General features: G+C 43.6%; 2 protein-coding genes across 3 annotated transcripts; one reads left to right on the forward strand and one right to left on the reverse strand.

Annotated features, from left to right (window-relative positions):
• Positions 1 to 1,292: 1,292 nt before the first annotated feature.
• Positions 1,293 to 24,344, reverse strand: gnsa (glucosamine (N-acetyl)-6-sulfatase a). The gene is made up of 14 exons (XM_054739881.2): positions 24,041 to 24,344; positions 19,986 to 20,045; positions 19,701 to 19,907; positions 15,934 to 15,999; positions 14,218 to 14,316; positions 13,917 to 14,084; positions 12,123 to 12,205; positions 11,660 to 11,778; positions 11,483 to 11,586; positions 9,916 to 10,017; positions 9,724 to 9,834; positions 9,541 to 9,651; positions 9,307 to 9,467; positions 1,293 to 1,598 (listed from the first exon to the last, which is right to left on the reverse strand). Exons 1-14 carry the CDS (start codon positions 24,203 to 24,205, stop codon positions 1,526 to 1,528), a joined length of 1,629 nt encoding a protein of 542 aa, XP_054595856.1. The 5' UTR covers positions 24,206 to 24,344; the 3' UTR covers positions 1,293 to 1,525.
• Positions 24,345 to 25,495: 1,151 nt separating this feature from the next.
• Positions 25,496 to 54,758, forward strand: tbc1d30 (TBC1 domain family, member 30). 2 transcript variants are annotated; one of them, XM_015962227.3, is made up of 14 exons: positions 25,496 to 26,183; positions 35,859 to 36,023; positions 43,203 to 43,264; positions 44,594 to 44,659; positions 44,769 to 44,894; positions 45,451 to 45,636; positions 45,703 to 45,772; positions 46,059 to 46,157; positions 46,230 to 46,398; positions 48,649 to 48,754; positions 48,833 to 48,939; positions 49,016 to 49,155; positions 50,882 to 51,097; positions 53,372 to 54,758. In XM_015962227.3, the coding sequence occupies exons 1-14, from the start codon at positions 25,691 to 25,693 to the stop codon at positions 54,535 to 54,537; spliced, it is 3,171 nt and encodes a 1,056-aa protein (XP_015817713.3). In that variant the 5' UTR covers positions 25,496 to 25,690; the 3' UTR covers positions 54,538 to 54,758. The 2 variants fall into 2 exon arrangements, with proteins under 2 accessions (XP_015817713.3, XP_015817720.3); XM_015962234.3 differs by lacking the exons at positions 25,496 to 26,183; positions 35,859 to 36,023 and adding an exon at positions 41,991 to 42,285.
• The last annotated feature ends 2,087 nt before the right edge of the window (positions 54,759 to 56,845 follow it).

Raw genomic sequence — 56,845 nt, forward strand, 5'->3', positions numbered from 1 at the left:
TGGCGGGTAGTAACTCACTTATATATTTAATTTAATAAACATATACACAATTTAAAAAGTAAAAGTCGTTATATATTTATATTGAAACTAATACGTATAAAATATAACGTTATCTCCCGCGTCACGTGACGTTACGTGACCGCCGTGGGAAGCCGCGGTCACGTGATGCAAGTCTGTTCCATTTAACAGTTTTCTTTGACCAAGGAAGGACCGCGTCCTCGTAAGCAAGGCGCCTTGACATTGAGAAACATTCATGGACTCCTCCATCTTGGCTTACAACGGGGAAGGCTGTTGTTGGTTTAGCGTCCAGAAAACAGAGAACGTCTCAGACACAATATCGTTCACTGACCAACCGCTACAAGTCGAGTGTCTAAAGTTTCAGTTTCACACACTGAGAAAATCCTCCTGCAGTGTTTCGTGATCCTGCTTCAAATGCAGGATGAGGTTGGACGTAACAGTCTTCCCCGGCTCCGTTCCACCACGGGAAACTTGTGCACGACGAGTGGTGCGCTGAGCCAAGCTGTCTTTTTCCGACTTTTAACAAAAAATGCAGCCACATGGCCGGCATTGTTTCTTGCTACTTTGCTAGCTTGTTCTGATCACGTGGACTTGGAATGCTGGAATGGAATTTAAAGCGGAATGTACAGCTAATATCGGAGATTTACGACGCAGTCCGATATAATCCGATAGCGTCTTTGGGCCGGTATCAGTATCGGAACGGGAAGTCCCTAACTTCTTTTTAACACGTGACCTTTATACGTCACTACCAAACTACAAATACAAAATTGAACAAAGAAACATCAAACTTTCTCTTCCAGCTAACATTTGCGTTGCGCTCGAATAAAAAAAAAGAATCAGCGTTTCTACTTCTACTGTAAATCAGTTTGTGCATCATGTCGTCGCTCAAAGAGTCACGTGCACAAATAAATCGCTCTTCGTCATTTATTGGACTGACGGTTGGCAGTGGGAAAAATGATGCAAATGGCCCAACTCTAATCTACAGTCCAGCAGTTTCACATTAACGTGGTGAACAAGGTGAACTAAAGACTCCCAAAACTCTGCAGGAAGCCGTGATTTGCACACGAGTTTAGTTTTAACGTCTAAAACTTGAACATAAATAGTTACCCGTTGTGTGAAAATCAGCTAAAGTTGTTATCGGTTTCCCGTCTGCTCGTGCACACCACCTGCCGTGGGGTGGAGATTTTACCTTGCTGTGCCTAGCTGTTAGCTCATCGTTCACAAACGCTGGTGGGATATCTGAGCTGAAACCTTTCAGATTGTTAAACAGCAAATATTGACAACAGATAAAATGACAGAATCACAGTTTGCTTATGCACATCTCACAAGTTAAATCAAGCTTGGGCCCAAACTTTACCTTTAAAGGCGTGTTTTACACCCAGATGGTCCTCCTGTTGCTATGGTTACCCACCTTCCTCCTCCAACCATTTGTAAATGAAGCTGGCTCAACCCAAGAGGCCCAAAAACAAGGCAACAAGGAAAGTCCTCCCTCCATCTTCTGTTCTTTTTACTTGGCCTGTTTTAGTCTGCCGGGCCTCCAGCTGTGAGCAGGAAACAGCAGCTGGGGGTCAAATTTATACCTGGGGAGGGGAAATATAAAGGAAGTCAGAAACAGACTAAAGCCTCTGTCAACTGCTCATAAATTCTTGCTTGTGCCTTTTTAAAATGACACCACCATCTTTTTAGGTGCAGTTCCCCTAAAAAACCATCATAGTTATTTCTGATTATTCAGCAGCAAGGTTCCTGACTGGAGCCGACGTTACACCCGTACTTAAATCACTGCGGTGGTTGCCGGTTCGGTTCAGGATCAATTCCAACATTCTGCTTCTTGTATTCAAATCGTTAAACAGTCAGACTCCTCCATTTGTACCACCGCTCTTAGGTCTGCAGATCAGCTCCTCCTCACGGTCCCACAAGATTCTTATCTGAGGCCATGAGAATATCTTTGTAGCTTTCACTAAGGTGGTTTCAGTGCTGTGATACTCTCTAAAACAGATCCTCAGTGTTTAGATGCTCACATTCAAGGGCCTACCAGACCAGTTTATTTATCAAGTGCATTTAACAACAGCGTGTGGGCTGACCCAACCGCCTCACAGGTTACAGTAATGCTACGAAAGCTTGGTTTATGCTTGACACATTCACTTTCCGCGCGGTGATGCGGCTCGCGGATGGAACGTGCTTCACATCTCGCAGCGTTTATGGTTCATGCGGCTCGTCTCTGTGGTGAGCCAATATTCTCCCAAACTGTAGGGGGCAGCATGGAGCTCTACGGCATGCATCCAACACTACACCATAGTAGAAGTAAAAATGACTGTTGTTTACAACTAGGGCTGGGGGTAAACGATTATTTTTAAAACGATTATTCTGATGATTATTTTATCGAATAGTCGACTATTCTAATGACTATTTAGACAATTAATCTAATGATTATTTTCTATTGCACAGTTAATAAAAACCAAAAAAATCTCTAAATTCCTCAAAAAAATTGATAAATTGTTACTGTAAGAGAATAAACACTACAGGCCTCCCATTTTGTATAAAACTGCGTTTATTGTGTTGGTTGGTTATGTTCTGGTGACGTGTAGAACTTGGGAGTGCAGGCTGCTGCCTGAGAGGTGGTTGGAGACGGAGTGTCTCCATGCTGCTTTGTTTTGGTCACTCATGTGCGTGAGGCGAGTGGTGTTACGACTCTTCCTGGGGAGTTTGGCTCGTGTGCAAAAAGGAAGGGACAATAACGGGATTTAAGAGTTAAAATCATGACCAGGTTTATTTACAACTACAAAAAATCATAAATCTTTCCATCCACAGGTTGGGAATAATAAAACTAATTCTGCCTGTGGGGAATTAAAACAAAAGTACAAATAACTAGGGATGTCCCACTGGGCAAAGATTACTGGGTTCTGGACCAAAATAAGAATCTCCAAAGGTCCAAACTCTAAACTGGGCGGTGAAACCAAACTCAAGGTGATATTTTAAACTAAACCAAAAACCCACAACACTCTAAATGTAATAAAAGGGAGATCTGCACCACAAAAAAGATGAACTCTAAACCAAAACGTAACACTTATCCCAACGCAAGAAGCTGCTAGCGAAGATGCTAACAGTAGCTTTACCAACGTTAAGTTCAAGTTACCAAGTTTAAATAAACCAAAAACACCAGCAGCAAACAGACCAGCATGGAGGAGAGACTGCTACCACCAAAACAGCTCTCCTCATGTCTGAAAGAAGCTCCTTTATGAAGGGAGAAACGCTCCCGGTGATTTTCTACATCTGCGGTAGAGACGGAGCAGCGCATCTGACCCCGGAAGTTGTTGTCCGTTGCCGGGAGACGAAGGCGGGCAAAACAGGAAAGGAATCTAGTAGTGGATGGACTTTATTCCCGGTCTTCGGTATTTGGTGGAGATGTTAGTGAAGGCAGAGAAGAGGGCAAACTAGAGGAAAAACAGGCAGATTCCTCCTCTATTTACAAACTCCTGGGGATGCAACAAGTGGGCGCGGTGCGTCGACTACCGGATCTGACGTCGACGAATTTTTAAAATCAAGCAGTCGACGTCATCGAGGCTTCGCTACAGCCCTATTTACAACATGGCATTCCAGCATTTTTAACAGGGTTCTCGTCTTTTCCGACAGTGCGAGCTATTTCTCTCCAAGAATTATTAACAACATGTTGATCACGGTGATCTCTGAGAGCTGAATCATACAAATGTCTGTATTTACGAACCTCTGCCATACTAGTTCTTGCCAGTCCGCCATGTTTTTCCAAGTCCGACCGTCCGTGTGGTTAGAAAATTTCCTAGGTGCGCGGTGCGGAAAGTTTGGGCCGTGCGGAGGCGCGGTGGAGGGGTGTGGTTGCTAAAATGACGCAATTTTGTCATGCGGAGCCGTGCGAACCCCGCGGACGCATCAAGCATAAACCAAGCTTAAGCCAACAAGCCGGTACAACAAAGGACATCCGATCAGCCAATGAAACCAAGTAAAATACCAATAAAACAATAAAAGGCTCAAATATTGCATAGTGGAGATGCATGAATCAGTAAAACAGATGATAAAGTGTTACGTCCCCTCTGGCGTCTAGGAGTGGTGAGGGGAGAACACAGAGTAAAATAAAATAACGTAAAATAAAAAGGAATGGACAATGATGGACGGTGTCTGTTTGTGATGGAAGGAGTTTAACGAAATGGTTGTTTTTCAAAAGGTTTATTTACAGAAGTGGGGAAAAGAGTATTTAATAAACAAACTAAATAAACTCCCTCCGCTTAAAACAGGGAGCAGCAAACTAGGGATGCACCGATGGATCGGCATTTGATTGTAATCGGCCGATAGCGCCCCTATCGGTTTTGATCAGAGTTTTCAAAATAGATCAAAGCAGACCGATCAGGTAGGGTTGTCACGGTAACTGGTGTAGCGGTAAACCCCGGTAAAAAAAAAGGTCGTCGTCGTCTTCCTCCGCTTATCCGGGTCCGGGTCGCGGGGGCAGCATCCCAACTAAGGAGCTCCAGGCCGTCCTCTCCCCGGCCTTGTCCACCAGCTCCTCCGGCAGGACCCCAAGGCGTTCCTGGACCAGATTGGAGATGTAACCTCTCCAACGTGTCCTGGGTCGACCCGGGGGCCTTCTGCCGGCAGGACATGCCCGAAACACCTCCCCAGGGAGGCGTCCAGGAGGCATCCTGACCAGATGCCCAAACCACCTCAACTGGCTCCTTTCGATCCGGAGGAGCAGCGGTTCTACTCCGAGTCCCTCCCGAATGTCCGAGCTCCTCACCCTATCTCTAAGGCTGAGCCCGGCCACCCTACGGAGGAAACTCATTTCGGCCGCTTGTATCCGCGATCTCGTTCTTTCGGTCATTACCCAAAGCTCATGACCATAGGTGAAGATTGGGACGTAGATCGACCGGTAAATCGAGAGCCTGGCTTTCTGGCTCAGCTCCCTCTTCCCCACGACAGATCGGCTCAGCGTCCGCATCACTGCAGACGCCGAACCAATCCGCCTGTCGATCTCCCGATCCCTCCTACCCTCACTCGTGAACAAGACCTCCTTGAACCGTCACCTTATCGTGGTGGAGGAGTTTGAGTGCCCTAATGATCCTAGGAGCTATGTTGTCTGGGGCACTTAGTGCCCCTGGTAGGGTCTCCCATGACAAATTGGTCTTAGGTGAAGGGTGAGACAAAGAACGGTTCGAAGGATCTTTCATGGCGGTTAAAACGAAGAGTCGGAGTACCCGGCCCGGAGGGTTACCGGGGTCCCACCCTGGAGCCAGGCCTGGGGTTGGGGCCCGTGAGCGAGCGCCGGGTGGCCGGGCTTTCGCCCATGGGGCCCGGCCGGGCCCAGCCCGAACCGGATACATGGGCTCGTCCAACTGTGGACCCACCACCCGCAGGAGGAACATGAAGGGTCCGGTGCAATGCGAATCGGGTGGCAGACCAAGGCGGGAGCCTTGGCGGTCCAATCTCCGGACAAGAAAACTAGTTTTTGGGAAAAAAAAAAGGTTGACAATAATAATAACAGTCTTGTTTTTTAAAAAACTATATTATCTTGGTGGATTACCGTGGCTGCGGTGTAGGGGCGGTGACCCTTACCAGCCACCGTATCATCGGCTGAAGTTGCCGGCGGCACATGCGCACTTTGTTGTTTACAACCAAAACTTTCTTGAAGCTAAAGCTGAAATAATGGCCAAAAGAGGAGACGGCAGCACTCAGGAGGACATTTATTATCCCTCAAAGAAGACAAAGTGGGAAGTACGGGCATCTTTTGGATATTTGAAGAATGCCGAGGGACAGTTGATAGAAGACGGCTATCCTGTTTGCAGCACGTGCAGAAAAAGAGTCTGTGAAAGGCAGCAACGCTTCAAATCTCATGACACATCTGCGTGACCATCACCCACAACTCTACAGTCAACGCAAGGCAAGCTAACGTTAGCGTTTTAGCTAAAATGCGTGATCCGAGGATTTGGGTTGAGGGAGAATGCAACGAGTCGCTATATAAAGCAGCCGCAGCGCCGCTACCTGAATATAAACCGTGTCGCGGACACCGCCATGTTGAAATGACGCTATGCATTACGGGGCTCCCAGGGGCAGATAAGAGTTGGTCTCTCTCCGAGAATAATTATGAATTTAACAACGATTACTGCCTGATGACATTTTCCCACATCTGCAAAGCTCACTGGAAGGACACAAACCGAGGACAATACTTTCCTGATATAGGGTTTATTACTCAAGTAAGGGTAAAAAAGTATCTGATTAGAAGTATACTTGAGTACTGAGTATCATCTGGTCTAATACTATTAAAATGATGACGTCAAACAGACATAAAATAAGAAGTTATGGGCAAATATTGGTATTTTAAAGACTAAAGGGAAAAAATGTAAACAAATAAACAACATAATTACAAAATAACACATTTTAGGCTAAATTTAGACACAAACTGAGGACAATATTTCCTGACATACAGGGTTTATTTAATTGTGTGAAAATGTAGCACGTTTAAAAAAAATACCGCGATAATACCGAAAACCGTGGTAATTTTGGTCACAATAACCATGAGGTTAAATTTTCACACCGTGACGACCCTAATACAGACCATTTTAGATTAGGTTACATTTCCTTTATTCCCAGATTATGTAGTTTGTAGCACTCATTATAATGTTGTAGAAAATTTCTAGCCAATCCACGTGATCGTATCGGTGATCAGCATTCTTTGATATCGGTATCGGTGATCGGCAGCAAAAAACCTGATCGGTGCATCCCTACAGCAAACCAACAACAACTTAAAGCACTCTCTGGTGTTAACCAGAGAGAGGAGTACAAGGGAAAACACACCTATTTTTAACTAAACCGATCACTAAAGAAACAAAAAGAATAAACTTAAACCATTAACACTAAAACGACCTACCAAACAGAAGCTAGAAATCTCCTTAACTAAAACTCCTCCATAACAAAACAAAGTCAAGCTAAACGGAGGATTCGGAGATTAAACAATAACAGGAGGCAAAAAGCACAATCTATCTATATCCTTTAACTATATCAAACTTATTAACTCAGGGATACAACCAGCCAACTAATATCTATATCAACAACTCTAGGACACTGACAGCAAGCCAAAACCTACGAATGGAGATCACAGTAACTAGATACCGAGTCGAGTCTCCTCTGTAGCGGTGTCTCCCTGAATGAACTTGGGAGGCTTAAAAGGGCTTCAGGAACGGCTGATGAGTAATTGGATGCAGCTGCTCCACAACTTTCTCTGCTGGCCTCTGGTGGTGTGCGACTGGGTTGCAGGACCTGGTGCCCGCAGCAGGAGATCTCCAGGATATCAGAGAGCAGAACTAGAGCCCTGCATTGAAGCCCTAGGCCCTCGGGTCGGCCCGGCCTGACAGCCCGAGGGCCGGGCTTCGGGCCAATCACTGTAATTATCTCAGACACGGGCCGGGCACCTTTATTTTTATCCGAATTCATAAAAACACTGAAACACTTGAACGCAGCAGCACCTGCCTGCTTTTCACGCACCGTTAGCTCGGTTAAGGTCTGTGTGGTTTATAAACGCGCCGATATAAACAAATTCTCAAACTGCTGATTGAAACATATTCCCCTATTCTAATACGCCATTTTATGTCCACTTTGATGTCAGAAACCATTCGTTCATTCTCATGAAAACGGCAGCTTTCTATTTTTCTGTGAATAAATTCGCTCTGCAGTTAAAAAATACAGCATTCATTGCTGGTTTTTTTCTAACCGGAGAGCGTATTTTCAGAGCGGCAGATGAAATTTACAAACGCATCCAATTAATATGGTGTTCGTAAATTTCATCTGCCGCTCGAAAAATACGCTCTGTTAGAAAAAAAAAGCTGCATTGATGCTGTTTTTCTTTCTTTCCTTTCTTTTCTTCTGCAGAACGCTTCTCACAGATAATTAGAACGCTGAGCATACTATCTCGCTAAAACATTATGAAACGTTAAAAAATAAGTCGGGCTCGGGTCGGGCCAAAGAATCCTGAAAACCTTCTCGGACCGGGTCGGGCTGGGGCTCCACCCCCTCGGGCCGGGCCGGACACGGGCTCAGATTTTAGGCCCGTACAGGGCTCTAAGCAGAACCTCTGGGTTCGTCACATAAAGCCTAAAAGTTACAATGTAAAAAAACCATTTCACAAATTAACTCATTCATTGCCATTAACGACTAAAGTTGTCATTTGCATTTTTTTTACTGTGTGGGCGTCGGACGAGCCCCCACACCGTGAGGACAAACAGCTCACACGTCACATGATCAGGAAGCAGAACATCCATGTGTTAGGAGATCGTTTTGGGCCGCTGCTGTAAAAAAAAGTGAGGAGTGAACCGGAAAAGCTTCTGCCGATCACAATTCAACAACGGATTATGAAAGAACGGATAACGCTCGAAACGCGCCGATTCTTCCTGATGTAAGAGGTGAGTCTCCACTTTGTTTTGGTTGTTTTGGCGTCGACATCATCCTAGCGCGCAACGTTCTGTCGCTCTTTAAAAAACAGTAAAAACGGTGAGAAACGCTGGCAGCGGATGGGTTAAGAGCAAGATCGTAAATCAGAATCAGAAAAGGTTTATTGCCATTGTCAGTGAACAAACAATTCACAAACTAGGAACTTGCTTCGGTACTAACGTGCTACATATAACATGAATAATATAATTAAAAATAGAATAAAGTAGAATAAAGTAGAATAAAATATAATAAACTAGCATAAAACTTTGCTATAAAAAAGGCAGGTAATGGTAATATGGCCGATAACGTGACGTTATGTCAAGTACAGAACATCAATCCAGGTTTAAAATTGGGTTTTAAACCTGGATTTAAAAACTGCAACTGTAGGCGGACTGTGGTTGGGAGAGCATGCACAAAGGCCCGTCCTCCCCTCATTTAGGGTTTACAGAGCAGCGGGCGCATCGGCACATGTGGCTTAAGCAGCTCAGACAGATATTTGGGTGCCGGATCATTCCGTGCTTTTTAGCCTTCTTGTTTTAGTTACAAACCATACTGCAGCACTCTGGACAGCCTGTTCACAGCAGAGGCAGGAGCACCAACAAGCACAAGAAGTGAATTAGCATAACCTAAACGAGACGGAATGAATGCATGAATTACAGATTCCAAGTGAGAAGTTTTCCCACTTGCACTTTAACCATGATAACGTCCATGTTCTATGTTTTGTCCTGATTTTGTCCCAAATATAACTTTTCATTATAATTAAAAATCGTGTAATTCTGATGAGTTTTTGGTAAAAAAACAAAACAAAAAAAAAAACTCATTCGTCACGATTCTGTTACGCACCTGGCATCGTACACTCCAGGAGTCCGACACGACGGTCCGGAGCACGACTGCAACACCATCAGCCGGTGGTTCATCTTCTCCAAAACTTCCTGATCGATGGTCTTTGCGATGTTGGTCAGCTGGTAAGGGTCAGCGGTCACGTTGTAAACTTCCACAAACACCTACAAAGGAAGAGTTCTTGTTTAGACGTCACAGAACTTAACGTGTCACCAGAACCGCGGCTTTCGTCCGTACCTCGTTATCATCAAACTCGCAGTACTGCAGGTTGGCAAAGGGGGTGACGGTGCGCACGCAGGCATAGGTGTTGTTATAGGAATCCTCACACACACAATCTGGGAAACACTCCTGAAGACGAAGGAGAACTTTTTAGCTCCACGTTGTGATTCAGAAACCGTTTGACCTGGTCTCTCATCGCACCGACACTCCAGGTCCCAGCAGCGGGCAGGAGGGGTCCGGAACGCTCCTCCCTTCTCCTTCGTACTCAACCAGGATGTCGGTTCTCCAGCTACTGCTGTTCACTTTCCTCTCCTGGTCACACACACACACACACATTAAAATGTTCCTGCAGATGAATAAACATCAGTGTTGACACTAGCTAGAAGTTCTCACCATAGCAGACAGGAAGGACACACCGTCCATTTGGGTTTTGTTGACATTGAAGCCAGCTATGTCCAGGATGGTTGGTCCAAGGTCAACGTTCGCCACCAGCATCTGTCAAACACGATAAATTCATGCCGCTGATAACAGAGATGGTCTCTCTGGGTAGGGATGGGTACCTTTGACATTTGAATCGATCCGGTACTAATTCCCGGTACCTAGGAATCGATACCGGTACTTAAAGGTACCAATTTTAGATACTTTTGAGTGTTTATTATTTTAATTCTCTTTTATAATAAAATATGTATTTTTCTCAATATATAACCATATTTGATAAATATCACGATAAATAACATACAACTGTTTGTATTTTAACATCGTCCTTGTAGTTTTATAAGCTGATAATTAAACTGAAGCAAACATCTTTACTGTGAACTAAATTTACTGTGTATCTTCATTCCTTTTGCCGTCTTTTTTCATTTGATTTTTCCTACTGGGAAGTTAGAATTTCCGAGGAGAAAGCGAACGCACTATTAGCTGATAACAATGGTAGCAATGGAAGCTAACATATCAAGCTAACGTTATCTTAAACAGTTTATTTAGCTGCTGGAGCAGATTAAAACGATGATGCCTCACACTTAGATCGTTGTCGCTGGTTTCATCTTCACCCAATCGCCCGTCACATTTAGTAAAGTGAAGCCAAACTTTAGAGCGCGTTCATGTTCTTCTAGTCGAAATTTCGGAGTTACGAGGAGAAAGCGAACGCACTATTAGCGGAACGGAAGCGAACAAATCAAGCTAACGTTATCTTAAACATTTTATTTACCTACCGGAGCAGATTAAGATGAGGATGTCTCACTTAGATCGTTGTCGCTGGTTTCATCATCACCCAGTTACCCATCACATTTAGTGAAGTGGACCCAAGCTTTAGCGTGCGTTCTTTCTACCATGCTGCTCTGTTTACAACTGGCTCGCAGCGACCGACGACATAACGCTCTTGCGCATGCGCAGCTGTCTAGGCAAGTTCTCGTTGTGAAGGACGGGTACCGAAACGAGGCACCGTTTCAAATGACGTGAATCGGTGCTCAGTCGGTACTGTGGAATTCGGTCGGTACCTTAAAAAGTACCGAATTCGGTACCCATCCCTATCTCTGTGTGATTTTATCTGAGTTGGATCATAAAAATGCTGGAACGCTTTTCTCGGACTGATGCTGAGCTGCACATCTGAGGAACCTCAGCATCTTCAGGACTTTTGCAGCTGGTGACTCAGGTTCATCCATGGAAAAGATCATTTTCGATCCAAATCGTAAACATTTAAGTAGTTCGTGTCTGCACAGCAGCAACAAATGACTTTAGTCAGAAGGGCTCGTCCTCTTAATACTCAAACGTGCTTCTTCTATGAATCCAGCTGGGACATGAATAAAGAACCTGCTGATTCCCTTTCTCTGCAGCTTCATTTCATACATTATGTTTTCAAGTTTTGTTTATTTTTAATAAACTTTTGTGACAAAAAGTGACGTGTACGTTCATTCTGAAAGAAAAACAAGCAGGCATTCATTTTATAAGTGTGTGTGTTTACCTTGCTGGTCTGGTTGGGCTTGATGTTCGGACCTCGGACCATGAGAGGAACTCGGATGTCAAACTCGTAAAGCTGCCGTTTGTCCAGCGGGAGAGAAAACTGACCTGAAACACAGAAAATTTATGACTATTTCATGTGAAACATTTAACCAGCTGATTATGTGCCTCACACACACACCTGTGTGGTAGCCATTATCAGAGGTAAAGAAGATGTAGGTGTTGTCCAGTTCACCTCTGACCTCCAGCTTCTTCACTATTTTCTCCACCAGGTCGTCCACCGACAGTAAAGTTTGCCACCTGCAGGTGAGCAGGAAAGGAAAACATCAGGACATTAAAATAGGAGCAGGAACAGGTGTGTGTGCGTGTGCGTGCGTGTGTGTGTGTGTGTGTGCGTGTGTGTGTGTGTGTGTGTGTGTGTGTGTGTGTGTGTGTGTGTGTGTGTGTGTGTGTGTGTGTGTGTGTGTGCGTGCGTGCGGTGTTGTGTTGTGTTGTGTTGTGTTGTGTTGTGTGTGTGTGTGTGTGTGTGTGTGCGTGTGCGTGCGTGTGTGCGTGTGTGTGTGTGTGTGTGCGTGTGTGTGTGTGTGTGTGTGTGTGTGTGTGTGTGTGTGTGTGTGTGTGTGTGTGTGTGTGCAGCCACCGACCGTTTTCTAAAGGTGTTATCGAGGAACTGAAGAGACGAGTTGGTCATGGGAGTTTTGGCCTGTCGGATCAGCCAGTGTTTGTCCTGAAGACAAGAATTCAGCAGATCCTTCAGACTCAGGAATGCTTGTGTGCAAAATAAAAGGAGCTTTAAAAATCATTTTTAAGTGAAATACATATCACGTACAGTTTTTAAAAACATCTAACAGATAGTTTATTTGTAATTTTAATAATGGAATTGTTAAAATGACATATTTTGCCTTCCATTCACATAAATGTGTAAAAGTATGTCCTAATAATGTTCAAATCTGCTTTTTGTATAAAAGCACCTTAAACAAATCCACCTCGTTGTGGGTCACGAGGCACAAAGAGATGTGAATTAATACCTGAAACCCCAGAAAAATTGAGCGTTTGTGGAAGGAAACCCATCTCCACGTCCATCTGCTGCACCTAAAGGATCTTCTGACATCCTTTAACTCTGCAGTCAGAGACGCCAGGGTTTCCTATTTCTCCAACCTGGTGTCCCAGAGCAAAGGGAACCCCAAGGTGCTGTTCAACACCATCAGCAGCATCATCTCTCCTGCCTCTCCTACAGCCTCCATCCACTCTGTTGCAGACTGTGAGAACTTTCTGTCTTTCTTTGTGGACAAAGTCAATAAGGTCAGATCTAGCATCTCTCCTTCAGCCTTATCGCCGCCTCTCCCGACTCCAACCAGGCCCATCATCCTAGATAGCTTTGCTCCTGTTTCTTTGCCTGAGTTAACCAAACTAGTTAACTATGAAGACCTCTGCAAGCCCTCTCCACACTACTGACCATCACCTGCTACTGAAGAGGCTGAGAGACTAGGTAGGCCTATCAGGATCTGCTCTGGAGTGGTTCTCCTCTTATCTCTGAGCGCTCCTTTTCTGTGGCCGTCTCCAAGTTTAGGTCCTCCACCACCTCTCTTACCCATGGTGTCCCACAAGGTTCTGTGCTGGGGCCTCTGCTCTTCCTCCTCTATCTGCTTCCACTTCAGCACATCCTGAGCTCCTTCAAAGGAATATCCTACCATCTTTATGCAGATGACATCCAACTGTACATCTCCTTTAAGCCCCATGAGATGTCTAAGCTGCAGCTGTTACACACCTGCTTAGACTCTATCAAAACCTGGATGGTGGGAGCTTTCTTCAGCTGAATGAAGATAAGACTGAGATCCTCATCTGTGCCCCAGACAGGCTGGTTCCCAAAGTCAGAGACTCTCTTGGTCAGCTTGCTTCTCACACCAAACCTTCTGTCAGGAATCTGTGTGACCTTTGACCCAGCTCTCACCCTGGATTCTCATGTCAGTTCTCTTGTTCGCTCTTCCTTCTTCCATCTCAGGAACATTGCTAAGCTGAGTCCCATTCTGTCCCGCTCTGAACTTGAGACAGTTCTCCACACCTTCATCTCCTCACGCTTAGACTACTGTAACTCTCTTTTCACGTGTCTGAGCAGAACCTCCCTGAACCGTCTACAGGTGGTTCAGAACGCCTGTGCTCGGCTTCTGACCAAGTCCTCCAAACACACCCACATCACACAATCGAATGCTTTTTGAGCATCTTAACATATTATTGGTTTTCTGATCTTTCTACATGTTCATTTCATGGATAGTAAGCTGGAAAGTTCAGGAACTGCTAATATAAACTTCATTATCAGCTCTTAAAAAGGTCCCATCTTAACTTTCATGGGGTCATGATTCAGCTTTTTTATTTGCAATCATTATTAAATCACACCTGCCTGTGACCTGACCCTGTTTAATTCCTTAAGTGGGTCCCACCTTCCCATGGATGTTAAAGTTGGGGTCCCTGGGGGCCTTGGTGGTGTTGAAACGGTCCTGGTACTGAGGAGCTGCTGTCCAGGGGGAGTGGGGAGCCGGCGTGGACACCATCATGAAGAACGGCTGGTAGTTGGATTTATACTGGAGGAACTCCAGGGACATGTTGGCCTGAGACACAGAAACTCCACGTCTAATTCAGGACCCACAATACATTACTTATTAAGGTGAAAAATGTGTGAGTGTCTCATGTAAGGGTTACATGAAGATGACTACATTAATCATAACTGATTAGGGGTCTCACCAGCACGTCTGTCAGGTAGTCTCTGCTGTAGTCAGCTCCATGTTTCTGAGTTCTCCCATTCACAGACAGAGTGTAGTTATAATATCTAGAGTTCTTCTCCTGGAAAACACAAAAATCACAACAACTTTATGTCTTAAGTTTCTTTTCTTTCACTACATATTCTCTATAACCTGTAAAGACACCAAGAAGCAAAACAAAACTCAATCCTTAGGCCACCAAAACAGATCCCCTCAACACCTTGGCTGCACCTAGAAATCCTGTCCAGGTGGGGCGCAGCGCCACGGCTGAGCCTATGTAAGGGAAGCTCTGTTTTCTCTCCAAGCCTGGAGGAGTTCTGCGGTGTGGTGGAGATGCTAATGCTAACAGTTGGCTTCAACTAGCAGAGATGTTCTCTGCTGTTTCCCAGATGCGTCATTTGGAATCGTAGGATGCCTAAGGAAGACACACCTTTCTTGCCTCTGATTGGCTAGAAGGGTTCTACTATCATTTAGCAGCAAACCGTCTTCCCTCGCCAAGTGCAGACTGTCCTGTCACCAGCAGAACAGCTGTTTTGGGCAGTTTAGTAAAGAAAATGCAAACTTAGCTCTAAAGTAATCATTCTGTCTTGTTTTGCTAAATAATGTTTTTATGTTTCTTTTATTTTTAAAACCTTGAAAAATGTAAAATGTGAATTTATAATGAATCTTGTTGCTCTCAAGCATCAGGGTTATCTTATTAAACCAGCTGCACGTGTGTGTGTGTGTGTGTGTTTCTGAGAGACAGACAGAGATTATTCCCTTCATTTGAAGGTAAGTAATTAACAAGATTGGTGCATTAACGTTATGTTAATTACAACTAGTAATAATTACTGCGTGTGTGTGTGTGTGTGTGTGTGTGTGCGTGCGTGCGTGTGTGCGTGTGTGTGTGTGTTGTCTTCTCGATCCCCAGTGAGTCGTGGAGGATGGCTGCTTATACTGAGCCAGGATTCTCTGGAGGTTTCTTCCTGTTAAAAGGGAGTTTTCCTTTCCACTGTCGCTGCATGCTTGCTTAGTATGAGGATTGCTGTATAGTCACTGACACTAGTCAGTGACTTGATGCAACCTGCTGGGTTCCTTATATAGGAAACATTATTTCTGAATGAACTGACCTGAATTGGAATGTTTATTATGTGAAGTGCCTTGAGACGACTCTTGTCGTGATTTGGCGCTATATAAATAAACTTGAATTGAAAATTATACAGCCATGAATGTTAGGTGTCGCTGGTGTCATATTTGTGCTAAGGGGAATAGCCAATCGTAGTAGAGCCCATCTAGCCAATCAGAGGTGAGAAAGGCGGGATCTTCCTTGGACATCCTAGAATTCCAAATGACGCTTCCTGGATGCTAAACCAACAACAGCCAAAATGGGTGAGTCTACGAATGGTCATTTTCTGTGTGACGTAGATATTTCTGGCTTTTCTAATCCGTGTGTCCCAGTCTTACTCGGTGTCAATGCAGGAAATAGACGTAGGACACAGTTTTCACATTAGCTTGCATGTGAAACTCAGAGTGACCTACCAAATAAGAAACTGTTTCTCAGAGAACTTGGCCTTTAAAAGTGGAGTAGGAGATGTATTTATGCAGCTTTTGTTTCATGTTGCAGCAAATTACTCAAATTTTAGCTCCTAACATTTAAAAAAAGTTAGAGATATTTATTGGTTCTGGATTGTTATTTAAAGCCAAAAAGTTTTATTCTTACCAGAGCGACCCAGTAGCTCCAGCCTGGAGGGACGTGCTCCACCCCACCAGCATCAGAATGGCCGTACTGGAACACAAACAGGCAAACCCAAACTGTTGATGGGATTACTCTAGACCCAGCAGCAGGCTGCAGGGTGTTTTGGAAAGTAAAACCTCCTGTTGAAGTGAACTTTGGATTTCCGAATCCAAAGTTCATACGATATAAATTACGGTCAAGGTCACATCTCACATAAATTTAAAGATTATTTATCCACAGAGTTGGAACATTTTTGTATCTGGAAGGTGTGGTTTCTGAGGGATGTTTGGTAACGTCGACGAACATGTCAAATTCTGATTCACCAGAGTCATAACACGGTGTATCATTAAAAACTAGAGTGACTGCCGAGTTACTCAGTTTTTCCAGCTGACACTCCGAAGTGGCCAGTTCGGAACAGTTTGCACGCTGACACGGCTACGACTCCTTCAGAGTCCATCCGTCTTAAGCCTGATTTATGCTTCTCCGTCTGCGTCAGTGCGGAGACACGCAACGCCATTATCCGTCCTTGCGTAGGGCTCCGGCAGGCACGCGAGTACGTACGGAGTCGAGCCCACTTTTTTAAACATCCGTCGAACGAGACGGATTACGCAAGCTTGTGATTGGTCAGGACGCCGCTGTTGTTTACAGCGCCGCCATTGCAAAGAGAGCCGAGGATAACTGGCGGCAGACACGGAGAAGCTTGAAGAATACCTCGCAAAAAAAACTCTAAAAACATGAACGTTTAGTTCCCCCGTGACTGGAGGAGTGAAAAGATGCGCAGCAAGCGGTTTATTTGTGGACGGAAATGACAGGAAACATGGGTTTAGAGGTGGGGAGCGCATGAAGCGGCGGGAGAATGAGAGACAAATATGTCCGTGTTAAAAGTCTCTTATATACAAAAAAACACAATATAAACACACGATCTTGGACCGATACATGATAGGATACCACAGAACAGCGCTACGCCCTCTGCTGTCCTGGTGGGGAATTGCTTTGCAACACTCTCCAGGAGACGGAGAAGTATGAGGGCAAAACGCTTCCATCAATCTGTGCGTGTCTGTCCCTTGCGGAGCTGACGGAGAAGCATGAACCAGGCTTTAGACGCAACCAACCTTCCTGCCTGTTGTGACCTGGAGACGACTCGAGACCGGTCTAGTGGTGCTGCGATTATTCTGCCATCTTCGGTGCCTTGGGGTCCACTAGACTTCCTGACATTCCGGATCTACAACGGGGGTCTCCATCAGGGTTCGTAGACACAACAAGATTGCGTCTGATGCCGTTTTATTAATAATCAGCTCTCTAGTTTATAGCAGACCAAATTCTTTTACACCCAGAACTCAGTTCCTTCCAGATACAAAGGTTCTGATATGCATCTACTTAACACCATCATCACACATCATTATTCATAGCTTGTTGTGTATTATAATTAGTCTAGAAAATAAAGTTTATTTTTAACTATATACTTGACTCTGTCTGAATTAATACAAAGTGTGTTTAAGGTCCCTGAACAAGCACATAATCCTAAATTCTTCTGGTTAAACATTCAATCAGCTCGATATTCTATATTTATGTAGAATCATCACATCTTATTGATCATAATTTAACCCCCAATCTCATCACACTACAACAACAACATGAACAATAAATAAACCAGGAACGCAGGAACAAATGTTATTTCTGTTTTTATTTGTTCACCTCAGTTCAAACTATTTAGAATTCAGTGTTTTCATCACAGTTAGCTTGTATTTTATAAATGATAAAATGACCCGCATTTTTAATTTCTTCATGAGCAATTTTGTCTCCAACTACATAAAAATGATTCAGGATGTTTTGGGTTTTTTGATTACGTTTTGAACGTTAAATGTTCTTTAAATGGCATCCTACACTTTTTAGAAGCATTAATTCTGATACAATCTATCTGGTATGTGAAAATGTTCATTTTGACCAAGTCTCCATAATTCGGGTCTGGATATGAAGCAAACAGGAAGTGGCAAAAATTGCAGTTCCACCCTCATCCACTAGGGGCTGGTGTCAGAAGCGAGCAAATCCTCATTGACTCCCATGTTAAAAATACCAATTTCACAGCAGAAATAAACATGTTTACAGCCTGGTACCAGAACATGTTTTAGGTTTAAATGATCTAGTTTACACTCATGACAACTGTGAGGGGGGTGAATTTTTTTCTCACTCTTCTGTTTAAGTGTATTAAAAGCCTAAAATTCTGTATAATTAATGAGCATCAGACCCACGTGACCACAGAGCTAGCTCCGTGGAAAGGCCTCAGTAGAGCCTCGGTCTGGCCTGGAAACTGTTCCAGGATTTTGAGTCTGTTTGTGTATTCTTTTTTGGATATTATTTGTGCAATTGTTGGACAAAATGACTTGCTGTGGCATTAATTGCACTAAAAGAGTGTCCAAGGAGACTCCACTTCATTTTTTTCGGTAAGTAAAATTATATTTATGTATTTTAGGTCACTGCCGAGCTGAGCTTAGATTTTAACATGTACTGTTTAACCATGAAATTTAAATGTAATAGGGTAAAACCCAGTGCATTTAACATGACTCAGCATTTTTGAAAATGGGTTGAAATATAACATGTTGGTGGAGCTGGGTTCCCACTATCGGTATGGTCCCCTCCCCTCAGCGGCAGCTCGGTGCATCTGAGGCCCTGTCCACACGTAGCCGGGGATCTGCCAAAACGTAGATATTTTTCTACGTTTTGGCCTGTCATCCACACGAAAACGGAGTTTTTTCACACGAAAACGGATCTTTTTAAAAACTCCGGCCAAAGTGAAGATCTGCGTTTTCTCCGTTTTGGGTGTCTGCGTGTGGACAGACAAAACCGGAGTTTTAAGGTCCGCAACGTCACTTTCCGCGACAAAAATGCTGACATCACGTGTGCGACCTGTGTTTACACTAGCCGGCATCATGGAAGCCCTCAGAGCTGCGCTCTGTCACTACCCGATCCATCAATTGTCCAAGCGCTTTTTGCTTGTTTGTTGTTGCAAGCGGAATTACTGCTCCTTGCGGAAGACCACAGACGAAGGACGAGGTTAAGAACGGGGGAAGTACTGCCGCCTACAGGTCTGGCATGTCCTTAACAACGTATTTATCCGGGTACGTGTGGACAGAGGTTTTTTTTTTAAACGCGGTGGTGTGGATGCAAGTTTTTGGAGGGGCGGATATTCGTTTTCAAAAAACCCCGGCTAGGTGTGGACTAGGCCTCAGATCGCAGAGACGCTTGTCTGCTGTGCGGCTGCCGGCTTGTGGAGCTCTCGGAGACCTCTGTGTTCCACCGGTTTTACCCAGCGGTCATCCCGGCGCATCTCTGACTCAGAAGCTCCGGTGTTGTGCACAGTTAACTCCGGTTGAAGCTAGGTATCTACCTCTGTTAGCTTAGCTCCCACCTCCGCGTTAGCTTTGGGTTAGCTTGTAGCTACATTGCTTCAGTTCGACGGGTGTCGTCATTTGATCCCAGCCTTACAGCCCCACCCTCAGCTCCACCTCTTTTCCCTTTTATGGAATTGTCTGGGCTTGACGGAACCTGTGACACGGTCAAAAGAGCGGTGGTGGCCACTTCCCATTTTGTCACAAAAATGTATAACTTGAGCCTAAGGACATGAAGTGTATATAAGTCCATGATTTTGACACAGAGTAGAAGAGAATATACCATGATATATATCGTTACTGCACGTGCTCCAAAATATATCACAATACAGATTTTAGGCCCCTTTGTCCATTACTATTTCCCACCTGGTTGAGATATTTCCCCGCGAAGAAGGTCTGGTAACCGCCGTACGTCTTCAGTAAAGCGGGGAAGGTGTGAGGCTCCTCGCTCTTCTGCCAGCTTCTGCTGCTGCAGTTCCCCTCCAGCGTGTTGTTGATGACGTGGTGGTTGTGGGGGTATTTCCCAGTCAGGATACTGGCTCGACTGGGACAGCACAGAGGACTGGCCACGAACTGGTGAACACAGGAAACAGCTCAAAGGTGATCTGTAGGTTTATCTTGAACGAGATAAACAGAAGAGGTGAAACTTACTGCGTTTGTGAAAGATATTCCTGCATCACCTATTAGTCTTCTAGTCTTGCTCAGAGGGGTCTGGAAGACAATAAACATGATTTTTATTCATCTGGCATCTGACAACCGTCTCAAATAAGTTAGGATGCTTATTTATTTTGTTCTATAGTCAGTAAAAGATGCTTCTATCCAACTGCTTCTTTGAGATATACAAGTGGTTAGCAACACTGCTGCTAACCACTTAAACATTCTCCCTCTCCTGATAACATTTTACTCTCTTTGACGTTGGATGTGCTACTACTAGTTTACCCGTTTAATTATAGATCCACTAGGATAAATACAATAAAGTTTATCTCTCACCAAATAGAATATTTACTAAGAAATCACTATGTAACCATATGTAGCAGGATGAAACAAGCCTGCTCCAAATTAGATGGGTTGGCGCATACCGGCTTCCGTACTCATGAGGGCGCTGTGGGTATAAAAGGGAGCCCTGCTCACTGTTGGAGCATGCTAAGGAAACGCTGCATTCTGGCGTCAGCTGCTGTATTCAAACTGCGCCTCAGTAGGTGATCGGCTCTGCTTTGGCGGTATGTACTCTACGAATCTCCTTAAAACTAACTGATTAGCCAGTAATCAAACTGTGTCGTGCACTCAACAGCTTGGGTATTTGTTTGTTTTGTGCTGGGCGTGACGCTACCGCTCACCCCAGAGTGAAATGAGCATTGGTGAAGAGGTATGTAGCTGCTGCAGGGGACAGCATGTGAGTTGAACTAATCCAACTCGAGCTCTGTGTTAAAACTCGGACAGGTGTTGAACACCTGGGCGGGGAAGCTTCCTTGTGGCCTGGATGATACTAGCGGGCGGACTGGTAGGTATGGGCCTCAGCTTCTCCAGACTTGTAGCCTGGCAAGCCAGACTAAATAAATGTATTATTTAGTCTGCCAACGCTCCATTGACGGCTCTCGGTTGTGGGGCGGGTTCTACCGTTGTCTTTCTAATGATCTCCGCATTCTACTGGACAAAGAATGTGACGTACTCTTGTTTCACTCTGTTGCATCATCACACCCACCAGGCATATAGAGTGCCCTGATTGGCCCACAAAGTGGGTGAAGCTCTGTGATTTGTTCACTAAGCAGATAGAGCACTATGATTGGCCCACCATCGTGAACCAATCACAGCTCTTTATGTGTTTGAAACCCCTCTAGAGAGCTGTGATTGGCTAGCCAGAGTCCTGGTAGGAGCTGCGGAGGTTCCAATGGAGCGTGCCTAGACCAAACTTTGCAAAGCAAGAATTTGGTCTAGTTCTCTAGGCTACCAGAATTGGTCAAAAATATAAATGTTAACTTGTACCTTTTCCCTGTTTCCTTTTAAGATTGTTCTGAGGTCTGGCGGTTGGCGCCGCTGTTTTGTTATTTTTTCATTCATTTTTAGTTTTTCCCCATCCTGTGGTCTCTGCACGGACCTCTGTACATCGTTGGAGGCTGCCCGCTCTCACCGTGGGAGTCCAGTGGGGAAAACTGTTTCATCCGTACAGTTTTAGTGATTGTTCGTTTGTAATTCTCCTTTTCTTTTGTGCAGGCTGGGAAAGGAGGTGGTGGGTTCCCTCACGTTGGCGTGAATGTCACTATTGCCTGGGGTGACTATTATATTTCATTTGTTTCTTTTTGGGATTCATCACCCCGTCATTCCCTCCTACAGCTAGTCTCAGTCCTGCAAGTTATTCCCTGTGTGTCTTGTAATCCTGCTTTTAATCAAAGCCAGTTTTAACCATATATATATATGTTTTTTTTTTTTTAATAAATCAATTGTAACTCTTGGAGCCACGTCTCATGCCTCATTTAATGGAATGAACCTATGTGCCTTCTGATACTTCCTTGGGTGAAACTCCCAAGGTGGCGTTGGCAACTGTTGGCTGCTCCCTGAACAAAGTAAAAGGTTAGTGTATTTGGAGCCCGCCATATCTATAGCCCCCACTCATATTGCCACACGTGTTCTCAATCCCCAGTGAGTCATGGTGAATGGCTGTTAAAAGGGAGTTTTCCTCTCCACTGTTGCTGCATGCTTGCTTGGTATGAGGATTGCTGTAAAGATTCTGACACTAGTCAGTGACTCGATGCAACCTGCTGGGTTCCTTATATAGGAAACTTACTGATTGGCCTAATGAACTGACCTGTGTGTTTATGCGAAGTGCCTTGAAACGACTCGTGATTTGGCGCTTTACAAACTTGAATAATCTTAATGTGAGCTCACTTCATTCAATAACTTGGACCCTGTGAATAAAATTTAAGTCTGTTAAAGTAAACTCCCTAAAATCTGCCTGCAGACACATACGTGATTAGAGTGAAATAAGATGAGTTCAATCTGGACTAAACGTTAAATTTCCAAAGGATGAGTCTCAAATAACATGTAGTGGTTAGTTTTTATTTATATAGCGCCAAATCACGACAAGCATCATTTCAAGGCACTTCACATAACATTCCAATACAGGTCAGTTCATTAAGCCAATCAGAAGTTTCCTATAAGTGTGGCAAAATGGGTCTGTACTAAGTAGAATGTTAAGTTGTTTATGATGCCACCCCAGAGCCGGTAGGCTCCAGGGAACTAAAAGGATGTAGGTCCGTGCACCCACAGAGGAACAGACTGGTGTTCTTAAATGCAATAAAATCCTATATTTAATAAAATACAAATAATATATTAAATTAACAAGGAAGTGCTACACAGGTCAGTTATGTTAACAGGGAAAACCTAAATAAATGCCGACTGGCTCCATCAAATGTATCCGGTGTGGGAGATCCAGTGGTTGCCCTGGCGACCGAACGCTCTGCAGCCCCGCCAGCAGCGGGCTAAAATACCGTATTAGGAGGGTTAAAACGGCAGTGTGGAGCCTTGGGGCACACTGCTTAAATCCAGTCGTCCAGGAACGCCAAGGTGAAGCAGCGAGGGACCCAACACAGCCCAGGTGGCGGAGCCGTCGAGGCGTACCACCAATACAGACAACCCCCAGCCGGCACCGCAGACCGCGCTGCAAGACAAACAGATGGTAAAAAGCCCCGGGATCAGCTCACCCCGTAACCCAAAACTACTGGCTTACCTCTGCCGAGTGGGGGAGGAGATCAGCTGCCCGAGGAAAACAACCTCCAAACAGGAGGAGGCCACTCTGGTTATACACATGTTCTGGCTGGCAAGTTTAGAGCTGTGTAAAGCATCAGCTTCCAGCCAGCACTTTCACTACAGATAAACCATATATGCTGCCACAGAGAGGAAATACTAATGAGGCAGTAAACTGGATTTTACTTAGTCGCAAACGGCAGATCGTCACCTCAAACAAGCTCGGTGCTGAGGATTAGGAACAGAGAGCTTTGTGTGAGCAGCAGGTATCTGCCTCTTATGAAGGCAGCATGCCCCGCCCCACAATCACCAGGATGTCATCCACCTGGACAAGTCTCCATGAACCAAACTGTTCATCCCACCACATAAGGAACCCAGCAGGTTGCATCGAGTCACTGACTAGTGTCAGCGTCTTTACAGCAATCCTCATACTAAGCAAGCATATAGCGACTGTGGAGAGGAAAACTTCCTTTTAACAGGAAGAAACCTCCAGAGGATCCTGGCTCAGTATAAGCAGCCATCCTCCACGACTCACTGGGGATGGAGAAGACGGAGCACACACACACACACACACACACACACACACACACACACACACACACACACACACACACACACACGTTTCTATGGTTACATTGTGATTTCTTAGTAAATATTCTATTAGGTGAGAGATAAACTTTATGTTATTTATCCTAGTGAATCTATAATTAAACGGGTAAACTAGCAGTAGCACATCCAACGTCAAAGAGAGTAAAATGTTATTATCAGGAGAGGGATAATGATTAAATGGTTAGCAACAGTGTTCAAGGCCGATGGCCCCCTCCATGAGACCACCACAGCTCAGCAGAACATCATTGTTGCTTCTTCTGGGGAGAAAAACACTTAAGAGAAAAAATAAAGTTAGCAGCTGAAATTTTAGCTAGCTAGCATCAGCTAACATTAGCGGAATAATAAACTCTACTGACCAAGCCCCCGATAGCCACGTCCAGGTCATCTGTGAGGATTAAAACAATGTTTGGTCTCCGGGAAGATGCAGCAAAAAACCCGCAGCTCAGGTCGCTGCACAGAGTGACGCAGATTAAGACGCTGTTCAACAGCATCTTCCGGGAAAAGCAGCGACTGTGCGTCATTTTGTTAAATTTAGCGACAAATGGCCGAAGCTGGGCGTCTTAGACGCTGTTTTACGCCTTTTTAAAAATGTTAAATATGGTTAAAATTGAAATGGGAGGAGGAAGAGAAGGAGAGCAGACACAGCTGAAACTAATACTGGTCACGTGGTCACATGCTACACTACAGAAGCCCGAGTGGGCGGATAAAAAACGCGAAGCCGCTTGATCTAAATTTACTTCTAACAGCCAAACATAAATGAAAACGGGACATTTTAGAAGGTAGAACTTCTAAAAAGCACATAAAAGTAGAAAAAGATTAATTCAGACAACGTAGTCTTATGAAAGTTGGACAAATTAACTGAATCTGGACTAAATGTCATTATGTTAGAGGGGAACAATCAATTGAGTTAATAAAATTTTATTGGACGATTCAGATTTAAAAACACCTCACAACCTTAATAGAGGACTTTGGCTTCTTGCCCCAGCTTTTATTATTTATAGACATTTAATTCAATTTTTTTTATTAAATTAGTAGTTATTTATTCTAGTAAATTTGTCGGTATTGTTTTATTTCATTTTGAAATAGTAATTTATTTCATGTTTGCATGTCCGGATAATCTGAAATAGTAAAAAAAAATAATTAGTTACACCAAATACAACTTTGGATCTCAGGTGGTTAACTTCAGGGCATATTTAGTGCTGCTGCTCTAGCGTGAACTACACGTCTATTCAATATATCTTCATAAAAATCGCTGATGCTTTCCCAAAAATAAAATTGGCTTGTTTCTTTAGATTCATGTAGTTTTTGAAATTTTCAAGGACATTTTTTTAGTTAATAGTGGTCTTAACTGCACCATCGGAAACAATCAGATGCTCTATTTAACAAGGTGAACGTTAAAAATATAGATTAGAATTTATTAAATGTATTTTATTACTTTATGTAAAAATCAATTTTTAGACACCTATAAGGTCTAATAGAAAAAGTGCTGTTATTCGAGTTTTATGTTGCAGCTTCTATGAGCAAATGTGCCAATGCGGGTGAAAAAAGACAATATTTATAAACTTTCCAACATAAAATTAACGATAAAACGTAGTGAGCTTCTTATTTCCGTTTAATGTTTAGTTAGGGATTCGCTTTGAAAGCTAGAAGCTGATTGGTCCACATTTGTTTCGGCTTGTTTCTGATTGGTCAGCCCAGTAGCTCGAGGCACCTGCGACACCTGTCGCGCGACCTGCAGAAAGTTTGACAGTCGTTTAGAAGTTCAAGTGGGCAGGCCCATTGTCGATCCGCAGGAGGGGGAGGCTGGGAGATCGGATCCGGAAGATTCGGGAAGAAAACGGTGAGGCAGACGGATCCGCACCTTGCCGAGAGCGGGAATGGAGCCTTCCAGGAACTCTCCCAAACCCGCAAGGAAAACTTTCCAAATTCCTCCTGAAAAATGAAAACGTGAACGTAGAAAAACCACCAGAGGATCCGGGTCCCGTTAGACAGCTGGTGGAGAAACGATGTCGTCGAAGGAGAAATCACGCAGAAAGGAACTTTTCGAAGTTGACGTATGCGACCGCGGCGTTTGCTCCGAGGACGAGAGCGGCGTCTTCGTCAGCTCTGCGCTCTACGAGGACTTCTGCGGCTTTCAGCAGTGGACGAACCCGAACGAGTCACCTAACGACACATCATCCTCCTCCCTGGGGGAGCAGGGGGTCTCCGCGGAGGCGGCAGCTCCGCCCGCCACACAGCGGAGCAGCGCGGCAGGCGACTCCGAGTCCCGGGCGGATGGAGCCGGAGCTCCGAGGACCTCCATAGTGGACTACCTGTTGGTGGAGCTTTATGACGCCTACAGCGGAGGCAGCCGGAAGAACGCGGACAGCTGGGACAGCTCCACGGAGGCGTCCGGTTCGGATGCCTTTCTGGGCCGCAGCACCTGCGGGTCCAGCTTCCTCCAGGAGCTCCAGGAGAAACACACCAGAAGGCACCAGATGAACTATCTGGCTCAGAAAGGTGAGCGCCAACAGTTAAAAACACTAAAACTAAACTTTCCTGTGTATGAATACAGTTGTCTATCAGTGATGTCTGGGGTTTGTCCAACACGCAAATATGAGTTTAACGAAACCTGATTCAGTTTCCCATAATGTTAAACACAAGCTTCAAACCAAGTTGCAAGATTAAAACCAGCACTTACTTGGTGGAAACCATCTTTTCCTTATTAATACTGAGCAGAACTGAGTTTTTAAAGTGTATTTTAAATAAAGCACGTGGCACAAAAGGTGAAATATTTTATCCAGAGGGGTAGGAGGCCCTTCACTGATATTTCAGTACATTTGCACTGGTCTCTAGTAGGAACCATAGGAATGTCTTGTAAGTCGTACTCTGGGGGGGGGGGGGGGGAGCTTTGCCCCTTCAGCGTGGAGGATTCAGCCAGAGAAGGTAGCTTCAGAGGGTAGGGTCTGGAGCATGGACGTAATTTTCACTTTAGAAGTGTGTGGGGGGGGGGGGGGGGACACGGGGGGGGGGGGTATCTTTACAGTATGCTCTAATGGGAAACAGACTTCAAGCCAAACAGTTGTTTTCCGCTTGGTCCTAGAGCTCAACCAGTGTCAATTTAATATAGCGTAATGTTGTTTTTGGATGGTAAAAAGTGCAGGGGTCAAAACTTGACTTTGGAAAAAGTGGGGGGGACATGTCTCTCCCCCCCCACCCCACCCCCCACCCCCAAAATTCCGTCCATGGTCTGGAGTCTTATTTCCTGATATCTGGACATCTCTCCTCTTATTGGCTAACAGTACGACTCTGCCACTGACTGTTGATGTTTTGCCTCCACAAATAACACAAGCCTGAAGGAGTTCTGCTGTGTGGTGGAGTTGCTAGTGCTTATAGTTAGCGTCTACTAGGTGAGGCGTTCTCTGCTGTTTCCTGGACGCTAAACCAACAACAGCCTTCCCCGTCGTGGGTCAACATGGGTGAGTTCATGAATGTTAAGCGACAGTGTGACGTAGATCTGTCAGGATTTATTAACTCTAGAGTTTCAACGTCTGTTTTCTATCAGAGACTAATATATATTAATTATTAAATTAATTAATATATTAAATTATATTAAATTCAGTTCAGTTTATTTATATAGCGCCAAATCACGACAAGAGTCGTCTCAAGGACCTTCACATAGTAAACATTCCAATTCAGGTCAGGTCATTAAGCCAATCAGGAAAAAGTTTCCTAAATAAGGAACCCAGCAGGTTGCATCGAGTCACTGACTAGTGTCAGTGACTATACAGCAATCCTCATACTAAGCAAGCATGCAGCGACAGTGGAGAGGAAAACTCCCTTTTAACAGGAAGAAACCTCCAGAGGATCCTGGCTCAGTATAAGCAGCCATCCTCCACGACTCACTGGGGATGGAGAAGACAGAGCAGACACACTAGGGCTGGGTGATATGGCAAGAAAAGAATATCAAGATTTTTCCAATCTTTTATCACAATTTCGATTTTATCACGATTTTTAGCCATGAATAGCATAACTTCAATTGCGTATTAAAGAAGAGAAACATTGAATAAATAAACATTTATTCATATTAGGGATAATCAACACAGTGCTAACACACTTATATTTTAAACTCACACCAGAGATGATAAAAGCCCTGAGAGAAACAATTACAAAAATCAGTTTTTCTCGTTTTTCAAGTAACTTAACATAAATTAAAATCGTAAACATATTTAAAGTGCAAACATGTCAATTGCAAACGTATTGTGCAAACATTAACTTGTTCAAAATACTATGTAGCTCCCAGTTGGTCATGTAGTGGATAGTTAAGCTCAAATACGGCTCTGATGTGCGGCTGGACCAGAGATCGCTTGTGGTAGCAAAAAACTGTGCATTCTGAATATTTTCTGCAACAAGTCTCTAAATAAAGTAAAATTTTCCAGTGCAGATTGGAGACAACCCATAGAAGCACTGATTTGATCTCATTTCAGATAAAAATAGAACAGGTTAGATGCACCTAATGAATAAAATTACTAACAAACTCAGGAATCTTTCTTTGCTTCCCTGTTCTGGTGCTGAAAATATCACTAATGCGGATGAAAGGAGATACACGGATGAATGCACCTCCTATTTATTATTTGGAGACTACATTTACTGCAGCTGGCAGAGGCAGAGATTGTTTCTATTGATACACGAATTTACAGAATCATTTTAAATGTTAATAGGGGAAGACTGCAGGAGGGAGCGGTAAATTACAGGGGGTCCCCAGCAAAAACAAGAAACTACGAGTCTGATGAAACCCGCTGGTTTTCCATCAGGCAGTCACGGGGCAGCTCCAGCGACCTAGTGACCGAGCTCAGTCCGGTACCGACACCGGCTCGGCAGAGGGTGAACGAGCCGAGGTGACGTCGTGCTCTGCTTAAGAAGAAGTGTTATTTTCTTGCTTCAGAAGAAGCGTCCAACGTGTTTTTACGCTTTCTCCGAGACATGTCACGTCGCTAAGTAGTTAGCGCCGCGCGCTAAGGAAACCCTGCGTTCCTCTTCGGAACGAAAACCTCGTTGTCGCTCTCAGCCGCGGCCGATGCCATGTTTGTTCACACACAAGTGAAAACAAGCGGGGCACTAATATATTACTATGACTCACTCTGATTGGTTAAGGGTCAAACAAAGGCGTGTCATTCGCCTGGGGTAAGCTCCCTTTTCATTCAGAGGCAGAAATTCAACAGCAGAGCTGTGAATCGTGATAAAACGGTCTCTCAAAAATGACAGACCGTCAGACGTGTAGATCGTAAAACGGTCTAAAATCGTCGTATCGCCCAGCCCTAACACACACACACACACACACACACACACACACATGCACAGATACCAAGTAGTGTTTCCATCTCTACATTGTGATTTCTTAGTAGATATTTTATTTAGTAAGAGATAAACTTTATTGTCTTAATCTGAGTGAATGCATAAATAATCCAACAGGTGAACTACTAGTTACACATTCCATGTAGTAATCAGGAGAGGTGGAGTGTTTTGTGCAATCAGGACTAATGCAGGAGCTGCCCATCTCCATGCTCAGCCTGCAGGTTAAACTCAGTTACCGATCATTTAAAAAATAAAGTAAGAAAATGATTTCTCAGTAAAGAGTCTCGTTATTAGCACCCAGACTGGGTCCAGTGTTTCACTACTTCTGACAATAAAATCTAACCTAACAACATATTTATATATATATTTAAAGATTCAACATAAAAGAGGCCGTGCGATGGACTGGCAGCCTGTCCAGGGTGTACCCCGCCTGCTTGCCCAGAGATTACTGGAAATGGGCACCAGCCCCCGTGACCCGAGTGGACAAACGTGTAGATGGATGGATTTATAAAAGAGATCTTAAACTGAGGGCTGTGGAAATCCTGATTTTATGTTTAAAAAGTGACAGGAACTGCCACTGAAGGTCACTAATAAAGTGAAAAGTAGATTTAAGTGCATGTCCAGCTGTTATGGATACATAAATTCACAAGAATTCACAACATCTGCTTCTAACACAAGTCGGTCAGTTTAAGTTTAGGATGACGGAAGGAAACAGAAACAGAATTATTCAGATTTGATCAAGTATTTGTCGTCTCAGGTTGTCTAATTCATAAAAAAGCGTCTAATAGAACGTGTTTTCCGTGAGGAGGTGTGAGGCATATATCTGAGTGCTTTGGCTGAAGATCCATCATGTCAGCTTTGTGTTTATTTGCTTTCCTCTGCATGTCCTGCAGCGTTGCCTCGGACCCTTCACGGGAATGTTACTGGGCACCTTGCTGCCGTTCCCTCCGCTGGAGAGGAATCCTGCATTAGACGAAGCCGGATCCTGTGGGCTCTTTGCCCTTTACACACATTTGGCCCGGTGGAGTTAAACAATGCAGAGCTGCCACTCAGGAAAAGGAAACGCTTTGGGACAGCTTCAAACAGCAGCCTCAACACGAGTCTCGTTTTAGCAGGGTGCCTTTTGCTTAAAGCTTGTTTGTCACAAATGAAATCTAATATTTTGTCAAATGAGTTTCCTTGAGTGGAAAATTAGGAAATGGCAAAAAAAGCTCTTATTTTACAGAACCCCCCCCCCCCCCCCCCCCAAAACTTATAATAATTACTGTTTAAATGATTTGTATTTGTAGCACATCAAACACCTGAGACAAACAACAAACAGAGCAAATGTACTTAAAACAGACCCCGAGCAACTGAGATGAATATATATCAAACATGACTCATGAACACAATTGGTTAAATGTTTATCAAACCATCAAAAATTAGGATTAAAACGAGAAAAGGTGTCTTTTCCCAGTACTGTGCTGCAGGAGGTCAGGAAAGTGGAAGTCCTTGTCATCAGATAAAACCTGGATGCAGTTTTCTTGACCATCTCTGAATTATTTCCTCCCTTTAGGGAAATATTCCAGAGGAACACAACTCAAGAAAACTGCTAAATTATAAAAAAAATAAAAAATTACCGTCAACTTTATGGATTTTACTTTTATTGAAAGCTGTCAATTTCAGCTTGAGTAGATTAAAGCCTTTAAAGCTAACATTCAGAGTTTTCCCCCTTTCAGGGATAGTTAGCCTGGCAAGCCGTCCTAAAAGTGTGAATGTGTAGTCTGGCCACACAACCTTTAGACAGATCTCAGGCCTAGTCCACACGTAGCCGGGTTTTTTAAAAACGAATACCCGCCCCTCCAAAAACTTGCATCCACACCACCGCATTTTAATAAAATAACTGTGTCCACACGTACCCGGATAAATACGTTGTTAAGGACATGCCAGACCTGTAGGCGGCAGTACTTCCCCCGTTCTTAACCTCGTCCTTCGTCTGTGGTCTTCCGCAAGCAGCAGTAATTCCGCTTGCAAAAACAAACGAGCAAAAAGCGCTTGGACAATTGATAAAGCGAGCGCAGCTCTGAGGGCATCCATGCTGTCGGCTAGTGTAAACACAGGTCGCACACGTGATGTCAGCATGTTTTTGTCGCGGAAAGTGACGTTGCGGACCTTAAAACTCCGGTTTTGTCCGTCCACACGCAGACACCCAAAACGGAGAAAACGCAGATCTTCACTTTGGCCGGAGTTTTTAAAAAGATCCGTTTTCGTGTGAAAAAACTCCGTTTTCGTGTGGATGACAGGCCAAAACGTAGAAAAATATCTACGTTTAGGCAGATCCCCGGCTACGTGTGGACAGGGCCTCAGTCGTGGGGCAGGATCTACGGCTGTCTCTTAAGTTGTCTCCACGTGCTATTGGACAACAAATAATGTGACGTACTCACCGCTACAGTCGGCGGGGCAGTTCACCGTACCCTGTTGAAGAAGACTCAAATACGTCGTTTTTCTAAAAGTACCTCTATCTGCTCTTGACTCAAAGAAAAGCCCGAGCCTAAATAGTCCAAAGTTGATGCCAAAGCCGTTTGAACCCAGCTCTGTGGCCTTCTTAGTTTTGCTCAGGCGCAGTAACACCCTTCCCACCCAACTGAGAGCTATGATCGGCAAGTCTCTATCCTGGTCTCCATTGCTGATGGAGCGGGGCTACATAGACACGCAGAGCAAAAACATTTAGCTTCTGCTTCAGTCATGCTAGATTTCTAGGCTAGAATGATGAATGATTTTTTATAAATCTGTAAAAGTGATGGCTTACACTGTTCTGATGTGTGCTTTTGTTTTGCTAAGGTTGTCCCCCGTCTAGTAAAGCCCCGTGCAATTAGAATCCCCAGTATTGGCCAATACCCAACCAACATTGGTCCGACGCCGACGTGGCATCCACGTCCAAAATTGGTTGGAGTAGGACGGCCAAATTTGTAAAAAATAAAAATAACAGAACATGTCTTAAATCCATTCAGATACATTTGTACATGCCTACAGTTATATGTATAATTGTTATTTTGACAATTAGTTACGTGTAGTTCAACATAGCATCCCAGCAAATATTGGTCCGACGGCAACGTTGTGTCCACGGTCAAAAATGGTCGCAGTAGGACGGTCCAAATAAAAAAAAATTAACATTTCCTAAAAATCCACTCAGATTTGTAGTTACATGTATAATTGTTACGTTGACGATAACTTGCGTATTCAACACATGGCATGTCGTGAATCAGTTGTAAGTGAAAATCTACTAAATATCAACGGGATAACTCAACCGGTTAGTCGTCTGACTTGCACTCTGGAGGACCTGGGTTCGAGTCCAGGCTGGGATAAGTCAATCGGTGAAGCAAGGTTGGACACAGGAAATATTCTATTTATTACAATTGTTGTCAAATGTACAAACTACATTTTATTTTACAGTGTAGATGAGTTGTACACTCACGGTCATTAAACGTCCAAATGAGACGTGCCGAAAGACGTGTAATTCACGTCCAGAAAAGACGTTGGTTCAACTTTCATTTTGGAACCATTTTTCAACCGTGACAGGACGTGTCAGCCCGACGTCTTTTCAGCGTTGATTAAATGTTTGCTGGGTAGTAGCGTTTGACATTCGCTAACATGCAGCTGTCAGTCGTAGAACGTTTCTGGACTAACCTAGATTTACCTGTCGGTCTGCGTTCCTACCCTCATTTATGGTCATGAACTTTGGGTAGTCAGCAAAAGGATGAAATTATGGATACAAGTAGGGCTGCAGCTATCGAATATTTTTGTAATCGAGTACTCTATCGAATCTTTTATCGATTAATCGAGTACTCTAATAAATTACTCTTTTGCGTTTTTAAACCATTATATCAAATAGCATGTTATAAAATATGAAAGACCTCTTAAAATGAGTACGCTATTGCCAGTTATTCTTCAAGTTTTATTCAAAATTAGTTTTCAAAACTTCAACTTTACTTCACAGCAAACAAATGCGAGCGGCTGAGGCACAAACAGCACCAGAACCGCTCACGGCACATGCGCAAACATGGCTCGCCAGCTGTTTCCCTATTAACACACGTCCGTTTTAATTTCTACACTTTTTTTGTCTAACACTAACGAGGATTGTCGAAAGCATGTTTGCCGTGGTTATGTCGAATTATACTGATCACAAAACATTTATTTACTTTCTTTCGTTTTACTCCGCCACTCATAAATACCCGTGTCCTCCTGCAGCAACCCCGAGGGACAACGGACATCAATAACAACACAGTAAAAAATCCGACGTGTTGTAAAAACAGCTATTTTTAGCACATTTTAAGTCCGACGTGTTGCTACCAGATGTACGGTGTGAGCTGAAACGTGAGTACCACAAACGAAAAAGTCGCACAGCGTCTGCAGAATATACAGAAATACAGGCTAAAATGCATTATCTTGTAGAGGCTCCGAGTCCGCTTGCAGAAGTGACATTTACAGGTGGATGTTTCCTGGTCAGGGTACAGCATGGAGGATGTGGTGTTGTGGTAGGCTGGATCCATTTTACAGGATTTACACTGGAGTACGTTTTCCGCCTTACGACGTGAAAAATGGTCCCACATCTTTGACATTTTGTGTCTTTTTCGCACTCCACCGGGTCCACGTTGTCCGCCATGGCTTAAGAGAAAGTTAAGTTACGTTCGCTACTCGCGTGTGCATTCAGTGCAGTGTGTATGTGCGTCACTTATTTCGGTCCGGGTGAAACATGACCCCGGGTGACAGCAAAGCCATGAATTAATTAAACATGAATTAAACGAAGCCTCGAGGCAGAGAATTTGACTCGATGATTTTTTGTACACGAATTATTCGAGGTACTCGAGGAATCGTTTCAGCCCTAGATACAAGTGGCCAAAATGAGTTTTCTCTGCTGGTTGGCTGGGCAATCCCTTAAACCTATTGCACACTGGAAGCAAGAGCAGTGCTTTGGAACGGTTTACTCGCGACAACCGCTGCACTGAAGTGCACTCTGGGAGAGTCTCGGCAGTGAGGTGGCTTCTCTGCTGTGCTCCTCACTCGACTCGAAAGATCACACGATCCCTCGAGCCTTCAGGTCACGGTTTGTTTATGCAATCCGCCATTTAAAAGAAATAAATCACGTTTGATATCGTTGTTTGATGTCATATATGACGTTGTTCCACTGCCAGGATTAAAGCCATGAAAACACACTGCTGTACTTCTGGCTTAATGCTGTGAGGATAAGCCGTTAGGTCACACAAAAGCTTTACACACACACACACACACACACACACACACACACACATATATATATATATATATATATATATGAAATTGCATCACTGCAATACTTTATTTTGAAAATTACCAGGGATTTTACACTGAAATTGTGTGTGATTTCCTGTCTAGCCCTATGTCGATTGAGGTAATTGGCACGTCCCAGAGCTCGCGGAAAAACTAGAACCCCATTCCACCTTAGTGGCGTGCCGCTTTAGAAAATTGCCGCGTCGTGGCTGACTTGTTACACTTCATAGACTATAAAGGATTTTATTTGAAGCGGTGCCGTTCCGTGCCGCTTTTGCTTCCAGTGTGCAGTAGCGGTTAGAGATCGAGCGAGAAGCTCGGAGTAGAGCCGCTGCTCGTTCACATTGAGAGGAGTCAGCTGAGGTGGCTCTGGCATCTGGGTATGATGCCTCCTGGACACATCTCTGGTGAGGTCCAACCAGGAGAAGACTTAAAGACCCCAGGACACGCTGGAGGGACTGTGATTCTCGACTGAAAGGGAATGCCCACGGAGGAGCTGGCCCAAGTGGCTAAGGGGGAGAGAGGGGGTGTTTCTCAGTGTCAAGACGCCTGGCCTCACAAGGCGTCTTGACACTGAGAAACACCCAGGGAAGTCTTGGTCTCCCTGCTTAGCCTACTGCCTCCACGACCTGACCCCGGATAAGAGGAGGATTGATTTTGATCTAACATTCATCCACTAATACATGCTTCTGGGAGGCATTCATTCATTCATTCATTTAATTTTCAAAACTGTAGTTTAAAGTTTGCAAGATTCTGAGGAACAATTGAACACTTCAAAAATCTGGCTCTGCTCACTGATCCTATTTATGATTTTTAGATTGAAATGATTTTTTGAGGTCATTATTATCATTCCCTTCAGGTCCCTTCATCTTAGCTCTGTTTGTCGCAGATGAGAGAAAGATGGCTTTAAGGTTATGTAACCATAAATAGGGTGTGTGTGTGTGTGTGTGTGTGTGTGTGTGTGTGTGTGTGTGTGTGTGTGTGTGTGTGTGTGTGTGTGTGTGTGTGTGTGTGTGTGTGTGTGTGTGTGTGTGTGTGTGTGTGTGTGTGTGTGTGTGTGTGTGTGTGTGTGTGTGTGTGTGTGTGTGTGTGAGAGAGAGATACAAGTGTTCTGGTTCTGATAATTTTGTGCCTGCAGCGTGGAAAACACACTAATGAGTGTGATTTTCTCATCTGTCAGAGGAGAACAGATACAAGTCCAAAGGTAGAGTAGCTTCAAAAAGACAATTGTGGCTGAATAGTGGTGTAGTTACTCTGATGCTAAAGACATTTTGTACCTGTAGAGTAATAAATATGTTAAATTACCATAAGTTGTAACTAAAGCCTAGTTTATACCTTTCTGTCAGCAGGTTTGCACACACACACACACACACACACACACACACACACACACACACACACACACACACACACTTTCCTTTTTTCACATCTGCGTTGTGTCTCTGTGTTGTGAAGCAAAACGGTAGCTTCTAATAAAACCAGAATATTTCAACCAATTACTAAACAAAACTTCACATTTTAACACCTCTCTTTTTCCAACACCCTCTATGTTAGACCTGGAGGAGCTGCTTTCCATCATCCAGGAGGTAAAATATCGTACGGGTCTGCAGTCGGCCAAACTCATACGCCAGCTGAGGAGACGCGACCGGCTTTGCCACAAACAACAGAAGAACTGTGACATCATCACAGCGTGTCTTCAGGCTGTGTCACAAAAACGACGTAAGAAGAAAAATGCATCTCATTTAACGTTTGAGTTACTCACACGGTAAAACGTTCCTTCACATGTTAAAAGTGTCAAACCTTCATAGTAGGGCTGGGCGATATGACCTAACGTCAGTATCACGATATATTGAGGATTTTACCTCGATAACGTTAAATGGACGATAACTGAAGGTATGCGCAGAGACAGACGTTGTCCACTAGATGGGGCTGTCACACGTATTACATTGAGTCGCATTTTTACGTGACTCAAGGCAGTACAGCTTCTTAAAGGGACGTGAATGTTGCCGTCCTACACATCTTTTCATTTTTTTATTATCTAATTTATTGACATGGAAAAATTATCTCTTAAGAAAGAGTCAGAAATTTCGATAACGATAAATTTTCTATTTATTGCCCAACCCTACTACAGATTTTCTTCTAGCAGAGTTCATGTTTAAACGTTATATTTTACGTTTCCACATGAAGTACAAAAACAGTCTGTACGTATTTACAGTGATCCTTGGCTTTAAACTGAGATGCTCATTTTGGTGCCCTTTTCTTTCCTACTCCTGAAAAATCCATGTCAAAAGAAACTGATAGTGAGGAACGTTGTGTGGGTCTACTGTTATTTTGGTAAAAATGTCAAGAAATTTCTGCTGGATTTCAAATCAAATCAAATCAACTTTATTTATAAAGCACTTTTCATGCCAAAAATGCAACTCAAAGTGCTTTACAGATTAAAATGGCCCCATAGATCCCACATTCCCATCCCAGCCCCCCTCCCCAAGTATAAAACAATTAAAAATTACAGTTCCCCTCCCGCACCCAACTTCCAAAGTGGACATACAATCACCCACACACACACACACACACACACACACACACACACACACACACACACACACACACACACATTCGTGAACACCAGAGTAAACAATAGGCTGAGTTCAGATGGGTCAGGTAATGAACGACACAACATCAGCGGAGCCATCTGCCCTGACAGTAACAGATCCACAGCAGCAGCCAAGACACCGGCCCATGACGCCCAGTGGCGTACGGCAGAAACCCCCACCAGTGCCCGGGCACTACCCGAGGAGCGCCCCGGCCGCCGCCGCCCCTGACCACCGGCCCCAAGGCAGAGGGCTCCGCAGAGGAAACACTGGAGGATTAAAATATATAACATGTAAAATAACAAAAGCTAATAATGATAAAAAGTAACTGATAAAAAGTGATTATAAAGATAGTAAAAGAAAACATAATCATGTAAAAACACTAAGATGTAGATAAAATGATAAAAATAATAAAAGAGATAAATATGCATTTATAGATAAATAGTGATCAGTTAAACGCTAAGCCAAAAAGGTGGGTCTTGAGCCTATTCTTAAAAGCCTGGATGTTTCCTTCGGCCCTGAGGTCCTCCGGCAGCCCGTTCCAAAGGCGAGGGCCGTAATACTTGAAGGACGCCTCACCGTGGGTGTGAGTCTTAACTTTAGGGATAACTAGGAGACGGCTGCCAGAGGAGCACAGAGACCGCGAGGGTTTATACAGTAAAAGCAGTTCTGAAAGATAAGAAGGCCCAAGACCATTAAGACACTTAAAAACCATTAAAAGAACCTTAAAATCAATCCTGAAACATACGGGGAGCCAGTGCAGTGATTTTAAAACCGGAGTGATGTGCTCCCGCTTCCTGGTCTTCATCAGGACACGTGCTGCTGAGTTTTGTAAGACTTGTAAACCTGAGATGCTCTTTTTGGGAAGACCAGAAAGCAGGGCATTGCAGTAATCAATCCTACTGGTTACAAAAGCATGCACTAGCGTCTCCGTATTGGCCCGAGAGAGAATGGGTCGGACTCTAGCGATATTCTTAAGATGGTAAAAACCTATTTTTGTGATGTTTTTAATGTGTGGGATAAAAGTCAGCTCAGAGTCGAAAATAACGCCCAGATTCTTCACTTGTAGTGATGGATAAAAAGACATTGATTGTAGTTTAGGTAAAAGTTTCTCTCTCTGGGCCTCAGGACCGATGACTAAAACTTCAGTTTTGCCCTGGTTGAGCTGGAGAAAGTTTTCAGTCATCCATGATTTAATATCTAAAATGCAATTAAAAAGTGTTTCCATTGGCTGTGCGTCATCAGGAGACACGGAGATTTACAACTGTGTATCATCAGTGTAACTGTGGAAATTCACCCCATGTCTCCTGATGACGCTGCCCAGAGGGAGCATATAGAGGTTAAAGAGCACTGGGCCTAGAATTGATCCCTGAGGCACCCCGCATGTGATGCTGTGGACCCCAGAGGAACAGGTATCCAAACTCACCATAAAAGTCCTGTCTGTGAGGTAGGAAGTAAACCAACTGTGAACAACACCAGAGAGGCCGATCTGTTTTAAACGGGTTAAAAGAATAGTGTGGTCTACTGTATCAAAGGCAGCGCTTAGATCCAGCAGAACCAACACTGTTGCCCTCCGAGCATCATAATTTGTTCTAAAATCATTTAAAATCTTCAGAAGGGCCGTCTCAGTGCTGTGGTTCACCCTAAAACCAGATTGAAATTTCTCTAGGACATGTTGGTGGTTGATGAAATCATTAAGTTGTATTAAAACAAGCTTCTCTAAAATTTTGCTTAAAAATGGTAAGTTGGATACCGGTCGGAAATTGTTAAAGTCATTAAAATCTAAATTGCTCTTCTTCAACAGGGGTCTGACCACCGCCTGATTAAAAGCAGCAGGAAAGACCCCCGTCTGAAGGGAACAGTTCATCAACCTTTGACCTCTCAGTGCACCCAAAGAACTACGTCTTGCTGCTGGTGGCGATATTTACACATTAACCCTTTAAGACCTGCCATAGAACAAATTCGCCACAACTAAAATTTACATTTTTACATGCTGTGGTGCCATTTTCTGGAGTATTTCAACCAGCAATACATCCCTTACATTCTAAATATATGTATATATATATATATATATATATATATATATATATATATATATATATATATATATATATATATATATATATATAATGTTCATAGCAACAACATATTTTACTAAAAAATGCAATTACCGTATCCATACAGAAATGGAAAATCGTGTTTTGTTTTTACACATTTTTCATTATACAGAAATGCCACGCCTTTATCCCTCAAAACTGTCAACAACAAAAAAATGTGCACACAATCCTTTCAAACAACACATTTATTCGAAGTGCTTCCATAAATTAGTTTCTGAGATACACTCATTTATATAAACTGTAACAAAACAAAAACGTAAATAATAATAATCAGCAGGAGTCTAAAATAATCATGTCGAATATTTGTAGCTCATTTTTCTGTAGTACATCATTTTCCTTTTCTCTCACTAATGATAACAATAATAAACAATATTGCATGAATAAATACGTGAGGAAACAGAAACAGGATCTTAAACATCATCTGGTGCTGTAATGGCGTCAACCACTTTGAGGAGGGAGGGGGTGTTTCTCAATGCCAAGGAACCTCACCTTGATGTCTTGGCCCCGCCCCGGTTGCCTAGGAGATACGTCATCAGGAGCCGCCAAGACGAGTTCCAATGTCCATGTTCTACCGAGGCGTGTGTTCTCCGTTTGTTAGCCGTTTAGCTAGCTGAGCGAGGATACACGGTAGGTGTCTTGTAGCCTAGCCTTGGTCAAAAATTACCCAGAATGCACCGCTGTATTTTCAAAAGGACGGCGGATCAGAAGCCGGCAGCTACTTCGGGACAATTTTCAAGTTTAAAAGTAAGTCAACTAATTAAAAATTTTTTTTAGATCCAAAGAAGTTATCTATGGTTGGTTAGTAGCTTAGTAGTTGCAGCTTCGGTGGCTAGCGGGTAGTAACTCGCTTATATATTTATTTTAACAAACATACACAATTTAAAAAGTAAAATCCTCATTATATATTTATATTGAAACTAATACGTATAAAATATAACGTTATCTCCCGTGTCACGTGATGCAAGTCTGTTCCATTTAACCGTTTTCTTTAACCAAAGAAGGACCGTGTCCTCGTAAGGCCAGGCGCCTTGACATTGAGAGGGGTGGGGGTTAAATTATGACACGTCTCACCTTTATGTTAATATTGTTTTATTTGATGCACTCCACTTTGAACTGCATCAATCCAGCAACTTCTGCATTGTAATAACTAGTATTAAAGGTGAATACACCAATATTTGCACAAGAATAATTTCTGTTTTAAACTCTCAGTGACACACTTTGCAGGGGGGTGGGGGGGGGGGTGGGGGGGGTTGGCATTTAATTTTTCTTGGCATCTGGAAAAACATCTCCTTCTGCCCCCTTTATTTTGGTCCAACACCATTACTGGGCTGGCCCTGTTAAACACCTTCTACACCCCTGCTTAGTAGACTTAATGAAGTATTTTTAAGCCAGTATAAAAATGACTGAAACACAAATTTACATATTTGGCATTACTGACCAATATCTTTGATTTAATTTATTTAAGAACATCATGATGCATTACAGTGAACATTATAATAAAGTACATGTTTCTAGTGCAGAGAGGAGACGACCCATAGAAGCACTGATTTGATCTCATTTCAGGGAAAAATAGAACAGGTCAGATACACCTAATAAATAAAATTACTAACAAACTCAGGAATCTGTTTCTTTGCTTCATTGTTCTGGTGCTGAAAACATCATTAATGCGGATCAAAGGACATACACAGATGAGTTCAAATTATTTTAAAAAACCCGACTGGAGCGGAGGCAGTGACGGACGCAGCACGAGCCGTTTTCTGCTCTGTCTTGTCAAATGTACGTTACAAAAAAAGTAACTTTAAATATTCAACCAAAAAAGAGGCGAGCTGAAGAAAACCTAGGGAGTTCTGAAGAAACGTGAGCAACTGTGAAGCAAGCACAGAGATCCGTTACTGTCTATATGTGTGTGTGTGCATGGGGCGGATCAGAGTTTAGTGTGTAGAAAGGGGCGGGCGCTCTGTGTGACTGGCCAATCACAGAGCGTGAAGACAGTCAGTCTTTACTCATTTCATGCTCGTATGTGTCAAGAATGCTTTATCCGTACGCTCATCCCTAGCTGTAAGCACCCTGCCCTGCCTCCTCCTCCTTGCTGCCTGCCAGCTGTGATCACAAGCAACAACAGAGTAGTTCCAGTTGCTTCTTCGGGAAACGGCGCAAAAATAAAAAAATAAAATAAAGTAAAACATCTATATAACGGGATCTTGCAGGCGTGGCGCTGGGATTTCAGCCGTGGCGTGCCGCCGCGGCTACGCCTATGTAAGGGAAACACTGCCTCTGTACGTCTTCATCAGAGTTCTTCTTTAGTTATGTAGAATAAGTCGCTATAGGAAATGTATCTGAGTCTTTTCAAGACTGCACACATTGTTCTTGGCTGCTCAAACTAGACATCCCATGGATGGAAGAAAAAGCTATTTCTCTGAACAGAGGCTGTTCAGGAGGCGCCATACTACAGGTAAGATGTAGAATAATAATGTGCTCCATCAAACATCAAAGTACTTTTTATAAAAATGTAAGGTAAGGTTTTTACCACAGTTATTGGTAAAAACCAGCTTTTCCAATACCATTTTCTCTGTTTTTGAAAGCTTTGTGTATCCTAATGATCCTCCATTTTTAGTGCAACTGTCTCCCACTTTCCTCAGAGGAAGTAAACAACTTTTATCCAGACGATCATTTTAACATGAACTGATTCCGTTTTTCATTACACAACATGAGATTACCGGTGAGAAGGGAACAAAAATCCCTCCGTTTTCATTCCTCCTCTCCACCATTACCTCATCCTTCTCTCCGTCCTACCGCAGCCCTCCGTCCTCGCACCTCCTCTTGGTGACGACAAACCGGAGGAGGATGAGGAGGTGCAGCATCGGCAGCAGGATTACTTCCATCCTCCATCCATCGCATATTTTTCACCTTTTCTAATTTTATTATAAATAAGCTTTTGGGGAGAATCTGTCGGTGTGCTGTTAGAAGTCGGACCAGACCAGAAAACGTCGGTTTAATAATCATTTCTGAAGGCCTCCATCTTGGAGGAGGCTCTGCCTGCCTCCTTTCTAACAAAACCGCGAAGAAGAGCGATGAGTTGACTGTCCGGGGAGCGACCCCATACCGCCGGCATGAGGCAGGAGCGCCTGGCGGCCGCCGGCAGGAGGCCGAGGAGGAGCGACAAGCAGCGGCAGCAGGGCTCGGGAGGGGTCGGGAACATCATCAGTAACGTCCTGAAGAAACGGAACGGGATATCCAGGAGCGCACCGCGGCTGCTCTGCACCCTAGAGCCAGGTGACGCCGCTGGACCCGCAACCCCGAGCCTGCCCCGCAGCAGCATGGCTGTTTATTTATAGGAGCTTTCTTTTTCATAGCTAACGTCATTTTGTCAGAATTTGTTCCTTAAATAACATTTAACCAATAGGAAGTGCAACTTATTAATTGGTTAGCCTATTGTGACATTTTGCGTCAATAAATAAATCTGCGTGGATCCGAATTTCTGCGGTAAATGAAACGCTCCCTCAGCTTCATGAGTTTCGGTCATCACTTTTATTCACAAACATTTAGATTTCCCGAAAACAAGTTACTTGTGGAGTGTGCTTCTCCTCATAATAATAATAATAATAATAATAATAATAATAATAGTTGTTGTTCTTCTGGCCGCGTCTGTGACCGACTTTGTGACTCTAATCTAAAAGCGCGTTTTCCCGTGTCGGACTATAATCTGGAACAGGGAAGTAGGAGGGTTTTGCGCGTTAATCCTCTCCTGAATCCCTGAGCGGAAACCGCACAACGAGCAGAATGGCGCATGGGAAAAGCACCGACCCGGACCGAGCAGGTTAAACACGCTTCTCTCTGCTGTTGTCAGGAGAAACCTCGGTTCGGATTCAGAGCGGTGATGGGAACAGGCAGAGGAGATGAGCTCAGACGCGACATGTTCCGTCTTAACTCCAAATAAAATTCTCATTTCCGTTCGGTCTCTAAAGAGGGTTTAGTCTGCAGCAGCAAATGTTCTTGTTGAAGGATTTTAAAAACGATTGAACCGCGGATTCAGCACCACCAGGAGAAGGACAGCGATTCTTGGCACAAATCCATCAAAATGAGCTTAAGTCTCTGGTTGGTCGCATATAACCAAAGGGATCACGGGTGTAAGGCATGCACCTGTATCACCCATGCCTCTGCCTTAACCAGGTGTTCCTGTTTGCTTTCAGGAGTTGACACAAGGCTGAAGTTCACCATTGAACCGTCATTCGGGAAGAATGGCTTCCAGCAGGTGAGTGCACCTTCAAATAAATGGATGAGTGGATAAAAAAAGTCTTGAATTCAATTCAGTGGCAAAAAAATAAATAAATTTATTTAATTCTGAAGAAACTAACACTCTTCAACATTATAAACCAGTATAAGGAAAGCCATGAGCTAAAATAAAATCAACTCCATCAATTATCCTGAAAATGTTTCAGGATAATTGATGGAAAATTAGTTTAAAATCATCCAAAAAGCTCCTTAAAGCTTAAGTAAGTAAGACTTATTTTAAAATCTAACAAAGTCTGGCTGGCTGTTAACATTGTCTGAATGAGTCTAGGAATATTTAAAGGGACATTATGGAAGTCTGACAGCCAAAACATGTATAGAAATAATAAATGTCTTCTTCATACGTTCTCCTGCAATGCCCTGGTCCTGTAGAATGAGCCCTGGCATTTTTACTGGGATTGCCTGTTTTTCTGTAAAATCACAGAAAAAGAGAGCTGCTCGGGTCGAGCAGGCTGCTTCATGCGCGTTCACGCTCAGGCATCGCCCGTAGCATTTGCTATCCGTAGCTTTAGCAGCAGAGAGAGAGGCAGTGCCACTTTGTCGCTGTTCCTAACGCCTAGTGACAAAGCTAGCTACATTTCTGAGGACCCTTAGCTACTTTCTGTAGAACTTTCTTCTAGATATTTCCTGCTAATTAGCAACAAAATAGCCATTTTCACTCCCAACCGTTCTTTGTTTCAGCTGTCATCAAGGATATAAATGTTACAGATACTGTGGATGTTACTAGAGTGTAGCTCACCTTGTAAGACGTTGGACTCTCGTGCAGAAGACCTGGGTGTGGTCCTGGATGTGAACATAGTTTATTTAGAGTTTATTTTTTACATTAATGGTATATTTTTTACAGTAAGATGCCCAAATTTTGAGACTCGCCGAACGGCATTGAATTCACAGATAAAAAAGATGTGGGTTCAACTTTCATTTTGGAACAATTTTTCAAGCAAGGGAAGGGAATGATCTGAGCATGCAGGAGGACTGACCCATCATAAACCTTTGTCGGCTGTGCTGAAGAGAAAGCTACAGAACCACATTATTTAATTAATTAGCTGCACGTTCTCCTGTCCTCTGTCCTCCGGGCCACACACACACACACACACACACACACACACACACACACACGACTGTCTCGGCTGTTATTTTCGTTAAGGCGTGTGCACGTACAGCATGCGCGCCTCGTGCACGAGCCTACTATTGAAGCTGCTGTAACGCTTTTGGCCTGAGGGGGCGATCGCGAGCATAAAAATTCAAAACTCCGTGAAGTCCCTTTAATAATCCCGATTTTCTTTTTTAATAGTGGTATGATGCCCTCAAAGCTGTAGCCAGGCTTCCTACTGGGATCCCAAGGGAATGGAGAAAGAGGGTACGACCGACAGATCACCATCTTATTCATGTATCCTGTTTCAGTTTGCCTGGTGTTTTTCCTCGCCGTGTGGATGAGTGTAGACCTCATTTACGTCTGTACTATTCAGGTTTGGCTAACACTAGCAGACCAGTACCTCCACACCATCTCTATCGACTGGGAGAAAACGCTTCGCTTTGCCTTTAATGAGCGCAGCAACCCAGACGACGACTCCCTCGGCATTCAGATTGTCAAGGTAACCAGGTTTTACTTGCATGATGTGGGCTGGGGATGAAACAGATGTGTGTTTGGTAAACTAAACTGAGCATTTTTGAGTCAGTGGGACTAAAGTTTGGGCTTTGTTGAAGATTTCTTTTTACTTTCGACTGGTCTCAAGTCCAAATCATCAGCTCAAACCTTAAAATTTAAGACTTGGTCCATTTTCAGCAGCCCGTTAATCCCACAGATTACAGTGAAATCCTTCAATGTGCAGTAAAGTCAGTAAATCTGTACCAGTCATAATTTGTTTGAGTTTAGATTTGAGAATTCGAGGAAAAGAAATGTAAAAAATGTCTGAGCACATCCTCCTGCCAGAGGACATTCTGTCCCCTGTGAGCTGATCCACCTGTGAATAACAATGCTGAGTAGATGTTTGCTTTAGTGCATCAGAGAACAGGACGGATGCGTCATGGAAACCATGCAGTGACTCAGAGACCCAGCAAACACGGTTCCTACCAATAACAGGGCAAAGTCTGGTCACCATCCTCGTCTTCATTCGCTTGCCTAATGCCTTAGGTGTCTGTAATCCTCAGGACCTGCACCGGACAGGCTGCAGTTCCTACTGTGGCCAGGAGGGGGAGCAGGACAGGGTGGTGCTGAAGCGGGTGCTGCTGGCCTACGCCCGCTGGAATAAAAGCGTAGGTTACTGTCAAGGATTCAACGTACTGGCTGCTCTGATCCTAGAGGTCACGGAAGGCAGCGAGAGCGACGCTCTGAAGGTCTGAAGCTCCACGACAATCGGATCATTTCACTTAATCAGCGCCTGACCTCTGTTCTGTGTTCAGGTGATGATCTATCTGATCGACAAGGTGCTGCCCGACAGTTATTTTGCAAACAATCTGCGTGCTTTATCAGGTGAACACTGATCTACACACAAACACACAGTTTAGTGCATCTGTAAACAAGAACTCGGACCTTCTCTAGCAGCGTTTTGTAGCTGAAGGTGCTCAGATTTACATGTAACCCTGTCAAATGTTCAAATAGCTCCTTAGTTGCCTTCTTCAACGTCTAAGCTCTTGTGTCTCCAGTTATCATCAAAGATTGTTTTATATTTGCAGACAGGTGATATCCACACGCAATACTTATTAATGCGTTATCTAAGAAGCACGCCCATGCCCTAACTTGTGACGTTTGTCCTCAGTGGACATGGCCGTGTTCAGAGATCTGCTGCGTCTGAAGCTGCCCCGACTGTCTCATCACCTCCATCACCTTCAGAAAGCAGCCAACTGGGAAGCAGGAGGTACCTGTCTGTCTGTCTGTCTGTCTGTCTGTCTGTCTGAATCGCACTAACGTTGTGTCTTGTGCGTTCCAGGCAGCTACGAGCCGCCTCTGACCAACGTCTTCACTATGCAGTGGTTTCTGACCATGTTTGCCACCTGCCTGCCGGCACCCACCGTCCTGAAGATCTGGGACTCTGTTTTCTTCGAGGGTTCAGAGATTCTGTTTCGGGTCGCTCTCGCCATCTGGGAGAGGCTGGGAGAGTGAGTGAAACCTTGATTTACTTAATCCCTCAATGTCTACTGTGGCCATGGCCACCCCTAGAAGAGTGCTGGCCCCCCCAGCAAAAGCCAGTGTTAATAAAGTGTTGGGAGTAACGCGGTACAAAAGTAATTAATTACTGTAATGCATTGCTTTTTGCTGTAATGTGGTAATGTAAGGCATTACGGAGAAAGAAAATGGTAATATTTACTCTGTACAGTTGTCAGTAACGCGGTAATTACAATGCATTTTTAAACCCAGAATCAAGATGTGTTCCTTAAAAATTCAAATTGTGTGTAGCGCCAGTGCCCTGTACACTGGCACTACCTGGTAGCTGTTGCGGGTGGTCTTTACGTGTGCTTTAAGAAATGCAGCTTGAGTTTATTTCTGATGATGTTTATTACTTGTCTTGTTCCAGAATGTCCAGGATCCAGCAGTTAAATTGGTTTCAGTGAATGCGTTACTTGCCCCAATGACAGTCCGCAGAGTCCGTTACACACAGCCACAGTCCTCGCCACACAGTAAAAAACTGTTTGTCCCATCCAGCCACACCTGAGTCCAATCTGTGTTGGCTTAAGTAGGCTGGTGCTTCCACAAGCAATTAACCAATCACACGAGGCCAAGCCTCCTCTCAAGTGCACAAAAAGAAACGACACATATGGCTCCTACATTGTGGGAAACCCGAAAAAAGATCCAGTATCTGCATATATTACGTAATTTATGGACTCAGCTTTGCGGGCAGAGAGGACGCAGCGGTAACGGCTCAGCTGCACGCGGCCGCTGCAACATTCACAAAATCGCTCCACTAAAACAAAAATAATTCACTTGCGATCGTTCATATCAGCGCATATTCTCTGGTATTTTGTGCTTTTCTGACGTGCTTTGCCTCAGCTGAGTTCATAATCTGTGCCCCGGTGATTTCAACTCATTACTGCTGGAGCGCCGCGCACGTGAAGATCCCTTTGGCTGATCGTTAGAAAGCAGGAAGTCTAGGAAACAGTTTTTTCTGGAAGACAGAGAGAACATGCAGCATGCAAGAAGGTTAGAGAGAGAAAGGGCCGGAAATTATTCAAATAAAATCAAGAAAACAAAACAAAGTGCTTGAATAGAAAAAAAAGTAGGTAGATTTATCCCCAATACACATGTTTACCAGTGAAAAGCAATAATATATAAGCATTTAATATTTATACGTGTGATAGAATCAGATCTCCCCAGAAGTCAGTCCCACATCCAGGGCCGTATCAAGGCATTTGGGGTCCAAGGCAAATATAGGCTTGGAGCCCCCACCACCTCACTCCCTGCTCAGTTAATCCAAGATGGCAGCGTGCTGAGAGTACAGAGTACAGTTTTTATTTAATAAACAATCATTTTAAAGCACTGTTATTATATCTGACTGTTTTTAACAGCAATCCTAGCTCAGACACCACATCACCTTCCACCGGATGTGTCATGAGCTCACCAGGCATCAGATTACCCAACTCATACTGAAGTTGTTTTGTTGAAAGTAACTTAGAGTAATGCAAAAGTAGTGTAATGCCTTACATTTTAAAATCAGTAATATTGTAATGTAATGAATTACTTTAAAATGAGGGTAACAAGTAATAAATAATGCATTACAGTTTTGAAGTAACTTGCCCAACACTGTTAAATGATATTATTGTTCGCTCAAACTATAAACTGATCTTATTTATTCAAGACATAGTTGTAAAACAAAATAAAAATAGTGCAATTAATGAGTAAAGAAATAATTAGAATAAAAAAAGTACACATGTTTCTGCTGCTTACCATTAAAAAAGTGTTTTATCTCCATAGTTTTTGTGAACTAATGGTGGATTAATGTAAAAAAAAATGCATTTTAAAATAAAATAAAAAATAACTTTAAATAACTGAAATGTTTGTGTTTGTAAAATTTAAGTAAATGTTTTGGAGTATTACTGTTTTTTTTTTAAATAAAAACGAATAAAGGAGCAATGCAACACATCTTCACAGGCTAAACGCTCCCAGAGTTACCACAAGGACTAATCAGGTGTGCCACCCCAAAAATTTCTTTGGCCCCGTCTGGCCCCCCTTATCAAAATTTCCTGGAGGCACCCCTGGCTGGAGATTCTAGCGTTTGATCAAATATTTTTCAGAAAAAAATCAGGCATTAATGTTGATCTGAGCCCTAACTGGTAATGCTGGTGAAAGGTGAACCGAGCATCAGTTTCACCACCAACGTACACAACTTAGATTTTTCTTCTACCTTTATTTAGGAGGATTGAATACTGCCAGACAGCAGACGAGTTCTACAGCACCATGGGCTGTCTCACCCAGGAGATGCTGGAGCACAACCTCATCGACCCAACAGAACTCATGCAGGTACGGAGTTGAAGTCCCCTGCAGCAGTAATGCACCTGTGGATGAGGATGTTGTCCCACCTCCCTCCTTTGCTTCCAGGAGGTCTACTCCATGGCTGTGTTTCCTTTCCCCCAGCTGGCTGAGCTGAGAGAGAAGTACACCTACAACATCACGCCGTTTCCCACCTCAGTCAAGTCCAATGGAAGGTTTGTCCCAAACACAGACATTTAACACTCTTCTGTTAAAAGCTAGTGATGGTAAAGACGAGTTTCCTTCTTCCAGCGGGGGTCAGGGCAGCTGGGAGAGTGATGATGACGTCAACATGGATGATGAAGACGCTGTAGCGACGGCGTTTGGCTGCCTGGGGCCTTTAGGGGGCCTGTTGGCTCCTGAGCTGCAGAGATACCACAAACATCTAAAAGGTTGGCACGCCTACAAGAAATACTCCAACAGATTCAAGTGGACCCTTAGGGAGGGGGACCGGCAGCCTAAATCCTTGTGTTCTGGCCTTGATTTTAGTCCAGATCCCACTCCCTCCTTTAATGACTCGTAGAAACACATCACACTTTAGAGATTTGATTTGGTTCAAGGACAATGTAAGTTTTGTAGTTTACAGTCAAACAACGCTGCTGGGGTCAAATTCATCTTAAAACTTTATTCTGTGCCTTTTTCTGGTGTCAAACGTTCACGTGACCCAGTTCTGTTCAGTCAGTTAAAGACTGCTGTTTAGATTGGTGATCAGCTGATCTGGATTAAAGCGGATCTTGGAGGAAGAGAATCAGCAAAGAGGCTCTACAAATCCTTAAAAAGGCACATGGGAGCAGTCTGATGTGGAGCGTTAAGCGTGTCTCCAAACATTTCCACCCATCTTTGTTTTTTAATAGAGTATTATTAAAAAATCCAAGATTGTAGAAATTAAAGAATTAGATGTTATCTTGTCTGAAACATAACCAGTCTTCTTCTTCTTTCTTCTTCTTCTTCTTTCTCCTTCTTCTTCTTTATTCTTTTTTCTTTTTCTTTTTTCTTTCTTTGTTCTTTTTTCTGTTATTTTTTCTTTGTTTATTCTTTTTCTTTCTTTGTTTTTTCTTTTCTTTTTTCTTTTTCTTTCTTTGTTCTTGTTTTTATTCTTCTTTCTTCTTTTTTCTTTTTCTTTCTTTGTTCTTGTTTTTATTCTTTTTTCTTTTTCTTTCTTTGTTCTTTGTTCTGTTTTCTTTTTCTTTCTTTGTTCTTCTTTTTATTCATCTTCTTTTTTCTTTTTCTGTGTTCTTTTTTCTGTTTTCTTTTTCTTTCTTTGTTCTTTTCATTCTTCTTCATTTTCTTCATTCTTTCTTCTTCTTTTTCTTCTATTTTATTTTTCATTTTCTGTTCTTATTTTTCTTTTTCCTTCGTTTTTTCTTTTTCTTTCTTTGTTCTTTTTCTTCTTTTTTCTCCTTCTTTTTTCTTTTTCTTTCTTTGTTCTTTTTATTCTTCATTTTCTTCATTCTTCTTCTTTCTCCTTCTTTCTTCTTCTTCTTTTTCTTCTTTCTGCTTTTTTCTTTTTTCTTTCTTCTCTGTTCTTCTTTGTTAATTCTTTTTTCTTTTTCTTTCTTTCTTCTTTTTTCTGTTCTTTTCTCTTTTTCTTTCTTTGTTCTTTTTATTCTTCATTTTCTTCATTGTTTTTTTATTTTTCTTTCTTTGTTCTTTTTTCTGTTCTTTTTTCTTTTTCTTTCTTTGTTCTTTTCATTCTTCTTCATTTTCTTCATTCTTTTTTCTTTTTCTTTCTTTGTTCTTTTTCTGTTCTTTTTTCTTTTTCTTTCTTGTTCTTTTCATTCTTCTTCATTTTCTTCATTCTTCTTTTTCTTCTATTTTATTCTTCATTCTTCTCTGTTCTTCTTATTTTTCTTTTTCTTCTTTTTTCTGTTCTTCTTTTTCTTCTTCTTCTTTGTTCTTCTTTTTTCTTTTTCTTTCTTTGTTCTTTTTTCTGTTCTTTTTTCTTTTTCTTTCTTTGTTCTTTTTATTCTTCATTTTCTTCATTCTTTCATCTTGTTTTTCTTCTGTTTTATTCTTCATTCTTCTCTGTTCTTCTTTCATCTTTTTTCTGTTTTCTTCTTCTTCTTTCTTTTCTTTATTCTTCTTTTTCTTTCTTCTTATTCTTTATTCTTATTCCAGACCAGCGAGCAGAGCAAGGAAGCATAGCTGAGCTGAGTCCAGGAGCAGTAGGAGCTGGAATGGGAGGAGGAGGTGGTGCTAAATCAGAGCACCAGGCTGCCATCAACAGCATGATGATGGAGAGGATGAGCACTGACATCACTGCACTGACAAAGCAATATGCACGAATCAAGAGGCGGCAGCAGCAGCAGGCTATGCAGCTCTACATCCGCACAGGTAAAAGCTGATCAGGGTCAAATTATTAATACTTTTGAAACAGGAAATGGGTTCAGCTCTAGGGGTGCACCCAAAGTTCGGCCACTAAAAGGTTTCGGCCGAAAATGACGAGTGGGGTCAAGTGAAACATAAATGTGTTCATGGTTTGTAGTTGGTTCATTGCAATGCCTTGATGTTAGTGAGGTTTTACACATCGTAGCCACCGTGGTTCTGATTACTGACATGATTGTTTCTTTCTGTGTTCCACGTTTTTGGCCTCGGTTTCGCCATTTTTGGTTTCAGCCATAATGTGCTGGAGAAGCTGAGAGACTTTTAAATCCAGATGTGTGATGATGATGCTGTATGACTCGTAGGACCTGGACCTGAAGCGTTCACAAGTTTCACTCAGTTTTTGTTTTATGAAGGAAAGTGCTCTGCGGTGTCGGGTGTTTCTAGTCATAATTAGCTTTTGCTGATGATCTCCGCTGTCCTGCTTAAACAGAGTCTGAATCTTCCAGCAGCTCCTCCCGTCTTCCTCTAATCTGAGATCACAGCGACCGTTTCCTACATCTGTTTACACATCAAACATTCTCTCCAATAACTAATCGGTTATATATTGTGTTTACGTTGTTTACTTACTGGTGAATCTCAATCTCCTCTATCGACGCTCTTCTTTGTCTGGATTCGGGTTTCCATTTTAAACCAGCATCTCACTATTCTAGTGAACTAGACCAAATTCTTGCTTTGCAAACTTTGGTCTAGGAGCGCTCCATCTGCAGCCCCTAGCTGGCCAATCACAGCTCTCCAGAGGGGTTTCAAACGCATAGAGAGCAGTGATTGGTCCACAATGGTGGGCCAATCTCTGTGCTTTATCTGTTTTGTGGACTAATCACAGTGCTTTATCTACCTTGTGGGCCAATCGGGGCCCTCTATCCGTCTGGTGGGTGGGCTGAGTGGCGACAGATCGTTTCAAATGGCTTTTACATCAATTTTGGACTCTTTGGACTTGAGCTTTAATAGAATCAGGAGCAGATAGATGCGTTTGAGTTATTTTTAGAAAAAAAGAATGCATTTTTGCCTCCTTCAACAGCGGACTGCCTCGTTTACGATATCCGTTGTGGTGAGTACGCCTCATTGTTTGTTGTCCAGTAGCGTGCGGAGATCGATTGAAAGACAACGGTAGAACCCGCCCCACGACAGAGAGCCGTCAGTGGAGCGTTGCCAGGCCAGGCTAGCATCTCACGGCATTCCTAAGGACGTTTCAAAAACATCTCAAAATGCTTGCGAGAGTTTCAGATGTCCTCGTGAGTTGCAGGATTGTACCTGCCCCCCCCCTCCCCCAGAATAACCACAGAAACTAAACGGAGAGTTGTTCCAGGCGCCTGCAGCAACTTTGGGAAAACTAATATTCTTTTAAACGTGTGAGAAGTGCAGCCACTCCAGAGGCAGGCCTTTTGGGGAAATGAGACCGTTTCCAGACATTTTAGAAACTCCTTTGGGATTAACGTTCCTACTTTATCACCATGTAGTGAAGATAATCTGCATACTAGAATTAACGCTGTTTGCCGTCAGCTTTAGTAGATCCTGAGAAAAGACCAGGGACATTAGCATATGAAGCTTGTATCATGTATAAATATCCAGGATATTTATACAGTCGATAGAAGTTCATACACCAACCTGCTTGGTCTATGTTTAATCCAAAGATTAATTTTTAATTTAAGATAATTAAATTAATAGCAAAAGTTATTTATTGAATCAGAAGCTTAAAGGAATCTTTGCTTATTCAATAACCAAATATACAATTCAATTCAAGATTATTTATAAAGCGCCAAATCACGACAAGAGTCGTCTCAAGGCACTTCACATAATAAACATTCACAGTTCATTAAGTTAATCAGAAATGATGTTTCCTATATAAGGAACCCAGCAAATTGCATCCAGTCACTGACTAGTGTCAGAGTCTTTACAGCAATCCTCATACTAAGCAAGCATGCAGCGACAGTGGAGAGGAAAACTCCCTTTTAACAGGAAGAAACCTCCAGAGAATCCTGGCTCAGTATAAGCAGCCATCCTCCACGACTCACTGGGGATCGAGAAGACAACACACACACACACGCACACACGCACGCACGCACACACACACGCACGCACGCACGCACGCACGCACGCACGCACGCACGCACGCACGCACACCAAGATTTGCATCCATGTCGCTACAACCATCATGAGTTAGTGGTTTAAAACCCCTTAGGCGCTTAATAAATTTCTCTCTTCCATCTTCTTTTATTTCTACAGACAAATGTCCCGCCACGCGTATCCTGGCCTCCCAGCTCAACCCTTCCAGCTCCGTCATCAACCACCTCCTCCTGGGCCAGAAACCGCGCAGTGGCTCCCGAAGCTGCAGGTCCATGTCAGCCAGCACCTCCTCACTCCCAGGATCCAGATCTGTCCCTCTGTCCAACGCGGCGTTGTCTCCGTCCAGGCAGCGCTGCGGCTCGCCGCTCTTCAACAGCACCGGGTCTCCTGGGAGTTCCAGAGGAGGAGCAGGGTCTCCGTGGAGGGCTCGCGTCCGACAGCATCGGAGAAACGTAGCGAGGGCCAGAGCGCAGCTGGGGTTCGGAGACTCTGAAGAAAGGGAAGATGATGAGGAGAAGGAAGAGGAAGGAGAATCGTTAAGGTTGGAGGAGGAGGAGGACAGAAGGAAACAGGATGAAGAAGGGAGTAACTCCTCGGTAGCTCCAGATGCTTGTGATGGAAGTTCTGTCTGTGAGGAGGCTCCTCAGCGTTCAGGCGGAGCTGAGGTGGACGTTGAGGAGGTGGTGGTACAGCTGGACTCCTTGGATCTGGAAGCAGAGCAGACTTCTACCAACAAGGCGGATTCAGAGCAGGAGCTAACGGAGAGTACATCTGCTGTTCCGATTCCTCTCCTCCTCCCTCCTCCTCTACCCTCCTGCTCCTCCTCCTCACACGAGTCTGAATCTTTAGCTCAGACCCACTCTGAGTCTGACATAAGCTCTCCTCCTGTTTCTCCACCTCCTCCAAACAGTTCATCCTCACCAAGTCAATCCCCCTCTCCTGCTCCTCCTTCCTCACCGACCTCCACCCTTTCACCAAGCTGCACCTCCCCTCTCCCATCTTCTTCATCAGCCAGTGCTTTATCAGCTCTCCCTCCTCCTTCCTCCTCTGCCCTAAACAAAACCCCCTCCACCCCCTCCCTCTGCTCCGTCTCTTCCTCTAGATCTAATCTCTCCTCCCCATCGACGCCGGCGGTCTCGTCCTCCACCCCGAAGAGTCACATCTTCTCCCCGTTCCCTTTAGTAAAGCCGCCCAGGAAGTCTCTGGCAGCCAGAAACCTCGGCCTTTACGGGCCCACGTCCAGGATGCCCACCATCCACTTCCCTCAGCTCAGCCGCAACCTCAACCGCAGCAGCGCTGTCGCCGAGGTGACGGGGAGGCGGTGAGAACCGGAACAGACCCAGAGACTTTAGCGCCACACCATATTGCCTGCTGCCTTTTGAGCAAACATCCCGTAAGTTATCTGACGGAGGGAGAAACTCGATCTCAGATAAAGAGCTCGTTAATCCTTCGACTTACAAGCCATCACAGACGACCTTTAAAGATGGTCGCTTTAAAATGTGAAGGAGTTTTTGTGTTCTGGGTTTGGACCACGCATCGGAGCCAGTAGGGGCAGTAACGAGCCCGTTGCCATAAAGGTCTCACTGAGACGTCGGTGTTTTCCTGCTGCTTGTGTGGTGCTTCGCAGGACGCCGTAAAACACGCAGATCTGGCTCTAAAACACTCGAGTCTGAAAGTTTCTGAAGTACGTTGTTGGTCTGCTCGCTCTAAAGCCATACAGCTGTTCCTATGCCAAGAACTCACACATAATGGATGCCTGAGAGGCTCTTCTAGCAAACAAGACTGTTCACAAACCCGCCAACTGCAATGATGTCCTGAAGCGCTTCGCTTCTTTTTTCCTTTAATAAAACCATTCTGACAAACTGGAAACGAAGAACGTAACGACTCCGTAACGAGGAATGTGTGATTGGGAATGGGATGAGCAGGAATGGTTTTGTCTCTGTGTGTCCTCATGATGGAAGTGAAACAGAAAAATATCACATTAAAATATTATTTCATTCTGAAACTGGTCCGTTGACTTCATGGGTTAAAAATCTGAAGTATTGTCAACAGCAAAATGTAAAAATGGATCAAAATGGTCTCAAACCACCAAATGGTTCCCGAGCGCAGCCACTGCTGCAGCTCACCGCTCCCCACAGGGATGGGTCAGAGGCGGAGATGTCATTTCACAAGTGTGACGATGAGCAACGACACTAGGATTAAAAAAACACCAAACTCTTAATCTTAACATTTCATAAAATAGATAATTTATCCTAAAGCATAACCAGTTTTATTTAGTTTTTTTTTCGATTGCTAAAACTCAAAAAGCAAAAATGAAGCACAATTTTTACAACCTCTACTTCTGTTCCCAATCGCTTGACTCACTTTATCACTACTTAAGATTTCCTTCTCATATTAGAACTCTGATTTCCCTCCTTTACACTCTGATCAAATCAAATCTAATCAAAAATACTTTATTAATCCCAGAGGGAGATTAGAGTTTCAGTACACACAATTCAGAGATCAGACATACATGGGCAAGACACATGACAAGAATTGGTGACTGTGGTCATTCGCAACCCGAGTCGCGCTACCTTAATAGAGATAAGAGGGTTGCATGAGGATTGGTTCAGGTGGAGGGAAAAAAAGGCACTTCAGAGTTACTCTCCACCAGGAGGGCAGCTTTGCTCTGCAAAAAAACATCTCACAGATATGCAACAGACTTCAGACAACACAACATAAGTGTCCACTAGGTGGGGTGGTGGGTTGGGACTATCCCCACTTCAGTTCCTGCAGCCACGATAAGCAGCGCATGTCACCTCAGTGTGGATGGGGGGAGGAGCATTGAGGGTTGGAGGGTTGCAGTGACCCTGGAACGTTTCAGCGGCCTTCCAGCTGTCTTGCCCAGGCTGGGTTAGGAGACAGAGTTGAGTTGCCATAGTGACGGCACATTCCTCCTATCTTCTGAGGGGGAAGTTTTGACCTGCCTGGAACATCAGCATCTATTCTCTGGGAGGCAGGAAAGGCAGTGATGAGAGGTAAAATAATCTCTTTCTCATCACATAAGAAAAAAACAGAAAACAAACGTATTCAGGAGTTAGGGGAAATCAAGTCTTTAGAGGCATCCAGAGAAGAAGAGTTAATGAGCAAATTAGGTAAAGTTAAATTAGAACTTCATGGAATTATTGACAAAAAGACACAATTTTTAGCACAAAGACTACGAATAGAAAACTTTGAACATAGTAATAAATCAGGTAAATTTTTGGCTAGCCAATTAAAAATAAATAAAGAGAAAACTACCATATCTGCTGTTAAAGACTCAACCGGGAATATAGTTTATGATCCTGAAAGAATAAACAACACCTTCAGAGACTTTGACCAAACTTTGTACTCACCACAGATAAACCCATCAGATAATGAGATCAATGAGTTCCTTGACAGGATAACACTTCCTAAATTATCAGACAGCCAAGTTACAGTCCTGGACTCGCCACTAACATCAGCGGAGCTCCAGGAAGCCCTTAAATCCACGACTAATAGGAAAGCTCCAGGTCCAGACGGGTTTCCAGCAGAGTTCTACAAAGAATTCTGGATCATTCTGGCTCCAACATTTTTCAGAATGATGAGGGAAATCGAAGAGAGCGGCAGATTACA

This window comes from Nothobranchius furzeri, chromosome 1 (assembly GCF_043380555.1).
Source record: "Nothobranchius furzeri strain GRZ-AD chromosome 1, NfurGRZ-RIMD1, whole genome shotgun sequence".
NCBI classification, from domain to species: domain Eukaryota; kingdom Metazoa; phylum Chordata; class Actinopteri; order Cyprinodontiformes; family Nothobranchiidae; genus Nothobranchius; species Nothobranchius furzeri.

Coding starts and splice junctions, on each gene's coding strand:
- gnsa (XM_054739881.2), bottom strand. CDS start 24,205: ATGACGCACAGTCGCTGCTTTTCCCGGAAGATGCTGTTGAACAGCGTC. Junction 14,317..15,933: donor GGAGCTACTGGGTCGCTCTG/GTAAGAATAAAA, acceptor TGTGTTTTCCAG/GAGAAGAACTCTAGATATTA. Junction 9,652..9,723: donor TGCTGGGACCTGGAGTGTCG/GTGCGATGAGAG, acceptor CTTCGTCTTCAG/GAGTGTTTCCCAGATTGTGT.
- tbc1d30 (XM_015962227.3), top strand. CDS start 25,691: ATGTCGTCGAAGGAGAAATCACGCAGAAAGGAACTTTTCGAAGTTGAC. Junction 45,773..46,058: donor CAATCTGCGTGCTTTATCAG/GTGAACACTGAT, acceptor GTTTGTCCTCAG/TGGACATGGCCGTGTTCAGA. Junction 48,940..49,015: donor TCAGTCAAGTCCAATGGAAG/GTTTGTCCCAAA, acceptor TCCTTCTTCCAG/CGGGGGTCAGGGCAGCTGGG.